Genomic DNA, 60948 nt, shown 5'->3' with positions numbered 1-60948 from the left:
CAGTTCATCCGTTTTCTGAGATCATTTTAGTATATGCGACTAAAAATATGGTATATCCAAAACTATAATAGGCTACACAGGAGAAAACAATGGGGATTTAGTGACCACGGTTGAAACATTTATACAGCCACAAAAGTTTTATGTTGGTTTAATTTTTTTGTATTTTTAATTCATTTCAGTGAAAATGTTCTTACAAACGTTTTGAATGGAATATAAACATTAAGGTGGAGCTTAGGAAGATTTCAACCGTAGGCATTCATTTTCCCACTGTTTCATCTCGTATGGCCCATTGAAGTTTAGGATCCTCCTTATTTTTTGGTCGCAGGTACTAAAATGTGCTCTAAAAATGGATGAACGTTTTGGATTTCTCACGGACATCATAGTGGGCTCAGTCAGAATCCTTGCACGGACATCATAGTGGGCTCAGTCAGAATCCTTGCACAGGAACTTCCTGGAGCCTTCGTGGGAAGTCCCTGTGCAAGAGATCTGTACTAGGCCACTGCTATGTTTGTGAAAATGCCACTCCGTTCATTCGTTTTACGAGAGTATTTTAGTACATGCCACCAAAATTAAGGTGTAATCAAAATTTAAATGGGCCACACGAGAGGATACAGTGGGGATTTAGTGACCACCTGAAGCATTTATACGGCCGCAAAGTTTTGTATCGTTTAATTTCTTGATGTTTTCACTTTATTTCAGTGAAAATGACCTTATAAACGGTTCGGATGGAATATAAACATCAAGGTAGAGCGTTGGAAGTTTTGAACGGTAGGCATCATAAAACAAAATGAGGAATCTCATCCCTCCCAAACCCTCCCTGGAATCATAAAACCCGGTTTAGGGCTTTTTTTGGCAGTGGCGCGAAGTCAAAAAAACAAAATGAGGAATCTCATCCCTCCCAACTCTTCCCGCCATTTTTCCTTTCAAAAAATGCCACAAAAACCGTAGCAGAGAGCCTCGAAAACCCCTCGCAGGGTTTTCATTCTCACCTTCTAACAGTCTCCCCCAACTCTCTCTGCCCCACCCCTCTCTCTCACACACACACACACACACACACTCTCTCTCTCTCTCTCGCGCCCCCAAATAACCGAAAATGGGATCTGCAACGGTCTTGGATTTGAATCCAGCGGCCATCAAAACCAACGGTGGCAACTCTTCAGGTATTCTTAAGGATTGATTCTCTTTTTGTCATTTCGTTTCTATTCCGCATATCTAATAAAAAGGGTTTCTGTAATTCCTTCCCTTTTCTCATAAATCACATCTTGCATTTCTTGAAAATTTCATCCGTATTCAGGTATATTGCATCCATCTCTCTCTCTGTCCTTTCTTTCATTTATGCAAGGTTTTCCTTTCTTGCTTGTTGATTTTTCGTGATCTTTTTTCATCTTTATGACGTTTCTAAAGGGTTTCCAGCGATGATAAATTAGACGATCCTTGGCCCTCTGATCGGTGCACTATTCTCGATGTTTTAATATGCAAAAGTGGGGGTATAGCATACAGTGATCTGGACTGTCGGTATGATGAGGTCTATGATGGATGGATCATGCCCAGAAAGTCTCCAAGATTTGGATGATTCTGGCTCTGCCAAATTGGCTTTCTTTCACTGAAGGAGGGCTGTTGCTGTGTCCTTATCATCTTAACCGTCTATTTGTAGGCCACCTATTTTCAGATCAGGAGCGGCATATTGAGGCTTTCTTTGTGGCATGGTCCATCCATGGTGGGTCTCATCATACAAACGGTCTGGATCATTGAACCATGGGCCTCACTTGTACAAAGTGAATATCAGAATGTACTTTGCATCGCCTCAGGACCCATCCTAGTTTTTGCCTTTTTTTTTTTTTCCCCTTGTCTATTTTCAAACTGCCTTAAAAAAAAAACTATAGTAGATTTTTCCAGCCCTAATTTTTATATTAATTGCATTTTGGTTTGCTTGTTTATCATAATAATAATAATAATAATAATAATTATTATTATTATTTCTTTCCCTTTCTTTCCTGTACAATCCGCATTTTTCTTCTACTTTCATCTATGTTCTTCCTGGCTTCCATGTTTCTTTTGCAGATCTATTTTTAGGGTTGTGATATTCTTCAAAATGGTTTTGATGCTTTAAGCCTAGCAAGACTTCTTGCAGCATGGAATCTTGAATTGTGCTCCCTCCAGATGTCTGTGGGCCATTCATCATGTGGGCTCCATGATGCATGTGTTGTGGCCAGAAAATCAGGCAGTTTTGGTCATCAAGTGGGCAGCACATGAATATGGACTATCAGTCAATTTTAGTATAAGAGTTCATTTATCTGTACAAGTGTGTTCCACATGATTATCAGCCTGGCTGGATTTCTAGGCTGCAGTGCATAGTGGTGGGACCCCCACTCCTCTTCCGTTTTGCAAGGGATTTTTTTCTCATGTATTTATTGCATCTTTGCTATTCTTGGGGACTGTTTTTCTCATATTCATTTGCACTATCTTCTTTTTATCTGATTCATTGCATGTTTTCTCTCCTGACACTTGTACTCATGCATTTGTCTTTCTTCTATTTTGTTTTTCTTGTAATTGTTCTACTTGTTTTTATCACTTGCTCAGGTTTTCGGCTGTCAATTCTGCCTGTTCATTTTACTGATTTTCATATCTGGGTATCTTGCTTTGGATTTAATTACTGTTTCTGATTGTCTGATATAATCTTCTCAATTTCAGCTTTTTCTTAAAATCCTGTTTCCCAGACGGATCTTTTCTTTTTTCTGTATTCAGTTTCATTACATCTGATTATCCCTTTTTCTCCAGCAAATTTTGTGTAAGCTCTGGCGTGGTTCTTCATATTTTATTCATATTAGATCAATTTTCCATTTTATGTATTTCTTTGCAGGTTTCTTTAGATTCTATAGAAAACATTTTCATTGTTCTTGTAGCATCATCTCCTAGTTCTGCTGCTGTTGTTCATCCTCTGCACCTGTTGTTGTTTTTGTTCATTCTTTTCACTCGGTCATTATTATTATTATTATTTTTTTCATTTTTCTTGCCAATGGATTCTTGGTTTTGTCCATTTTTCTTCCTATTGTTTTTTGTATCAATTCCAGATGCATTTTTCTTTTCCTGATTTTCATACTTGTTTCTTCCTTTCTTTTAGGAATGAAGAACAAGAGCAAAGGCAAATCTTCTGCAAAGCCAAATACTGCCTCAGCTGATATTGAACTTGACACCAATGAGATAGTGGTAGCTGACTCCAAAGAGAAGAAGCGAGGTCGGACAGAGAAAGATGGAGAACCTGCAGTTTCTCGCAAAATGCCAAAGCGTGCAGCTGCATGTTCAGATTTCAAGGAGAAATCTGTACGTTTATCTGAAAAGTCCTCAGTTGTTGATACCAAACAGGATCACTTGGTGGAAGAAGAGGTTGTTGCACTCCGGCTGACTAAGGGGGTTGGGAAGGAAGATCCTCGGCCAACAAGAAATCTTGTGGATTTCATCCTCCATGATATTGATGGAGTTCCACAGCCATTCGAAATGTCTGAGGTAGATGATTTATATGTTACTGCACTGGTCATGCCCTTGGAGGAAACTTCGGGGAAAGAAAAGGACAAAGGTATCAGGTGTGAAGGTTTTGGGCGGATTGAGTCATGGGCAATCTCTGGTTATGAAGAAGGGTCTCCAGTAATTTGGATTTCAACCGATCTTGCAGATTATGACTGCATTAAACCTGCAAATAGCTACAAGAAGTACTTTGACCATTTCTTTGAAAAGGCACGCACTTGCATTGAAGTTTTCAAAAAATTGTCAAAGTCTTATGGAGGAAATCCTGACTTGGGCCTTGATGAATTGCTTGCTGGGGTTGTCCGGTCAATGAGTGGAAGCAAAAACTTTCCTGGCGGTGCCCCGAGCAAGGACTTCGTTATCTCGTTGGGGAATTTCATCTATAACCAACTGATTGGTTTGGATGAGACATCTAATAAAAATGATCAGCTCTTTACTGGATTGCCTGTTCTTGTTGCACTAAGAGATGAGTCTCAGAAGAGGGGAGAATTTAACAAGATGGTACCAAAGGTTTCAGATAAGAGCCTGAAGATTAAGGAGGGAGGGAAGTCAAACCAATCTGGTTCGTCCACTAGCATAGTTGATGAAGATGAGGATGAGAAAATGGCACGGTTGTTGCAGGAAGAAGAGTATTGGAAATCAATGAAGAAAACGCGGCGTGCTCCATCATCAGCTTCGAACAAGTTCTACATCAAGATCAATGAAGATGAGATTGCAAATGACTATCCTCTACCTGCATATTATAAAACCTCTGTCCAAGAAATGGATGAATATGTCTTCTTTGACAATGACACCAGTGTGTATCCTGATGAGCTTCCTCGAAGCATGCTTCATAACTGGTCACTTTACAATTCAGATTCAAGGCTTATTTCTTTAGAGCTACTGCCAATGAAACCATGTGCTGAAGTTGATGTAACAATATTTGGGTCGGGGGTGATGACAGCAGATGACGGAAGTGGGTTTTGTATTGATGCTGATCCGGTGCAGTCTTCTTCAAGTGCATTGGAAGCTGCAAATGTGGATGGCATTCCTATTTATTTGAGTGCAATCAAGGAATGGATGATCGAGTTTGGTTCATCGATGGTCTTCATTTCTATCAGAACAGATGGAGCCTGGTAATGCTTTTATTTTTGTATTAGGACGGTGCCTTCGATTTGTTTCCTTTTGCCTAAAAGATAGAATCTATATCCTTTTTATATTGCCTGAGAAATTTTGCAATTTGTTTTGGCTTCTAAACCATGTGTACTTTGCTGCATGTATTTTACTCTTCAGGTACAGGCTTGGGAAGCCATCAAAGCAGTATGCTACATGGTATGAACCAGTTTTAAAAACAGCAAGGCTTGCGATAAGCATCATCACCTTGTTGAAGGAACAGACCAGAGTGTCAAGGCTTTCATTTGCAGATGTTATTAAGAAAGTGTCAGAATTTGAGAAGAAGCATCCTGCCTATATTTCCTCAATTCCTGCAGCAGTTGAGAGATATGTGGTGGTTCATGGGCAGATTATTCTTCAGCAGTTTGCTGAATATCCAGATGAGATGATCCGGAAGAGTGCTTTTGTCACTGGTCTTTCAGATAAGATGGAGGAGAGGCATCATACTAAGCTGGTGATGAAGAAGAAGGTTGTGCTGAAAAAGGAAGTGAACTTGAATCCCAGGGCAGGGATGACACCAACAGTGACAAAGAAGGCAATGCAGGCAACCACAACCAGGCTGATCAATCGAATTTGGGGGGAATACTATTCAAACTACCTGCCAGATGACTCAAAGGAGGGAACTGGCAATGAACCCAAGGAAGATGAAGAGGTAGATGAGGAGCAAGAAGAGAATGAAGAGGAAGTGGAAGAAGAAAATGTGTTAGTACAAGAGAAGACTGCCAAATCTCATTCAGCTAATAAACCACAAAAGTCCAAGTCTACCAGAGAGGAGAATGGATGGGATGGGGAGTCAATAGGCAAGATGCGTTCTGGTGAGGTTCTTTATAAGCGTGCTAGGGTATGTGGAGATATAATTGCCGTAGGTGGAGCTGTGTTGGTTGAAGCAGGTGAGTCAGAAGAAGCACTGGTTATTGTCTTTGTGGAATACATGTTTGAAAGATTAGATGGTGAAAAAATGGTTCACGGAAGGGTGATGCAGAGAGGATGCCAAACTGTTCTTGGAAATGCAGCAAACGAGAGGGAGGTTTTCTTGACAAATGAATGCACAGAAGTTGAGTTGGGGGATGTCAAAGAAAGTGTAACTGTCGATGTTCGGTCGATCTCATGGGGACATGAGCATAGGAAGGGAAATGCTAATGCTGATAAGGTTGACAGGGCAAAAGCTGAGGAAAGAAAAAAGAAAGGATTGCCTGTTGAATACTATTGTAAAAGTTTGTATTGGCCTGAGAAAGGTGCTTTCTTTAGTCTTCCTTTCGACACTATGGGTCTTGGGTCTGGGGTTTGTCACTCTTGCAAGATAAGAGAAGTTCAGGAGGAAGAGTTCAAAGTGAACTCTTCAAAGGCTGGTTTTGTCTACAAAAGGATTGAATACTCTGTTCATGACTTTGTGTATGTAAGTCCTCAGCATTTTGCATGGGAAGTAGATGAGGATGTTGCCACTTTCAAGGCTGGTAGAAATGTGGGACTGAAGGCCTATGTTGTGTGCCAGTTAATGGAGATTGAAGTCCCCAAAGGATCTAAGAAAGCTGACCCAAAATCCACCCAAGTCAAAGTCAGGAGGTTTTACAGAGCAGAGGACGTTTCAGCTGCAAAGGCATACAGTTCTGATGTCAGAGAGGTAAGAGCCATTCCAATAATCCTACATGATTTTATTCTTTATGAAGAGCATATGCTTTGCATAATGCAGAGTAGTTTATCCTGCTTTATAAATTCTTTATGTCATGTTGCTTTTACGAATTGTTCCAGAATAATTCTTGGCCTCATGTTTCTAAAATATCCAATTGTCCAAATGGCAGGTGTATTACAGTGAAGAAACACTCAGTGTGCCAGTGGAGATGATAGAAGGGAAGTGTGAAGTTAGAAAGAAGCATGATCTTCCATCTCTGGATGGCCCTGCAATCTTTGAGCATATCTTCTTCAGTGAATACATGTATGATCCTTCCAAAGGAGCCCTTAAGCAGGTAGAGTTTATCCTTTGCCACCTTATGCAAGATTAACTATGCCTAGAGACTCAAAGATTTGGTTCCAAATCTTTAGGATGAATTGTTCTTGAGTTTTGGGTAGATTCAGGGTTGAGTTTGTAGCTGTTGTATGGTGCAGTGTCATGACTGTGGTTCAATATTTTTTTAAATAAAATAGAAAGAAGCAGAGTCAGGTTGCTTGGGTTTGTACACTAAACAGTAAATTCTATTCTGTAACAGCTGCCTGCTAGTGTCAAGTTGAGGTCCTTGACAGGAAAGGCAGTTCATGGTACTGTATCAAGAAAGGACAAGGGAAAGTGCAAGGAAGGAGAAATCAATGCTTCTGATCAACAACAAGATGCCCCTCAGGAGAATCGTTTGGCTACTTTAGACATTTTTGCTGGTTGTGGTGGTTTGTCTGAGGGATTGCAACGTGCCGGTAATTGCCTTTGTCCTAATTTATCTTATTCAACTTAAATATGCTTTATTTTTTTCTTTCTTTTCTTCCTTTCTTCCTTCCTTCTGTTGAATTTCTTGTCCAAGCTCATTGTGATCCCTGATTGTAAAATTTGCAGGGGTTTCATTTACTAAATGGGCAATTGAATATGAGCAACCAGCAGCAGAGGCATTTAACCTTAATCATCCAGACACTTTAATGTTCATTGATAATTGTAACGTGATATTGAGGTGACAAATTCATCTTCCATATTTTTATTTTGTTTCTTTGGATAGAAGTGGATTCATATGCTTTTAGTTGGCATCTGATTTCTTAGATTTTGTGGTTCTGGTATCTTTGTATAGCTCTTCTCTCTCTCTCTCTCTCTCTCTCTCTCTCTCTCTCTCTCTCTGTTTCAGATTTTCATTTTACATGTAACTTGTTTGAAATTTCAGAGCTATCATGGAAAAGTGTGGGGATATAGAGGATTGTATTTCAACTTCTGAAGCTGCTGAATTAGCAGCAAAGTTTGGTGAGGAGAATGTCAATAAACTGCCAGTGCCGGGTCAAGTAGATTTCATCAATGGAGGTCCTCCATGTCAGGTTTATAATCTTTTCCACATAGCCTTAGGCATTGCCACAACAGTTTGAATTTTTACACTTATAAATTATTATTATTATCATTATTATTTTTTCACAAGGCCTAGTTTCTTTGCAGGGGTTCTCTGGAATGAACAGGTTTAATCAAAGCACTTGGAGTAAGGTCCAGTGTGAAATGATCTTAGCATTTTTGTCCTTTGCCGATTACTTCCGGCCGAAATTTTTTCTTTTAGAAAACGTGAGGAATTTTGTTTCTTTTAACAAAGGGCAGACATTCCGATTAACTCTTGCTTCGCTTCTTGAAATGGGTTATCAGGTATTGTCCCTTTGCATGTACTTTTTTTTTTCTTTCCCCTCTTGTAAAGCAGCTATATAATTTCTGCGTGTGCCTTTTTAGGTGAGATTTGGTGTTCTAGAGGCTGGAGCCTTTGGCGTTTCTCAGTCTAGAAAACGAGCATTCATATGGGCAGCTTCTCCAGAAGAGACACTCCCAGAGTGGCCAGAGCCAATGCACGTCTTTGCAGGCCCGGAACTGAAAATCACATTACCAGGGGATGTACAGTATGCTGCTGTCAGGAGTACAGCTGGAGGGGCACCCTTCCGTGCAATAACTGTGAGAGATACAATTGGAGATCTCCCACCCGTTGGAAATGGAGCATCTAAAACAGAGATGGATGTGAGTTTTCTGATGAAACCTTGTCCTCGGTTGTTTGCACAAAACAAAATTAGTTAAAACTTCTAATGATGGAATACACTTTGAGATATCCTTTTGACCTTCATTTAACTGATGGCCTATTTTCATTGCTCTTACAATTGCTCCTTGTTTTTTGTTTGCAGTATGGAAATGATTCTGTGTCATGGTTCCAAAAGCAAATCCGAGGGAACATGTTGGTCTTGAGTGATCACATATCAAAAGAAATGAATGAGTTGAACTACATCCGATGCCAAAGAATTCCAAAGCGCCCAGGTGCTGATTGGCATGACCTACCAGAAGAAAAGGTACTTACATCGCTGATTCTAGCTCTACTAACAGTGATGGATTAAACTAATCAGCCAACAAGATACTCATTGACAGTACATGTTGGATTTTATATCAGTTTTCCTTCTACTTTTTAATGAACTCAGATGTTTGTGGTGTATTGTCTTACAACGTCTACAAAATGCAGGTTAAACTGTCTACTGGTCAAATGGTGGATTTGATACCTTGGTGCCTGCCAAACACAGCCAAGAGGCACAATCAGTGGAAGGGACTGTTTGGTAGGTTGGATTGGGAAGGAAACTTCCCAACTTCCATCACAGACCCTCAGCCCATGGGTAAGGTTGGCATGTGCTTTCACCCTGAACAGGACAGGATACTTACAGTTCGAGAATGTGCGAGGTCTCAGGTAAATCCCTCAACAATCTTATCCTTGCACAATTATTACATGATGGTAGAATCAGGGTGTATGTATTCATTTGCCAAAATAAGGAATCCTTAAAATTCATTGCCTTACTCCAGCTATTTGGTGTAGGCTTGACAAATCTCCTTTTCATTTCCAAGAAGGTTAACCGACCCACAACATAGATATATGCACCAAAACTTGTGCCAATAAAGGGTGTGCTTAAGTGGTATTGGGCAGATGTGGGGCTCGCATGATCCATTCAGACCATCCAACTCATATACCAGATGGGTCACACGGTCCAAAACTAATGTGGGAACACCAGCCCTTGGATACCTTCATTTGGAGTGGATGAAGTGTATGAACGGCCTTTATTATATACACACAACACAGTGGCCCCTTCCATGCTAATCAATGGTGGGAATTCCCTATCAATGTGTTCCCTGTGCTGTGGCCCATCTGAATTTTGGATTGGGCTGATTTTTTGGGCTCTTGCGGTTTTCTGAAGTGACACATCTCATGGATGGGTTGGATTCCGTGAATATATGACTGGGCCCCACATTTGCATGGTACCACCATAAGCTTATGTGGTACCTGTACCACTGGAACTTGCCCCAAAAGAAAAGGACCAAGACAAACCGACATCTGACCTTGTATGCATGTGTACCCTTGCAGGGTTTCCTTGATAGCTATAAGTTTTCTGGTAATATCCAAAACAAGCACAGGCAAATTGGGAATGCTGTCCCTCCTCCTTTAGCATTAGCATTGGGAAGGAAACTCAAGGAAGCTGTGGATGCAAAGCGCCCTTCAGCTTGAATAGTTTAGGTACTTCAACCATTATTCAAATGAATTGGTCTATCAGCCATTTTGTGCATGTGCATTAGTGTTCTATGCTTTTGTATTTGAATAACTCTAATTGAGTGCAAGAGTTGCAATCCCCACCATTAGTAAGGCTGTATGGATGGGATTTTGGATTCGCCAAAGTCTCATTTGAAGTTATTCAGATGATTTTCTTTCTACTTTGAGATTTTTGTTAATCTAGGTTTGATCATCTGGTTGATTTCATCATACGATCCTTTATCTGCCCAGTGGTTTGGAAATGGATGCTTACATCCAATAGCTCATCTCAGACTACTGTCCAGTCTTCCAGTTTTATACCTACCGATCAGAAGGGGAGATCTTAGAGTTGTATTCCTGCCCTCAAGCTGACTATGACAAAGTGAATGGCTTTGGGCTGGGAATGGGTTTAAAGTGTCATCCTAACCGGAAGCGGATTGCGTACTGAGTAACTCAGTACGGTAAGCTCACTGAGTAAACTCCGTGGGCCCCTGTGTCATTCATGCATTATATTCCCTCCGTCCATCTATTTTAACACATAATTTTAGTGCTTTATCCCAAAAATGGAGCATATCCAAATCTCGAATGGAACACACCACCAGAAACTGTGTGAATTGAACATCTACCATTGAAAAATTCTTGGGGACAACAGAGGTTTTAGATCAAGCCGATATTTGTGTTTTCCCTTCATCCATGTCCTTCTGATCTTATGAACAGTTTGGATGACAAATAAACATCACTGGGGGCCTTAGAAAATTTGCAACGGTTGAAATCAATAGTTCCACTTTTTTCAGTGGTATGGCCCACTTGAGCTTTGTATATGCATCAATTTTGGTTTTAACCCATAAAATGATCTATAAAAACGAATGGACGGTGTGGATAAACTACATGCATTCGTGGTGGGCCCAACTGAGTTTACTCAGTACAATAAGAGCGTGCTGAGTAACTCAGTACACAATCCGATTTCATCCTAACCTGGCATTTATTGCATCATATAGGGTGACATAGTGGTGAAATCGGATAGCGTACTGAGTTACTCAGTATGTTTTATCGTACTGAGTAAACTCAGTTGAGCCTACTGTGAATTTATGTAGGTTATCCACACCGTCCATCCATTTTTCCAGCTCATTATAGTGGTTGAGTCCAAAATATAATTATGCCCAAAGCTCAAGTGCACCAAACCACAGGAAACGGTAGGAATAATGACTTCCGCTGTTGAAACCTTTCTATGGGCCACGGTGATTTTTATTTTTCATCCAACCTGTTCGTAAGATCACAAAGACATGGATGAAGGGAAACCACAAAGACATTGATCCAAAGCTTCTGTGGGCCCTCAGAAATTTTCAACGATAGAAGTTCAATTCACACTGTTTCTGGTGGTGAGGTCCACTTGAGATTTGGATATACTTCATTTTTCAGATCAAGCCCTCAAATTGTATGTTAAAATGAATGGACGGAGTAGATAAAACATGTAAATCACGGTGGATCCCACAGAGTTTACTTAGTACGCAATCCGCTTCCCATAGTGGTATGGTCCATGAATGTTACAGCTGTATCAACCCTAAACAGAACAATACAGGGCCATGCTGGCTGCATCTGTGGTACCTGACACACTGGTTTTAAACCTTGTGCTGGACTCACAGGTACTCAGGATTGTACAAATTACAGGTCAGTTTTAATTTGAACATTCTGTTGACAGACCACCATTGAACCATGTTGGTGACTCATCTTTCTCACATCTCATGCTCATGTTGATCCAAAAGTCCAAACCATATGATTTGGATGAAGTGGAGCTTGGGCTGGCTGTAGCGGCGGATGTGAATCAGTTTTGATGGTGACTGATGATATGTATTGATTTCCCATTGTTGGGCCCATCAGATCATGAGTGTCAGGACATCCTCTTGGAAGAAGTATAGGCCAGATAGTTCCAAGCATGTTCACGGGCTGAGAATCATATAACTCAATAGACAACTATCACTAGAATGCACTAAATGCGATGAAGATATCAGTTACAGTCAAGGGATTTAGATTGCAGATACTGAGACTGGGGAAAAAGAACACTTGACTACAGTTTTCCATGCTGTTTTCATCAGCAATAAACTGCACTGTTACAACTTACAACCCAAATTATATATTGTACAATTTTGGACAGGAATAATTTATTCAAACTTGGATTTCAATACGTGTTGGCTACAATAAAGAAACATAAATAGATTAATACAACACCCAGCATAAGAGAACCCAATTTTCCGAAGTCACCTGTGTCGGAACTTGGGCCGAACGGCAAAAACCCCGGGCCTTGCATCGTCGAAACGGTATCTGTCAGGAGTGGAAAGAAAGGTCTGGGTATCAGAGGTGGTTAACAGTTAACACTACTGAATTGTTTCAGTAAAGAAATGAATCAGATGAGAATGCAAAATTTCACCCGTTTTCAATGAGGAAGCTTCTTACTGCCATTGGAAGTGCAGCTTGTCCTCGGCTATGGTTACCAGTCCCTGTTGAAAAAGAAAGAAAGAAAAGGAGATAAGCATTGTATGTAAATGCTTGCATACATGTATTGTACAAATGCACGCATGTTGTCAATTGCAGGTAAGCATCATAGAGAATAATGGGTCACTTGATGCTGCATTGGTAAGGTGGGATGTGGCTTTGAACTACATACATGTACCTATGTACATGGAAATTGGAATTTCCAAACAAAAACACGCAGCCTTCTTAGATAGGTGGAGGTTTTCTAAACCCACATGTGCATGAAACCCCAGTTCTACATGCTGCCCCATGTATAGAACTGGTGTATACATTGAACATCTTGAGTCAGAAATCTGACAGGCCACATCTTGTAGAACACAAATGGATGGCTAAAGTCCTCTCAGTAATGCAAGGCAATGACAGCTCATCACCTTGTTTTGCTAAAGGTGTAAACCAAGAAAGTCCCTCAACTTCGATGTCGAGGAAAACAAAATGTATGGTTATGAATCTCATCAAAAACCCCTCTCTCACAATTTTCACCCAAGTGACTATATACGTGGAATTTTTTAGCTGTCCATTTTAGCTAAATAACTTGGCCATGGCATTTTATGTTGTGGCTCACTTGATGTGTGAACCTCCCAAAATTTTGGCCAGGGGATCTACGTAATGGGGCTTACATGATGCATTGCTTGGATCTCAAACACAATTGTGTTGTTGGCACAAACGAGGGTCAGAAAGGGGCCTGTTTACACATGTTGAATTAGCGAAGCCTCCAGCCGTTGAAATCTTCGGATCTGAGTTTGTCAAGTATTATATGGCAAGCAGGCACACACCAAAATAAAGTCTTACCCATGATTGCAAATTTATTATATGTATGTGCGCAGAGCTAGTGTTCAGTGTGGCAAATGTATACCTGTTATAACTTGTAATATTGTCTGCCTCGGCCTTGATAATGCCAGCTGTTTCCCAGCCCTACCCTCCATATCCAAGCAACTAGGAGACTCAAAATGTATATGTACCATCCCTGCTTCTGGCTTGGCTAGGCCATCACAAGATGCAGAACGTCTCATTGGCATCTGGGTTTCAATCCTCTGCAGATGCTCCTCAAGTGCACGGACAGCTTCGGATGCATGAAGCCCATGCAAATCCAACTTCCAGTCATCATTGTTCCCATTCCTGATACGTAGAATTTCCTCAGCGGCCCTGGCATTCAGCTTTTCAGCAGCCAGCCATTCATCCCGTGCCTTCTGTGAGAGTTGCTGTGCAGAGAAGCGGTCACCTCTCAGAAAGGCATTATTTGCAGCCCGTGAATGCTGAGATGCCGACCTGTTTGATAAAAGAAAAATTCCTCGATACCAATAAGGAACCTATATGTTTGTTTTCTTTTCTCTGTTTCTTTTTCTGAAGATGCCTTGTTTGGAAGACTTAAAACATACAAAGCCATGTGAATGATACCTCTATCTTAGAAAATTTCAGTGTTGAACACTTATATAGTTTTAAACTCTTTATCTATACTAATAGAAATAGGGAATTTCACGGCATTTTCTATTTCTGATTTTACCCTTATAGCTTTAATATGTATATACTACTATTTCAAGTGTGTTTTAACCATTGGGATGGGGACACTGGCAATTAAAACCTTTCAGATTGTGAGTGAGGCTCCCCATATTCCAAGTGTCAAACATATGGTCACAGATACAGACACATAACAACATGGCACAAATGGAGAAGTGTTGTGTCCTTGTTACTTTTAAAAAAAGGTAGGTTTGAACTCAAGACCTCAATGTTGAACTGCACTCTGGTCTATCATTGAGCTATGGGGAATCCTTGTTATATAGTTTACATCAGCAAGTATTTTCATTACTTCACCCATGTCAAGCTTAGAAGCAAAGAGACATTTCCAAGTTCTACAACAATCATTTTGATATTAGTTTTAGCATGCCCTACTCATGGCTCAGTGCTAGACCCAGTGGGTTTCAACACGGAGGTTATGGGTTCAAGTACCCATGTGGTGTGTGTTGGTGTGAGGGTGCGGGTGTGTTAAAAAAGAAAAAAGAAAAAAAAAAAGGCATGCCCCTTGCTGAAATATGCATCCTCTCTCTCTCTCTCTCTCTCTCTCTCTCTCTCTCTTTTTCAATTTGTCTTGGGCATCAAGAGGGATGCAGCAGTTTGCATTCACTACAATGAGAACATATTACAACATAAACATACCTCATCATCCTTATTGCATCTTTCCGGTGGCTTAAGTACACATCATCTTCTTGCCATTCAGTCTCAATGGGGACTGAGAATAAGTGCCCCGGTATCAGTTCCACTTGTGTATTGTTTGACAGCTGGTCTTCTAACGAGACAACTTCACCTCCCTGTTCAATGTTATGGTCAATGAGATAATCCTCGAGAATAGATCCCTTTCCTCGAAGGTTGGTCTTCAGTTCTTCGGAGCCGGATGGAACCATGGCTCTCAAGATAGCAGAAGCCTGGTCTCCATCATCACTTACAGCTGCCAAAACATCCTCAATCAAACTGTCATCAGCCCAACTGTGTAGTTTTTTCAGCTTTTCGAGATTTGCGGTGATGCTGGATCCTTCAGCAGCCTGATTTTCGAGCTTCTTGCTAGAAGTAGCGGCCTGAATTCCACTTCTGGTGTTATTTATGAGTACAGGAAAAGCTACAGAAGGCTGAACCACTGATGCGAAAGACCTTTTGGGGGGGAAATTGTTCATCACCAAGTTTCCTGTAGTGTGTGCAGAGGTTATGTTTGGCATGGGTGGGTAGGGATCAATATCATGTTCAGGTTTGACACCTTGTTTCTGCTGCTGCTTGAGATCAAAGGCAGCCCAACCAGAAGATCTACCCCTTGTTTGTGACATTTTGGAATGTAATCGTCTGGCCATGATTTATCATCTTGGAAAGAAAACTAGGCCGCTGGACATTGTTCACAAGCAATGAAAGAATGCAAACAATACTTTGTATTCTCTGAGTATCAAGATCACCTTTTACTTCGGATTGCAGGATCCCCGTGTTTTCCTCTTCAAAGAACCTGGTTCATGGAATTTCAACATTTAGTCATCTCATCAGCATAAAAACTCTGACAAGAGAAAGGCTCCCTATAAGAAATAAAAAAAAATAAGATTCATCCTAGCTAGCAATGTCGCACTCCCTATAATGGGTATGACGCTGTTCATGCTTTATGAGCAACATGAAGTCAATAGGTTCATGAACTATGGCCTCAAGTTTGGATGCACTATTGAGTTGGATTGCAATAATTAGTATGAGTAATTAATTTGTAGTTTCCTTGGCATTCATATTGAGTGACTCGGCTTCAATTTGCAATTTTGTTACATTCACATTGGACTAGAAAGTAGGTCTGCCAATGGGCTTGGCCCATGGAAAGCAAACTCAAAATTTTCATAGGCCCAGCCTGTTGAACCCCCCCTACTTGAAAGGAACTAGACTGCAATCTGAGGATACTCCACAGCCTCACAAAATGAAGATAACCAGCAAGATCTTGACAGAAAAACAGAAAATCTCCAACAATATCAATAAAACAAAAGCTTGGAAGCATAGATAAAAATTTCTTGTAACCAATCTAGAAAAAAAATAAAAATAAATCAATAAAAAATTAACTCATCGCAAAAGGGAAATTGATAAATTTGACCAAATTTCCATCAAAACCTGCAAACTGAAACCCCCCATTTAAATTGAAGCTCGAGATCATAGGATTTGATAATTTAAAACCAGTTCAAGTTTCAAACCTGAATTTGAATGTTTAAAAAAGATAAAGATAAAGAAAAACTATGAAATCCAGTAAAAAAGAAATCTGAAGATTGCTGCTATTTAGCTAAATGAAGCTGTGTAAATAGGACTTTCAGTCCATGAGTTATGTAAACTAGTCAGCATGGTTAGAGGGTAGATATGCTTTTAAAAAAAATCTATTATTAGGAGTCATGCTATTTCTGGCTTCAGTATTAGTAGTCTTGTTAATAAGTATGCATTCAACATTACTTTTGTCATGGAGTTGTTTTGGATTGAACATTAATTATTCCCTCCTCTTTTCTTCTGTGATTTTGGTTCTCCTCTGTCAAACTTTCATCTCTTGATAGTGATTGATTTATTCATTTGGCACGTGTACATGGCAATTTTTGTATATATACATGGAAATTTAGTGAGACTTTTTTTTTTTTTTTTTGTGATTACTCTTGTTATGCATCTTAGACTAGTAGCTTAGTACATCAGGAACTTGAAAGTTTAGATTTGGTAGTAGTTGGTGCTACATAAGAGATATTTGAGATAGTCTCTTTAGAAGTGTTAATCATGTTTATCATTGTAGCGATGGAAAAGTTAACACTAACTTATTTTGAGATAGTTTCCCCTCCCCGGCAATACCCAATGCACATGGTTGCGGGTGATTGCGTGCATCTGCAAGGCATAGTCTTGCCTAAAAAATGGGGCGGGGACACCCTTGTTGTAAAAAAATGTATATGTATAAAGTATGGGTTGTCGCATTTGGCAGGTTATTGGTGGTAGTAAGGTCAAGACGTTAAGAAATGATCAATTGAGGATGATTTAGAAACAGAATACTGAGAAAGCAATTATGGCCTTGAAAAAAGATAGTGTGTCAAGATCTTTGGATACATGTAGAGAATTTGATTGATCGATCTTAAGTGCCTATGGACTACTAGGTAGGAGAGTTTGAATCAGATGAACTTTGCAAAAATGAAGTTACTGAGCTCAAGTATGAAGATGATATCAACGAACTGAACGAGGTTGAAAGTGAAGGATATTGTTGCACTTATAATATTATGTGAAAGGAAGAAACAAAAACAGGAAATATGACTGACGATTTTGAGTCCACAAAAGAGTTTGATTAGGATGCTGATACTGAATTCTCTTTTATTTTCTAATGATGGAAAAGCAGAAATACCAAAGAATCAAGGAAGTTGATTGAAGAAGATTTTGAAGAAACAAAAGATAAGCCCTATGATCCTAAAATTTCAAAGATGATATCTTATCAATTTTAATTTTAAGGAAGAGAAAAGGGAGAGAGAATGCTTAAAAGGAAGCATTTGACTTAACCTGGAAGCACCATCCATGGACTAAAGAAACTATTAATTGGGTATTATGTAATTGCATGGATGAAACATCATGCCTTGTATAGAGAAGTGGAGTTGGAGAAATTCCATCGGGATCCATTGGTGAAGGTAAAAACATGAAAGTGGATATGAAGTAATTAGAGCCCAACAATATAGAAAAGCCTTGAAGTATAAAGAAAGTGGAGTTGGAGAAATTCCATCAGGATCCATTGGTGAAGGTGAAAACACAAATGTGGATATGAAGAAATTAGGGCCCAAAGATACAGAAAAGAATCGAGGATAAGACTTATTATCCAAAACCAAAGGCTACGATGAATTATGTAAAGTTTGAATTCCAGATAACTGTGACTTTGACATGGATGGCAATATCATCGGGTATGATTCACATGGGCAATGGCAGGTGTAGTAATTGATATGACTCAAGTGGAGCTCGTGTTTTGCAAAGTCTAATGACAAAGAGGCAGACAAGTTTTCAAAATTGCTCATAGTCAAAGGTCCCACAAGATCAAAGAAGATAATTTGGATGTTAGTTTTGGAATGTACAATTTAAGGGAGGATGTTGGAAGTCCCATATGAACAGGACTTTCCAGTATGTGAGTTATGTGCACTGCTCAAGAGGGGAGGTATGCTTCTAATGGAGTTATTTTGTATTCAATGTCAATTATTCCTCCCTCCTCTTTGGTGATTTTGGTTCTTGGCTACTAAACTTTCATCTCATCGATAGCTATTGGTTTATTATCAAAAGGACTATATAAAAGGGTACATATAAAGGTCCATCAAGTGGATCTAAGCATTTGATCAAAAGGGCCTACACCAACAACATCTTGACAATAAAATCAAAGAATCATATAAAAAATTCAAAAAAATAATAATAATCCAAATTCTACTTAAAATAATCTCAAATCAACGGAAGATGTAATAGAACTGAGTACTACCGTTTAATGGGAATTTTTTTTTTTGGGGTTATTTGGAAACCCTAACGCGAAGCTCCCGAAACCAGGGCGTTGAACGGGTCGAGAACAAGAGATCGGATGGCTGGCAGATGAGAATCAGTTGAACGGCTGGCTGGAGGGTGAAGATCGACGAATAAGAAGATCTGCACCTGGAATCCATACAAGCAGAAGAAAATCCTCTTTGATATCGAAGAGAGAGAGAATAGGGGAAGACGAAATAGGATTTTCCTGTGCAAAGGAGAACGGAGAAGATATGGAGGAGACCTGGGCTTTTTTAGTCTTTCGAAATTTACGAAATTGCCCTGGAAGTATCCTCTTAAACAAGAGTCCAACTAGAATTCTACCACAGTTAATTGACGTTTTTTTAGTCTTTAGAAATTTACGAAATTGCCCTGGAGGTGCCCTGTCCATTCGTACGTGCGGCATAATACGGCAATCAGCACCACCCCATAGATAGCCGACTTACAGTTACACTTCCCGTAGCAATTGGACGGTGGTTTGTGGGCGTTCAAAACATAAATATCAGCTTCATTCAAAGTTTTTAATGGTGGGCGTTCAATTACCATAGTTTAAGTGATGTGGTTCCTTGAAATTTAGATATACATTATACTTTCAACAAATGTCTTTAAAATAATATGAAAGAATGACTGGACAGTGTGGATAAAACATACGGACGCGGATTGCGTCATATCCCGCCCGTCTCCAGCTGTGAACAGGCGGGAGCTTTGAGTGGCCACCGTGATGTGTAGGTCTTATCCACACAGTCTATCTATTTTTTTCTATCATTTTAGGGTAAAAAGCCAAAAATGAGTCAGATAAAAAGATCACATGGACCACAGCACAGGAAATAGTGATAATGATTCTCACTGTTGAAACTTTTTTAGGGCCGACCGTGATGTTTATTTTCCATACAGCCTATTCATAAAGTTAAATAGACCTGAATGAAGAGAAAACACAAATATCAGCTCCATCTAAAACTTATGTGACCCCAAGAAGTTTCCAACGGCAGGAGTTTAATCCCCTTTGTGTAGTCCACATCTGTCTTTGATTTATTTCAATTTTAATTTTCAGCTTATATCCAAAAATGGATGGACGGTGTGGATAAGACCCATGCATCACGGTTGACGGTTGGCACTAAAAGCTTTTGCCCGTTCCTAGCTGTAGAGGGGAGGGGTAGGACGCAATCCGCGTTCAAAACACACGTGGTGGACGGCCCACAACAGGCTTCGAAGCGGACGAGGTGTTACCGGCATAACACCAAGTGGGTGTTATTGTTACCGTGTGGAGCCCACTTGGATTAATTTTTTGTATATCCACGCTCTTCATCCAATTTTAATATCATTTCAGGACTCGATCTTAAAAATATTAAACGTATAAATATCTCTAATGGACCACATTACTGAAAATAGTGGTAAATGATCGTTAAAAACTTCTCATGGCCCACAAAAGTTTTGAATGAAGGTGATATAGAATTTGTATTTTACATGGATATTTATCCAGGTCTTATTTACCTTATAAACGAGCTGGTGGAAAATAAACAATACTGAAACAAGACGGTGGGCCCTAAGGAGTTTTTAATATCAGGCTGTTCAATCTCCACCGTTTACTGTGATGTGGTCCATATGAGATTTTTATTTACTTAATTTTTGAGAAAGAGCGCTAAAATGGTCCGTAAAAACGGATGAACGGCGTGGATATACATAAAATCATCAAGGTGACCCCACCGAAAGGGTAACACCCACCCCCGTTTATGTCGGTAAGCGTCTGTATAAATAAGGAGAAAGCGCGCATCGGTTTAGGAGTCGAAAGGTTTTGTTCTAGGGTTTTCTAGCGGTGGTAGGGTTTTCAGATCTAGGGTTCTCACGTCCGCCGCCCATCGATTTCGTTGTAGATTCGTGGTTGCAGGTCGTCTTTCGTTCGTTTTTCAGTAATCATGCCGGGTAACCCAGATTGCAGTGTTTATATAGGTTAGTTTTCATTTTTCTTTGTATTTTCTTTGATATCTTGCTTTCATGTGGCTTAGATGAGGGAAACGGTAGAAATTGTAGTCTAGATTGAATTTTTCTGCATTTTATTTTATTATTTTGCAAGCTTCTAGACATGGGTGAAGCGAGAAGGTGAGGATTCTGTGTTATTGGATATCTCTGTAATTTCTCCTTGTATTTTTTTTTTTTTTTTGAAATACCGAAATCTGATGGCAGTTTTGTGTAAATCGGGTGAGATTGTGTGATAGTTTTTTAATTTTCCGTATTTTCCTTGATATTTTCTCTCTTCAATTTTTATATTTTCTTAAATTTTCATTTTTGATGTTTTGATGTCTCTTTTATACGGTAGTTTGATGTTTGATTGTGTGTTTGGACTCACAAGTGAATTGAATTGAATTGTGGATGCACCTGTTTGATCAAGAGGAAATTACAAAATACTAGTGTGGTTTCTAGTATTTATGATAAGGAAACGTCTTCTAATGCAGTTGTTTACTTGTCAAGTATCTTTTTCTTCTTGTTTTGTTGGAAGGAACAGAGCTCGAGACCTCAAACTTGAAGTGTGAGGACTGCCAACTTTCAGACATGGCTCTGTATTGTAATAACAATTTGAGCTGAGATCCGCAATGTGATTGCTTGGAAGGAAATAAGAATGTTCTTCTTTTATTTTTTTCCACCTCGGTGGATAAATAACTGCAATTCAATTTGCTGGTGCATGCAAATGCGTCAATTAATTTTTAGTTTTTGTGGCATTGTTAGTTTTCTGATATTGCTGTGGGGTCGTTTGGATGCCTGTGAGTTCTGTAAGTGGGAAGCTTACTTGCGGGTAAGGCACTTATAGGTGGTGTTTGGAGAAAATTTCATGGGGCGGGTGACTTGACTTACAAGCAAGGAAGCTTCATGGGCTGGGGTTAGAAGTCACTTCCCTGTAACTGGTGTTTGGAGGAGGGTGACTTACAAGCAAAACCCCTAGGAAACCAGGAAACTTCATGAACTTCATGGGGCAGATGGTTTTTGGAGGGTGACTTACAAACAGAACTCCTAGGAAGCCAAGAAACTTCCTTAATGGGGCTGGTGGTGTTTGGAGGAGGGTAACTTACAAGCAAAGCTCAGGGCTGATGGTGTTTGAAGGAGGGTGACTTGCAAGCAAAATTCCTAGGAAGCCTAGAAGCTTCATGAACTTCACGGGGCTGGTGGTGTTTAGAGGGTATCTTACAAGCAAAACTCCTAGTAAACCAGGAAACTTAGGCTGCGGGTGAGAAGTTGATCACGTGCAGCTGAAAGTCACTTTACAGCTTTAAAACTTACAGGCATCCAAACACTCCTAATATTTTTTCTTTCTTTCTTTTATTTGTTTCTTGGTTGGATTTTGATGTTTGTGTTGAGTCTTGCAGTTTATAGTTTTTGATGATCTGTTTGGATGTTATTCCTTTTAAATATTAATTTTTTGTGTCCTTGTTTTACTTTTTACCTTTTTTTTTGTTTTTTTATCTTTTTCATTTCGGATTTTTTCTTTATTTGGAAGTGGGATTTTCTTTGATTGCCATTCCTGGAAATGTTTTACGTCCCTCCCTCCCTCCCTCTTTTTAGGTGATGGAAAAGTGAGAATTAGTGATGTGCTTACTAAGACAGCTTGTGTTACATCCATGTTAGTGATATATATATATATATATATATATATATATATATATATATATATATATATACACAGCAATTGTTCATTCACGTGTTTCTTTCATGTTTGGGTATTTGTCCTGGTTTTAACAGGGCTGTTTATTTTTGGATCGTTCTAAAATTTCAAACCATATAGGATTTCCCTGAAATAATAAAAAAAATTGTATATTTTCGCAAAATAACATGTCATTTATCAAATATGGTTGTCTAGATAAATATTCTCCTGCCTGTATTTTGTCTTTCAAAATTTTTTTTTCAGTCATTGCAATTTGTCCTTGGGGAGTGTGTTAGCTTGTTGATATAGTCGTCATGTTCTGGTTGATGTTTAATGGGTTCCCCAGCCCCTTTCTTTTTAACTTCTTATAAATGCGTGTGTTGCAGACTGCTTGTAATTCAATTCTATTATCTTGATACTCTTGGAAGCTATGCACTTCTCCATGTGTTCAGAGTAGTAGTAAAACTTAATGCTTAGAAGGGTTAACTCTGTTTTTCAGAGTTAATCGAGCAGCCAATTTTTTAGGAAGCACTGTGAGTTTTTTCAATTAGATTTCCCCTGTTAGAACTTAAAAGGGAAGGGCTGGTTCCTTAATGTATATATATTTGGGAATGAATACTCACATTGTCTTCTTTTCACTTTTACCTTTCAAAAAAAAAAAAGAAAAGAAAAGAAAAGAGAAAGAAGAAGAAGTCTTTACTTTTAACTTTCCCTTTAGTTGTTCTCAAAAATCCTTTTATCTATCATAGTTTTATTCCACAAATCTTTTATCTATTATTATTAGTTTTCTTTTTTTAGTTAATGTTGTGTGAATTGTTGTTTGATCCAGGGTTTGCCCATTGGTTCCGTGCAATGTGGTCTGTGGACCCGTTTCTAATTGGTTATTTGTTGTATTTCTCATAGGTAACTTGGATGAGAGGGTGAATGATAGAGTTCTGTATGAGATTCTCATACAGGCAGGACATGTAATAGACCTGTATATACCTCAAGATAAGGAAACCAACCGTCCCAAGGGTTTTGCATTTGCGGAATATGAAAACGAAGAGAGTGCAGGTTATGCTGTCAGGCTTTTCTCAGGCCTTGTTTCTCTTTACAATAGAACATTGAAATTTGCGGTGCGTCTTCGTTTGTTAGTTTGCCTTTTCTTTTCAGTTTTTTGCAAGCCGGAATCACAAATATGGCAGAATCTGGATGTCACATTTCTAAATAGAGATTCCTTAATCATTTTAGCCTTTTAGTTAATTTCTCCAGGGGTTTATGACTTCATGTAACATACCCTGGAGTCGGCAGCTTATGATTCACCCTTCTTTGTCGCATTTGGACTTCTGAACAGATTTCTGGGCAAGATAAGCCCCCACAAAACTCTGCTAGTCCTATGGTGCTTGCGTCGAACTCGCCTCCTATACCCAGGTCACAGCCCATGCAACTAAATAACAGCGAAATTTCCGAACAGGCAGCTCAGTTGTTGACACCATGCAGGTTTTCAGCATATACCCAATCAGTTTCTCCTGGGTTTTCAGCTTACCCCCTATCAATTTCTCCAAGTTATCCTCAAGGTGATTCACTTTTTTTTTTTTTTAAAGACTTGCACTACCATTGGTAAAGGCTTCCTCCTCAGTTCAATATTCTTATCTTTTAGTAACTTCTTTTGCATACAGCACGTGCTCCTGGAATGGTAGGTAATGGATATAGACCAGATTTCAACAACAGCAATTTTGATCACAGTAGGCGTGTGTTTGGGGCAACGTTGGATAGCATCGGGCGTTATGAGGCTCATTCGAGCCGAGCAATGTATGATTCTAGAGACCCAATACCCTATGTCTCTTTGGATAGTGTAGGCCACTATGAGGCTCCTTTGAGCCGTGCAATGTATGATTCTAGATGCCCAATACCCTATGCCTTCTCCTGAATCTTACCTGGGTACTGGATCTTGTAGCATGCCCGTTTGTAGTCCTCCACTGGATGTTCATGTATTCTCTCTTTTAGTGAACTTATGATGCGCTTGGGCGGGTATGTGGTTGTCATTTTCATCACTTCGGTTGGCTCTTGTAGTGGTTAGTTTAATAGCGCAGGGTAATTGGACAGTTTATCAGGGTTTTATTTTATTTGGATAGGTAATTACATAGCATTGAGGGTAGTGGGTGGTTATATTTTCTCTTTTGTGGTGCTTTTGTGCTTTTGATTAACTTCAATTATGTAAAAAGCTAGCGAATCTTTTAATAGTGAAGCAGTGGTCTTCTTTTACTTTGATGATGAGGTTCTATTTTGTAACATTGACATGGATATGATATCACATGCCCTGTTGCAATGGGGCATGTGACTGTGTTGATCATTTTCTTTTTTTCCTTTAGTTTGTTAAGGGAGGATGTGATGTGGAAGACAACTTTTGGGCCCTGTTTGGTTGCTGGCACGCGTTAAAGTCAGTTTATCAGATATCAGGTTGTTCACCACTGACATGGTCCTGTATTGGCTAGCCACTGATATCGGATCGTATCAGGCTGATATGGCTACATCGTTCAGGGATGATGCTGGGTGATATGCACCTGTTTCGTACAACAATTTAGACATTAGATGCCCTGGGCAATTTATTCATTTTTATTTGTTTATTTATTTATTTTTAATGTTTCCAGGGTAATGTTAGAGTTGGCCTAGTATTTATTGGGGAATGTTTAAGATTTGTTTGGTTGTTACACTGGCTTTCTGGGGAAAAACTTTGGAGAAAGTCTAAAGTTCTGTTTTCATTCCCCTCCTAATTTTTCTATTCCCAAGTTTCTAAAGAAAAGTCTTGGAATGGAATTCCTGTGGAATCGAAAACCGACTAAAATGTGTAAACAACCTTCGTTTCTCTTTTCTTGCAAGCCTCTGATCCTATAGCTGGATCTAATTTCAAAGTTGTTGTTGCTTGAGCTGCTGTTTGGGAACATGTTCATCTGATATCCACAAGTCTAGGATGTGGGTCGTACTTCACATGGCATATATAGATCAGTGTTGTTGGTCTTTGAAGATCATGTCAATCTTATGTTTTGGTGTTTTATGGGGTATCCTACATTTAGTTTGTTGCAGGGCCAGAAATAGCTGGGAAAAGATGATGAGGTTCCAAATCCTAGTTCAGGGGGGGTTCTAGTGCCCATTTTTCTTTAGATGGTAAAGAGTATATTGGTGCAAATATGCAGGAATGACTTTCAACTATATATTAACTTTTTGAATTATGTTACAATTTGTAGATTGGCATTGAATGTTCAGTGTCACCATTGAGCAGGAAAGTCTTCTTTGAGGGCCCTATAGGACATGTTGAGTTTTTATGTGAGCAAAGTGGAGAATTGGACCCTTTCAACTATATTAGCTTTGTGAATTATGTTACAATTTGTAGATTGGCATTGGCGGTTCAGTGTCACCATTGAGCAGAAAAGTCTTCTTTGAGGGTTCGATAGGACATGTTGAGTTTTTATGTGAGCAAAGTGGAGAATTGGACCCTTTCAACTATATTAGCTTTGCGAATTATGTTACATTTTGTAGATTGGCATTGGCTGTTCAGTGTCACCATTGAGCAGAAAAGTCTTCTTTGAGGGCTCAATAGGACACGTTGAGTTTTTATGTGAGCAAAGTGGAGAATGGGACCCTTTCAAGCTTTGATTTACATGAAGTTACGTCTGGTAGTAGGCTAGAAACTGGTGCTGGTTCCAGGATATACAACGTCAGAGTGGTGTTTTATCAGTAAAGCTTGTTTCATATGAAGGTGAAGCACTGTTTGCATGTTTAGCGTTGCCATCAACCATGAAGTTCTTGTTTGATTTACTAGAGGAAAAAGTGGAATATCGGACCTTTTAAAGATTTTAGCTTTTGATTGGCGTTATTGTTGGGAAATAGGCTAGAAAATCAATACTAATTCCAAGATATGTAGGCTCCAAATCATTTGAGGTCGAAGCTCTTTTTTCACTGAGGTTTCGTTAGCTATCAAATATGGACACGCATTGTGTTAGGCAGGGTGCTGGACACACCCCATCCAGCGCCAATGAAAAAGTGTCATGTGCGCCTGTCACGCGTGGGACCTACTGTGAAAGGAGCAAAGTTTTCATTTTGTGTAGGAAATTTTTACTGTTTCACTGTCGGTCCCATTTATGTCAGGCGCACATGACGCTTTTTCATTGGCGCTGGATGGGGAGTGCTGGACGCAATTCACATCCTTCAAGTATGGTGCTGGTGGCAGCCATTGATCTTGGAGGGTATTTACACATGTTAATTCCGGTGAGTATGATCCTGAACTGCAACCTTGGCATCTGATTTACATACATTTCTGACCATTTCAGTTTTAATTTGAAGTGACACGCTGAAGAATTTTTTTGTAAATGTAGTAAACATAGTAGGGTGATGGTGTGGGTTTCACTTTGAACTGTACCTGAGATGGCCACAATTGTCTGGTCATGTGGATGGACTGAAACTATTCTAACTTCTAAATCCTCCAGGGTTTAAATGCCTCTGATTGAAGGGCTAGGTTTAGTTTGTTTGCATGACATTTAGGGGCCATTTGGATGCAAGAATAGGTGTCCAGGGTTGTCTATTTCATGCTGTCTTGGACTGGCTGTTTTATTGGGGGAGCGTAAGATGGTTGGGGGTACATCCAACATTCATGGGACACGTGCATAGACAAGTGTGGCATATGTGTGGTAGGGTGCGTAGACATGGACAAGATGTACACATGACATGGTGAAGTCGTCTATCCAGACAGCTTGTAACAGAACCAACATCGCTTGCATCCAAGAAACCCTGATGTCTTTTGTTAGCTGTTTTACTTGGGGAGCTTAAGATGGTTGGGGGTACACAGCATTTATGGCATGTCATGTGCATAAGGTGGGCACCTGCAAGGTGCTTGAAGGTCGATGTGGAACAGGTGGGTGCTTGGACATGGAGAGTTGCATATGTGCCATGGGCAAGCTATCTACTGTGATAGTTTGTAACATTCACAACAATGCTTGCATCTAAGAAGCAGCTTATTATACCTGAGAATCTTGGATTGTTCTTTGTATCATGGCAAGTATGTTTGTAACATGTCACTTGTCATGGTCAAATTTTGTGGATGTGTCCTCACTTTTAACCACGAATAAGCTTTCTACCTTAGACATCTTATGATAAGGCTTCCATTGCATCCAAGTGTCCCCTTAGTTATTATGCTGAAGATGTTCAAATTATCGTTTGTATTACTGAATACTATGTTTTATGGTTTGGTGAGAGTTATCTTGCTAGCCAAGGTGGTGACATTTTGAGGTGCTATTTTGATGGTGACTCGGATTAGATGCAAGCGATTCTTGCAAATCGAGACATGGCTCAATAAAAAAGCACCTTACCTGTTAAATGTGGTCAATCAATGAAAAGCAAAGACACTTGTGTAGAATGGCAATTTTATCCTTTTCATTGCAGGGCCCATATCTGACAGGTGCTTGTTGTGCTTTTAATGGGTCTACCAACCCCTGGTTGCATGCGAAAAAAATTGTTTGGTGTACATGCATTTATGTGCACCTGAAAACAACATTGTTTTGTGCACATCCATCACGGTTCCATGTTCAAGGATGCCCCACCATCAATCTTCATGTGCACCTGAAAACATTGTTCCATGCACGTGCATCACACGCCAGATTTGTGGCATGATTGTTCATGTTCAAGTAACCCTCTTGTCACCATCAATCTTCAAGTGCCTTACATGTGTCACATGCGTACATTGTATGTTATGCATGTGCCACCAACCATATTAAAAGCTCTCCACATGTGTCACGTCCCATCTTCACTCACTGTTCCAGGCAGTAGATTGATTACACCTCCCTGTGTCACGCCCCATCTTCAATTACACCTCCATGTCCTTGCAAGTAGTACATCTCTCTCTCTTTCTCTGATATGAATTTACCTGCAACGAATCATATTAATAGCAATATTCTTTACGTATTGAGTTCTCAGCTCTCTCCTCTCTACTTGTATGCCACACCTCCCTATCCTTGCAAGTAGCACATCTTTCTGTCTGATTGCAGTTTTCAGAGCTAGTTGCAAACCATGTAGAAAGGAATTTTTTTTTTGAGTTGCTATTGTACATTTTATTGGTGTAGCTTGGTTGCAAGCAAGAATCCCTCAATTCACTTGTGATTAAGAAAATCTGTCTATTTGGGTGTGGCCACAAATTTCCACTTCATACGGTCAATTCTAATTCTTTTAGCCACTGCCTATGTGATGTCAGATCCATTGATTCATGAGAAAAAGATGTGGCCAAAAATTTGACACAACCCACCTAAACTCCCCTTAATTGAGGCTTGCGACGGGCAATGGGAGTACAAGGCTTCCATCGGTCAAAAAATTTCTATGATATCCACCTATGTAATGGGCCAAGTTGGTGGCAATCTTGATTCAAGTAAGTGGGTTTAGCCTCACATCTTTAAGCAGGGACATGCTAATAAGAGTAGTTTTCTGAATCCATATTGACAACTTCATGCTCCTCTTTTTAAGATGTAGGTTCCTGGCTGTAGTTAGGATCTCTGTCTCCTTGTTCAAGTTCGTCATTATCATCTCCTTAGGCATCTGTCTCAAAGTTGGTTGTTGATGTGTGGTTGTGATGGTATGCATTGATGAGATCTCTTTTATGCATCTTAGCTAACAGTGAGCTTCCTGTTTTCCAGATGAGCTATCTGGCCCAACATGTGATTGTGGTGGTGTGCATGGGTGACCTCCATTGCATGATGCATCTTGGCTGATAGTGAAGCTTCCTCTTTTTTCAAGTATTATGGTTATCCTATTTATTTTGTGTCATTTGTAGGCTGTGTTTTGTTGTAGGTCTCTCCTACAGTTGCAGGAATGGTTGGCTGCTGATTGCAAGTTCACACGCTTGGAAGCTAGGTGGGGCCCACCATGATGTTTGTGAGAAATCCAACCTGTCCATCTGTTTTGCAAGCTCATTGTAGGAGATGAGACCAAAGATAAGGCAGTTCCAACACTTAAAGAGGGCCACATGAGAGGAAAAAGTGGGGAAGAGATGCCTACTGTTGAAACCTTCCTGGGTCCATCTTGATGTTTATATGCCACACAAACCCTTCAAATGTCATTACCACGGGGATGAACTGAAAACATCAAAAAACTTGGCCTGATACAAAACCGTGGCAGTATTCCTCTCATGTGGCCCACTTGAGTTTTGGTTGCACCTTCTTCTTGGTCTCGTGTCCTAAAATGAGCTGGCAAAATGGATGGATGGGGTGGATTTCTCACAAACGTCGTGGTGGGACAGCAAGGGAAGCTCTGGTTTTTTTTTGTTTTTTTTTTTTCTTATTTACAGATGGTTTTGCAAAAATGGCACCTGGGATAGGTATGGCCTATTTTGGGGCAATAGGGTCATTAGCCTTTGGCTTTGAGTTAGTTTAGGCGAGATGGGCATACACTAGGCTGTCTTTTTGGGTCGTACGGTTGGTTTTTGGGGTGGGTGTGGCTGCCGTGTTTGCTCGTGGACTCAGGGTGCCAAGCATAAGCTTTTTTGGTCCGGTGATTTCAGATGGTGGCTCTTAGCTATGGCCCCTGCCTTGCATGTTGCAAGAGAAATGGTTAATAGCTGGAAGATGTGGAGGGGGTGGAAATGGTTTACAGTGATTGAGGCATTTCGAAATGTGAGCTGATTGAACCAGAGACATGCCTGGTAGCATGATGAGGCCTTATTTGCTGGACCCATTATGATGTATTGTGTTTTATCCACTGTCCATCTGTTTTGTCAGCCCATTTTATGGCATGGGCTGAAGATGAAGCAGATCCAAGGCTTAAAATGGACCACACCGTAGGAAACAGTGGGGATTGAAAATCCTCTGATGTAAATTCTGGAGGGCCACAGTAGTAGCGGATGAAGCTGATATTCATGTTTTCCCTTGATCCAGGTCTGGGTGGCCATGTGTGACCGTGTGTACAGGTTGGATGGCGAATAAACATCACCGTGGGTCCTCTTGAGCTCTGGATCTGCATCATTTTTGGGCTCATGCCCTAAAATGAGTGGGCAAAATGGACGGATATGGTGGATAAAACACATCATGGCAGGCCTCATGGAGGTTGGACATGGTCCTGCCACCAGGGATATCCCTGGTGGTGGGTGCTGCAGGCAATCGGCCTTTGACATTGACATGTGGTATAAGCTGGTCGTGATCTTTGACATTGACATGTGGTATAAGCTGGTTGTGATCGTTGAATTTTCAGTTTGGATGGACATCCAAACTAGGGTTCACAGTTTGCATAAAGTGTCTTTCTTTTTCCCAAATATCATGTGTTTGGCAAGTGCCCTACCAAAAGTATCAGATACTTTTCTGGTGAAAAGAATGCCAGTGTGGCTGATTTGAAACTTGGAAGTACAACATGGGGAGAATAAAAGAATTTTTTTGGTGAAGAAAGCCAGTGTGGCTGATTTGGAACTTGAAGTACAAGAGTTGGATGGGGGAATAAAAGAATTTTCTGGTGAAGAAAGCCCGTGTGGCTGATATGGAATACAAGAATTGGATAGGGGGAGATAGAGGTTCTATTTAACTCTTTAGACAAGCAAGTAAAGAAGAGGTAAATAAACAACTGCAAAAAACCACATACCCATCATTCATTAAAAGTGTGAAATAAAAAATTGCAGAGAAAATGGAAAGCAAGGTGCCCCAATGAAACTGATAAGGAAATGCAGGCGTGGGATCAAATTAAAAATCTTATCATTTCACAAGGAGAGATACCTGCCGTGATCGGTGTCTGTGGGGGGTAGGGATGGTAGAGACATTGCAGAGGTTTTTATTCCATATGGACTTTGGAGTAGGCTTGCATAGCTGGAGGGTGGACCAGACAACAAAATAGACAAGCTAAGTCCAGGACGGTTGCATTGCAGTCTCGCCCTTGACAAAATAGGGTAGGGTTCTATATAAATAGAAGAAAATATGAGCAATTCAAGTGACTCAGACTGTGATAGCTGAAAGCTACTCAAGACAGGAGCAGGGTAACCCACGTGATTTCTCACACTTTTAGAAGATGAGTATGGCAAAAAACTGTGGAAAATGCTTGGGTTTAAATTCGATCCTGATCATTGAAAAAAGGGTAAAAAATTCTGTCAAAAAATTATTACTCCAAAACTATGGAGAATTAAAATGTTCAGTTTAACATAGTTGCAATTTTATAAAAAAGAAAAAAACTACGGAGGTCTGTCTCAATCCCACTTGGCTGGACCCCCAAGTTGTCGACCGAGTACGTAACTTTTAATCTTTATGTGGGTGCAGTTTCTAACTTATGCAATAGGTTCGTCCCATCACAAGGATCTCCTCTTGCAAAAGTAGTCTGCCAGAGAGCAATACATGTATTTTACTATATATTAATGGCTATACATTATTTTCATATGCGGCCCTCCTCATGAGTAATAGGCATGCCTTGTTTTTCAACTAGGTGATCATCACGGTGGGGGCGAACCTATTGGAAGGGCTTGATTTTAGATACACTCTACAGGTTGGAACTTTAACCACTGTATGTGCGTGCAATGTGTGTATATTAAAAATTTTCAATTAAATGATTAATGTTTAATGCATGTGCAATTCTGCATATAGGTATGATCGAATTGTCAATTGATATTATTTTTCCCTTTTTTATATACTTTCTTTCAAGTATTCATCATATAAATTGATCCATCTCCACGAAAATTGCCTACCATTTGTTTGATAGCAACTACCAATTTTTATTTTTATGCCCCAAAAGTTGTATTTTTTTTTTGTTAAAGGAAAATATGTTTGAACTTGGTTTCCCCAAGGAAATGATTTTTTTTTTGCCTATTTTCTGAAAAAAATATGGAGTTTGAAACTCTAGTTTTGCTAACAAGGCTCATACCTGAGAGAAATTGAAGCCTTCAATGTGTCTCTCTTCTCCTTCTCAAATGTAGAGGGAATGGTGAGGTATAATGTTGTTGAAGAAGAGATGAGGATGTACATAGAACTGGTCTGGTCGCAAAAACCATCATGCAATGGAAGTGTGAATAAAATGGACTTAACTCAGGTTTCTATGCAAAGATGAAAAGCTTCACCTCTGCCTGCCTTTGTTAATGAGCAAGTTAAATAACTTAACCAAAAGCAGGGCGAAATAATATTGAACCGAGTAACTTTTTATTATTGTAGTTTTGTATGTATCAACATCACACATGAGAAAAATAATAAACCTAGAACAAGAATGCATAGAAACAGCAAATTTTACTGCTATGCACGGCTTAAATTGTGGAGAGCATTTTCATTTTATTTGGGTCTGTCTAACAAGTGACTTTGGTTGTATTGAATATCGACATGTGTATGTAGCACATATGAGTCCGGTGTCACATGTTTACTGCTATAGCATGTTTAAATGCTTGTAAAGCTGTGCATATGCTTACCAAAATTCCATTTATAGGGTGTTTCTTGATTCTGACAATGGATATTTCTCCCAAGTAAATTAGTTAGATCCTTAACATCTAATTAGAGAAGATAATGTTACAAGTATTTTTCTTGGTGTGGGTGCATTAAAGGGTCGCTGGTGGGAATTTGGTGTGTGGAAAACCTAGGGCCTGTTTGGAACGTGGCATTAGGTTGGATTAGATGCTAGGTAAATTCCATGAAGGATTGGATTAATCCAGTATCATATTTTGGTGGATTTCAAAATTCCACTGCATCTGTTGGCTTTCTTTGTTTCATCCACTCTGTCCATCCATATGTGCCTTTTACACTGACAATCCAGTTGCATATGCGTACAAGTGACTAACACCAGTTGTGAAATCTAACCCATTGATTACAATTCCATGGTCCACCAAATGCAGGTTTGGCCTAATGTTGCGTAGGCATACAATTAACCCGTTGATGCATACAAGTGATCCGTTGTTGCCTGGTATTAGGTTTGGCTTAGTTGTGAAATCTGGTCCAACTGATTACAATTCCATGTTCCACCAAATGTAGGCTTCAGTTGATGCAGTGTTTTTCCTAATGGAAGAATTAGATCCCAAATGTGGGATTGGATTGTCGAAATTAGGGGTGTCAATGGGCAGGGCCTGAAAATTCAGAATTTTGCATAGGGCCTGCCTGATGGGCCGTCCCAATACAGTTCAAAATCCTGGCCGAGACTTACCCCAGGGCCGGCCTGACAGCCCTAGTCAAAATACCATGGTATTTCCATACATATCATAGGACAGCGAAGGTGTTAATACCACTTGATGCAATTCCATACCATTCCTATGGAGGATAGGCTGTTTGGAGAAGATAGCTACTGTCAGCCTAATACTTGCACAGATATTGATAAAAAAAAAAAAGAAGAACGAAAGTTGGATAGCCTCGAGAGAATGCTCTCTCAATAAACGAGTATCTACTACTAATGCGAGGGTTCTTGTTGATCAAATCGTCTCGCGAGTTCATGAATCATCTTGCAGCATGTGTGAGATCTAGGACGCTCAAAAGGCTTGCCCAGTAGTGAACAAGCCGTTGCCCATTCCAGTGATCATGACCCCACCTGTTGGTAATCCAGCAAATATTGGGTGATCTTGACCATCTTTTGCTACTTGAATTTGAACTGAAAGTGGATGTTTTGAGAAAAATGGATAGTGAAAATTCAATGGCTGTTATTAAACGGTTAAGATCTCCTGATTAGTGTGATTTTTTGGACTGTCGTCCGTGAACAATGAGCTCATGATTTGGACAGCCCATATTGGAGTTATATATGCCGAGCGTAGTTTGAGGAGATATGAAGGTATGAACTTGCACTGCATTCTGTTGTGACTAATCATTCACCTTGCAGGGAGCAGAAATGCTTGATCATCTAGACCATCCAAATCATGGCACCGTTTTTTCACGGAGAGTCTGAGAGCCAATGTGCGAATTGGAAGATCCTGGTTATCCTGTTAGGGGGCCATCAAATAGAGAGGTAGAAGGAGATTAGTTAAAGAGGGCCATATGCAACTCGAGAAATCAGATGTTGAGAATGTCTCGTTGGTAAAGCTTTCAGGCTAAATTCATCCTGCAATGTTCTTTTTCAGTTGTCCAATTAATGGCCTCTAATCCGACGGTCAGAGCATTATTTGATCAGTGCAGTTTCTAAACTAGCTAGTCTAAACGGACACAAATTCACACTACATTGGTAACACTTGGTGATGATGAAAAGTATAGTTAAAAGGTGGGTCCCACATCTTGATAAACTATAAAGATTTAGGCCAGTTCACTTACTAGGTTTCTCGTAGTTTACAAAACAAGTGGATTAAAAATAAAAATAAAAATGGTCGGCCTGATTTTCCTCAACTGTTTGCAAGATTCTATTTGATGTCCATTTGATGAGTGGACCATCCTGATTCTTGGCCAGGGCACCCACGCAGTTATCGTCTAAGTGAAGTAGGCTGCTTTATACATATGGGTGTGGGTTTCAAATATTTTAGTCCCTTTGTTTTTAAACCATTCTATTTTTCTTTTGGATATCAACTATAAATTTTTACTGGTTTGTCCTGGTTTTTGCGACATTGCTCATGCGCAGGTGGCCCACTCATCATGCATGCCTCAGGTATATTTTGACTACAGTGATCGAATTGCCTCAAAGAGCTTTGCTACAGCAGCACGAACGCACCAGGTTGATCTTGTATATACCACACGTGCCATCATAGCTGTTTACACATGGCTAGATGAGATTGCCCATAAGATGCCATGTGGAAACAATATACACCTTACAATCAAGACAAACGTTAAAGGTAAGAAGCTAGAGTTTTGTTTGTGATCGTGCAATAGCACTTTACCGTGCGGGTTTGACCACTCACACATGTGCAAGTTTATAAATATTCATTTATTCTCTCATTCGAAACATCAGAACAAAAGGAGCATAGGAGAGATCAAAAAGAACACCCTGGTCCATAGCTCAAGTGGTAGACTGAGTAAAAGATACCTCGTTTCAACACTGAGGTCGAGGTCTTGGTGTCGTTTCCCAAGTGGGGTTGGCTAACAGTGAAGTGTGAACTGACAGTGTTGTGTACTAACAACCTAACAGGAAAAAAAGAAGAAAGAAGACATTCAAGAGTAAGCCAAGATGGTAGGAAGGAAAGAAGATGAACTTTTTAACGAAGTAAGAGTCTAATGTGAAGAGCTTCTAATGCATGTTACAAGATTAGAATAGTAAAAAGAGAGTTACATGATTATTAGATCTTTCCTAACGTGCTGAATGTGATGGACTATACTTATATTGAGGATAAAGGAGAACATGATATTGTAAGGCTACAGCCTCTCCTTCATGCCAAAATAATTATACACATCTTTTAGCTTTACATTGCCTATCCTATCTCTTGTCTCTTGTGAATATGTATTCCAATTAGTTTAATTTTAGCTTAGTTTTTGCTACTGTCCAACCCATCATCCACTACCCTATTAAGTTGGTAAGTTAGTATAACCTATGTTGTCAGATTCCCAAAGTTGTTGAGTTCTAAGTAATTTCTCAATCATGGCATGCTAACCACACACTATGACCGTCTCATGGGCGTCTGATTTTTCTTACGACCTTCCGGAATACTATCAAGACCATAGCTATTCGCCAGCATCAAACAGCCGTTGATAATCTGTTTTGCTTATTTTACTTTTGCCAATTGTACTATATTTTACTTCTAAATTAATAAAATTAGATTTTTTTTTCCTTAATTTTTTTTTTAAAATAAAAATCTTGTTGTCTTTATTGTTTTTATTGAGAAACACTAAGCTATTATTATTGTAAAGAAAAAAAAATGTCTTTGTTATCGAGATGAAAAAGATTAATCAGGACTTCACCCGTCTTTTCGTAAAACGTTTGATCTTACGAATCTGATTTTAATCAATTTATTTCAACACCTAACACCTTATATATTTGCACATGCTTAATCAAAATCGGGCCATAATTACATATGTGGCCACTTGTCTGAATAATAGCACATTTGTAAAAGATCCAGTCCATTCATCCTGGTGTTGATGATGTGGATGCCCAGGCCCAAGAATCGGGTCAGTTCACTGGTCAGGTATGCCACAATTTGTGGAATAAATGTAAGGCCGTGAGAAGCTCGGCCCCTTTTCTAACATGTCCGCTCATATCTAATATTCATTTCCAGCTTTTGGCAGAAAACCTCTGCATTGCTTCACTGCTGGGTGTTCACTCCCCAAGTATAGGGTTGTAATGTAGTAACAAACTCGGTGAGACCGAGGTTGAATCCCAAGGGACTGAAACCTGTACGTAATCTAAAACTAACTAGAACTAGAACTAGACTAAGATGAAATCTAAATTAAGTGAGTATGAGGGAATAATTGTGAAATGTTTATCTAAAACATAAAAAATTCAAAGGTAGGGAGCTAGGGTGCCAAGGATTAACTTGTAGAGATCAGGGAGATCTACACTTGATTCATGAACTCAACTGGACTTCGAGTCCCATCTTCATCCAGTTGGAAGATATACCATGAAAATCAATTCTGAACTTTTTTTGATCTAGTTTTCAAGAGATAAGACAGATGTAAATTAGAATGGTTTCTATCGCCAAATCATGCCTATGAGACAAAATAAACAACAGAATTAAACCAATCCACAGCCAATCTGAGAGATGTATGAATGTTAAGAAGGATTCCGTCATCCAACCATGCCCAGGAGACGATGATGAATAACAGGGTTCCCAAATTCATAAACCTTATAATGCTAAAAACATGCTTAAAGCTATCGCAGATCCATTGTAATTTCAGTCACAACAAACCATTAAAAACTGAAAGCATTCCTAATCATCAACTAGAATCAACATCAATTCAGTCTAACATGAATCAAAACCGTAGAAGCATTCTCATCATGCCACAAGCTTCACCTCTTAGCCCTAGCTAAGAGGTTTAACTCAATATGATTGGACTATATCTCTAAAAAAAATAATAAAATAAAAACAGTAAAACAAATAAAACAGCCCTAAACTCTCCCTTTCTCGCTGACGTCCTAGCACTCGCCCCTCCCCTCCCCTCTCGTCTTTCTTTTATAATACCACCAAGGTCGGTCGGCTGTATCAGTCGGTGAAGGAATCCCGTGCATGGAGAATGCAGGCGGTGGAGTTTACGCACTCCTTTCGCAGCAAAACGCGGAGAATGCAGACGCTTTGCATGGAACCCGGAAAAGTTGCTGGCGTTGGACTTCCTAGCATCCACAAACGACGTAAAGAAAAACGTCGCTACGGGCAGTTTTGGGGTGTGAACAAGATAGACAGTCTGGATTTTCAATTGGATCTGTTTGGTGGGCCACAACTCGTTCAAACCGGATGGATTGCATAAAACGCTAATTTCCTTATTGTTGCTGAAGTCGGTGGGGTCCACAGGCCGTCCTTTTAGGGAATCATTCCCTTATTCGGACAATTGCATCATCTCAGGATCACAGGCCCAAGTTTGGTGTGAATCCGTGATCCAGATGGGCCACACCATCACTGGATGTAGCAGCGTTTTATTTACTGTTGAAGCCTTGAACATGAGCAAGGAATCATGAAAACTATTGGGTTTTGGTCAGCACCCACTTCTGGATACTCTGAACAGTTCAGATTGATCTTTTGGACCATGATGATGGCCCACTGACTTTGCCTCCGCACTCCCTATTTCCGTCTTTACGCAGTAGTGTTGAGGGTTAAATATTGCAATTAGACCCTAGTTATTACCTGGATTTACAAACATGGTACTGTTTAACGACCCAATTTAATTGTGTTTATGCTGCAAGGTGTATTTAGGAGCTTGAACTGAAACAGGGTGCTAAAAGCATGAAATTAATGCTCAGAAGTCACCAAGGTAAGGGACGGACTCCAGAGGACCAAGATCGACGGATTTGCATGACAGAGATCCAAGGAAATTGAGAAACTGAAGCTCAAGTGGCTTGAAAGTCGGCTAGAATGCAAGATCACAAGGTTTTCACCATCCGTTTGGCTCGAAAATTCATACATGGACTGAGGACCATAAATTAACCGTACACATCGAAATTCAGCCGTTGGATCCTTGTGGAAACGTCCCAACGGTCAAATCAGCCCACAAAACATTGATCTAGGGCCCACCTGATATCTGGACATGCTTCAATTCTGGTCTCAACCGTTTAAATTAGATGGCATAACAGATGGTCGGAGTGAATATCTCATATACCTCAAGGTGGGACCCACCTTACATGGTGCGTGTGCACAGCACACGTGCATTGGATGAGCATCAAATCAGAGGAATCGGTCAACAGAGCTTTGACCGATTCTTTCTAAAAAGGATTTGAATCCTTCTCTCCCGACACTGGACGCTCGTAACAGAGCTTGCGGCCCTTTCTTGTGGGCCACCACCATGATTTGACAGACCAATCCGGACCGTTCATAAGACTTGCACGACCCCTCTCACTCAGGCCTAGGTGGCGGAGTTTCAAAAGAAGATCAAAGATTGGATCTCAGCCGTCCAAACGTAGGACAGACGGTGAGAAGATCTGGTACAATTGGCCACACCAAACTTGAAACAAACCCACCTTTCCTGACTGGTTTTTCGGTTGGAATCAAATGGACGGTTTAGATTTCTTATTAGAACCTGATCGAGGACCCCACCAAAGACCAGCGTCAGCCCTGTTACGCGGACGTCCGAGAACTCCGGGGGATCTGACGCGTTGCACATCAAACCTGTACATCAAGACGATGATCCAGACCGTTTATAAGCTTTATATAAAGATTTATACCGTCCCTACATGGTCGGATTGCTGGAGTGGAGCAATCTGCCTTCCTAAGAACGAATCAAACGCAGCTGTTTGTGCGTTTTCTTGCGCAGAAGCAGAGTTCCGCGAGGAGTCTGCTACGAACGATTCCGCGTTCCAGCGGGGTCGGTTCTATTGTTTCTCCACCACGCCTCCTTGCTCTATAAAAGGAGAAAAAGGGAGAGAAAGGGGGGGATTTTGGCAGGGAATTCCAAGGAGATCTGGGACGTGAAACGTGCAGCAGTGGTGGACGTGCAGCAGTGGTCGTTCTTTTATTTTTTTTAAATTATTTTTATTTAGGAATTAGCCTAATCATGTCTATCTTAGGCTAAACCTCTTAGCTAGGGCTAAGAGGTGAAGCTTGTAACGTGATGAGAGACTTTACTTTATGCCTTTGATTTAATTTATATTGTTGAACTACCTTGATTACGGTTCAATTAAGGGAATACTTTTAGTTTTTAATGGTTTGTTGTAATTAAAATTACAATAGATCTGCGATGGCTTTGAGTATTTCTTTCTCCTTTTTATGTTTATGACGTCAGGAAGCCCTGTTGTTCATCATTGTCTCATGGGCATGGTCGGATGACAATACCCTTCCTAATCTTCATACATTGTTGGTTGGTTGGTAATTAGTTTAATTCTGTTGTTTACTGTGTCTCCTGGGCATGGTTTGGTGATGGAATCCATTCTAATTCATATACCTTTCATCTCTTGGAAACTATATCAAAGGAAGTTCAGGTTGATATTCATGGGTACACCCTTTAACTGGATGAAGAGGGGACTCTAAGTCCAGTTGAGTTCCTGAAACAGGCATAAGATCTCCCTGATCTCTACAAGTGGATCCTCTGAATCCCTAGTTCCCTACCTCTGAATTCTACATATTTTAGTTTACTATTTCACCATTATTCCTCAAATTCATTCGATTTAGATTTCATCTTAGTCTAGTTCTAGTTCTATTTAGTTTCAGATTACGTACAAGTATCAGTCCCTTGGGATTCGACCTCGGTCTTACCGAGTTTATTACTACATCACAACCTTGCACTTGGGGAGTGAACAAGCAGGAAACGGAAATTTTCGTTTTTGGCTGGAGTCGCGGGTCAAAGTCGGTTTGACCTAACTTTGACTGCAGTGCACAGCTAATGCACCAGTAGATTATGCACACACTGCTCAGATGGGGTCCACTGAAATGTTTCTGAGAAATCCAATCCATTCATCCCTTTTCTCAGCTAGTTTTAGGGGTTGAACCAACGTTTGAAGCAAATCCAGATTGTAGGTGGGCTCATAATCAATGGTTTATGGTCTGATCTGTCATTGGGGCCACTTTCACAGGGATCTAAGGGATGAAATTCGACATGTATGGTTAAGTTATGATCCTCAGGACAAATCTAATGACCAAGTCAAGTTCGTATATCACCTAGATGTTCCTGTCTTAAGTGCCCTTGACTCATTTGCATTGGACGATTAACATGATACGCACCCATGGGACTGGTGATGTGGCATGGTGATGACATAGCTGCTTAGTGGGATGTTATGTTAGGATTTCTTTATTCATTCTCTTCATTGGTAGGTTAGATGATGGGCCTTATGATAAAGGGTTAAGGTTAAGTAGGGGCATGTAGGCCAGGGATGTGAATTGAATGTTCAAAAACCTTAAGGGGGTGTTTGGCGCATGGTATTGGGAAGGATTAAAAAAATGTAATTATTATGTATGTCAGGAATTGTCTCCTGTGACTATGAGATAAGCATAATTCCATGCTATGTTTGTAATAGGGTGGGATTCACTATTTAGTTTGTTGTACATTGAATAGATATACCCACTATCATTTGAAACTATTGAGAATAACGCATGTGTTTTATGGCATGGGCCTAAAAATGAGGCAATTTCAAAACTGATGTGGCCCCAAAGAAGTTTTCAGCGGTAGGTGTTCAATCCCCACTGCTTTTTGTGGTGGGGTCTACTTGAGCTTTAGATCTACCTGATTTTTTGGCCCATGCTCTAAAATGATCTCGAAAGATGGGTGGACGGTGTGGATATAGCCCACACATCATGGTGGGACTTAACACAACTTGCTAACATTGAGTGGATTTGGCACGGACCGAATGCAATTCCATCTAATCTAATTCCAAGCTTTTCCATTCTGACCAAATGTTGAGTGGAATTGGCACAAGACCGTGCGATTCCATCCCACCCAATCCCATCTAATACAATGCGCCAAACACCCCCCATTGGATGGATTGGTTCTGGTATGCCTTCCACGGGGAGCGGATCAGATACCTCACTCAGGATGGTGCGGCCCTTACTGCGAGGGCTACCTGGATGTATGCATTTGAGGGAGCCCGAAACTGAAGAAGATCCAAGGGCCCAACATGCGAAAAAAATGGTGATTACACGCCCTATCATTAAAAACTTTCTAGGGCCACCGTTATATTTCGGTAATATTTATTTTCCATTCAGCCTGTTTATAAGGTGACGAAAATCTGGAAGAAGAGAAACAAATAACAGCTTGTTCGAAAACTTTTGTGGCCCATTAATGGTCAATCATCACTGTTTCCTATGTTATGGTCCACCTGAGAATTAAATCTGCTTCATTTTGGAGCTCATGCCCTACAATGACCTGTAAAAACGGATGGGCGGCGTGGATACAGAATGCATACATCAGGCCCAGGGTGAGGGCCGCACCTAATCCACTCCCCTTCCACGTTGGCACACGTGGCGGCATGTACATGAGCTGCCTTGTACTCGCCCCTGGGCTTCGCAGGCCTTTTTTTTTTTTTTTAAGTTTTAGTTTTTGTTTTTCCTTCACACCCTACTCATGCCGTAGCGGGATTTCACTGCAAGCTCAACTCGAACTCGGTGTTGAAACTCTTGTGAGTCTACCACTGGGGCAAGAGTAACGACCCTTATTTGTAATTGAGGGAAAAGAAAAAGAAAAAGAAACTTATTTGATCATCTACCTATTAGATTGACGGATATTTATTGGACGTTTAAAAATGAAAAATATCCAGCGGTCTTAGTTTCACAAACAAGCGTCCATCCATCAGAGTCACGACTGCCCAAATCCAATGACCAGAATCATGACCTATCTTAATACAGTACCTCGGTCTTTGGGAATAAATCGAATCCAGTATTAGCTGTCTTGGATGTGTTTGATGTGTGGCGCCCACCTGTAATGAATATGTGTAAATCAGTCCCCGACCATTCGTTGCACCTCATATTCACAGTGAATTCCAAGAATCGCCCTTTACAAAACTCAGGCGGGACACACCACAAGAGGCAATGCACAAATCACACCTAAAGTAGTGCCCCAAAATTTCCCCTTTGTGTGGCTTGCTTGAGTAACGGATTAGTAACTTTTGAGTTGTAGGTGTAACGGGATGAGTTTTATCTAATGAGCGGATTGGATTGCACTCATGCATCTAGGTAAGCTCCACGTGGCTTGAACCCTATAGTAATTACCATATATTCTTATAAACCATCCACTGATTTAACGAAGATTCGGCAGGGCTGAGTGAGTTGCTGGGCGTGACTAATTTGATACACCGGCAGAGGATAATGCTTGATACACAGGTTCTAGAGATTGTACCTTTAGTTAACAATGTTATTATTTAGGTAAATAATGAAAATGCCATCGGATAATCAAATTGTGAAGTATTTAAAAAATTCTTTATCCGTATCTGATTTTTTTTTTTTTTTTTCCGAGTAAAATTAAGAGAAGGTGCTTACATTTTGTCTCAAAATTAGATTGATCCAATCATTAAGTGGACCACACTTGTTCGCAAATAAATTAGATGTCTAAATGATCCATAGTATGTATTAAATGTACATCATGGTCTGAACATCACCAGCCGAAGCTAGCTTGAAAAGTTCACTGGGCTTGGCTTGATATATAGCTCGGCCCAACTCGACTTTAAGGACTACTTGAGGTGAGCCAAGCTCATATGACCAAGCTTGTTTTGAAAATGAGTCGAGATTGAGTATAGTACAACTTAACTTGCCTCGATTTGAATATATATTATATTATATTATAAAATATAAGTTGGTTGTACTTTTTAACTGTCCATCGGGTGTTGGTGAGTGGGGCGCTTGAGTTTTGTGTGTGCATGCCAGTAGTTCAATCCTTATTTGTTAAGATGGTCTTCTATTGAGATTTTTTTAAAGGAATTTTCATAAATCCTAAATTGACCAAAGAATTTTATTTTAAGGATAGAAGTTACTAAAGCATCTTATATTCTTTTTCTTTAAAATGAAATAAGTTAGAAAATCTTGTGGTCCACATGGCATGTACATGGCAACCTGTTAAATATATACTCAACTATAAAAATCATACAAAACAAAAATCTTTCTAATCCAATCACTAGAGAGATTGCATGTGCATTTTGATGTTTTTAAGTGGTGTATATCATTTTTAAAGGTATGACTCACTTCATGTTGACTAAAATTTTAATTCCTCTAAATATCATGGTATACTACATCTATTGGATGGACTGGATATCATAGTGGGCCCACAATTTTCTACTTTGCAGGCATTATGATGACCCCTGGCATTTCTGTTCACATAGGCATGTTTGGTAGAATCTTAATTTCTTCATTTTTTCAGGCCTGGTTTATCCACACTGGTACGCATGACAGATAAATGGGGCCAATAGCTGTACCCGCCTTAAAATTTAAGCCCCTTTAATAAAAAGGCCAGCTTTGTTTAACAGCGAATCAGCCCCACTGAGTGTGGCCTTGTGGAGGATTTCAAGGGCATTTTTGTTATACGATTATGCCCGATGGGCACACTGAATGAACGGTCTAGATTTAAAGCAATAGGTCTGCATATTGACACTACCAGTAGCCACGTCGCTATTGACAGTGCTCATTGAGCCCCAAAATAATGCATGTGTTTTTTCATGTTGTCCATTCATTTTAGATAATTATTTTAGGGCATGGGCCCAAAAATGAGATGGATCCAAATCTAGAGTGGACTAAACCTTCGGAAAACAATGGTGATTGAACGGCTACCATTAAAAACTTCCCAAGGCTCAATATAATGTTTATTTGACATCTAAATTGTTGATTAGGTCATAGGGCTTGTTGTACTCAATTTAATCAAACTGGAACACTTATGTGACTGAGGGTCTAGATTTGGTACACGTGTGTGAGTAGGATACACAAGTGTGATAGAGTCTACCTGGCTGAAGGGTTGATTGAATTGTTGGTGTCGCCTTCACCACAATGGACAAACTGAAGATTGGGATCAAAGATCCAGAGTCTTCTTGACCACTAATATTGCGCCTTGTTTAGGTAATTAGTGAAACGAAAGGAGGTTAATCCTTCCAAATGGGTTCTTTTTGCCTTATGATGATAGACGTGAGTCTTTGGACTTTAAGGACTTGTTCTTTCATTAACACTTTAAGTCCAAAATAATTCTCAAATGAACAAAGATACACATTCAAATTGAATAAGGCAAAATGTTGTTGATTTCATTAATGTTTTAAAATGATGTTCATTACAATCGATAAGTTACAAGGCAACCAAATAAATAAATAAAAGAATATGGATAAATACATGATATGCCTATCGAAATTGACAATCGAGGCGGGTGTGATCAACCAAATTGGAACTTAGATGATCACGGTCTACAACTTAAGGTTGCAAAAAGTCTATTTCTACTCCTAAGGTACTGTAGCGGGAGCCGTTAGGCAATATTGATAAACTATGCTAGGAAAAATAAAGGAAAGATAAATAAAAGATAAGTTGTTGTGTTTAACGTTTGGCTTCAAGCTATTCTTCAATTGCTTGTTTTACAAATTCTCGAGGTAGTAAAGCTCTCCCCAGGGTTTTCTTATTGTTTATGGATCCTTCGAGCTTGTGTCTCTGGTTTTTCGGATAACAAAATCTCATCAACATATCCGTAAGCTCTTTACCAGGAAGGTCTCTGAAAAATCTGACATTGTTGAGTCTTCTATTTCTACTCCTATATGTAAATGCTTTCCTATAGAATCTGAATTGATTAAGGGAGCATTTTGCCCTACAATCTATCACGGCCATTCGTTTGAGTGGCCTAGTGTAGATCACTCAATTCTTGACCATAGGAGTGAGATTTGACACCTGATACCAATCTGATATCAGAGACGGGTCGTATTTAGCAAATAGAGATATCCCATTCTTTTGGTTTCAATGGGACCAGGGAAATCTTTCTATCTCTTCCTATCTCCTTGATGAGTGGCTTAGATATGTTCGATACTAATCCATTATCAGATGGATCATATCCCTCTTTGGGCCCCCGTTGCATTCTCTTTATTTCAATCGGGGCATGGCTCTGAACCCAATTAGATTAATGTGTTTGTTTCTCCCGATCTAGGCTGGGTTCGCCTAGACATCGGTCCAATCTTTGAATCTTTGGAATATTCTCGAATGCTATAGTTTCTTAGAATATCTCTAGTAAGATCTCTCATTTTGGAAGGACCGTAAGTGATAACCTTACTAAGAATATCATGGGTTGATTTGTGATAAATCTATTCTCTCAACGGGTCTCTTATAGACGTGGTGTGCACATTGCCTCATTAATGGGCACGATGATCATAGCCACATGGTGTATGCTGATTTGCTCTCTAGAAGGCATGCATAAGGGTTTGTGTCTTCGTTTTTATAGTAGAATGCATACCGCTGAAGGAAATGCAGACGATGATACTCTTGGGTGAGGGCATGTTTTGCCCTAGTTGCAGTCTCATGGTGTTGACATGTGGCGGCCTTTAATTGGTCCATGTTAGGGTGCCAAAAATAGGTGTAAACAATGCCTCTTGCGTCCCTTCGTATTGAGAGATGCGAGGGGACTTACGATATTGGATTTTTTTCGATGCTCGTTCCAGTGTGTGACATGCACCAACATAGGGTTCGTGCTTCGACTATCGCATGGTTTAACGAGACTTCTGGATTTGCATAGCATGATTGCCAGCTTTTATTGTGGATGCAAATTGCGATGTTTCAATGTACTTATATACTATTACGTTTCCATCGCAATTGATATTCCATCATTCTTCGACTATCTTTATCTTCTCTCTTTTTAAGGCTTCTTGTATCATGAATTCTTCTTCCCAAGATACTAAACTTGTCAAGGGTGCACTATGTCAATGACCATGAAAATTTCGACTCCTGACCTGCTTGAACCTATTCTTCACTCCCTCGGGGACTCCATTCACCCAGATCATCTGGCTCCTTACTCTTTTGTTTTTGTCACGGGCCTCATGCTCGATCATTCTTTTGCTCCCAACATCAATCTTGAGTCTCTCTGATTTCTTTTCTTTATACCCAAAAGAGTAACTCGTGTTTAAAAAAGTTTTCGTTATCATGGAGTCGGTGGCTGACTACTAGTTCAAAATTTCGATTCTGGCTTAACCCATCTCCTGATTGGATAAACTGGTTGGACAGAGTACAAGGTACATTTGATCACCTTTGGCAGCAAATCAGGATCTTTGACTGTATTCAACTTTCTCACTTTTTAATCCTCATACAACTTCCTCTACTAGCCGTGATTGTTTTTGGAGTCGGTTGACCAACACTTTTCATTCCCCATGTGGGTTTATGAGCTTTATTATTCTTGATGTTTGTGCCCTTGCTGGATTACCTGATGAGGGCGAATATGTTGAACTCTCTAGCTCTTGATCTTCTAGTGAGTTTAAGAACCAGATCATTAGTAGGTCCCCTTAATGATGCATATATTCAAGGCGAAATGGTTACGAACCTGGTTACCCATCAAGAGCATTGTTTTCTCTTACAGTAGTTTTGCCATTTCATTTTCTGTATGATGGATGGGCAGATGACAAATGAGTATAATATTTTTGTTGAAGCGTTAGCTCATGGCCACTTCTTCCTTTCCACCATGATGAATACTCCCTTGGCTTGTTGTCATACCAATGCTTATCGTAGGTTAGAATATTTACGCATTATTGAGCATACTTTTCGTGACTGTTTGGACTTATTCCTTATTGAGTTGAGAACATTTCCTGATGTAAAATTTTTTTTCCCATTCCTTGACATGTCTCATGGGTCCACTTGGTTTTGTCGTACACGGCATGGTCCTGTTGAGAATGAAGACATTCAACTGAAGTTGTCTGGATTGTCTACCATGACGTATGTGGAAGCTTAGAATTACGACTAAGTCCTAGAGGGGGAGGGGGTGAATATAATTAATTAAAATTTTTTTTCCTAATTAACTAAACATAGATTACAAAATGTGTAACAATTAACAACTAGTGCATAGAGATATTGAGCTTATGTGGGCTTATAAGTTAAATGCCTAGCATATAATCGAATTCAAGCATTCATATAATTTAACTAATCAAACACATAAACATGAATAAAATTGTGGTCAAATGACAATCATAAACACAAGCATATATAGTGGTTCAACTACTTGCTTACTTCACTCCCGGTGGACGTACTTTCCTCGAGTGTAATAGAATTTTACTATCAGAAATTTTAAATCAGGTTCATCTCTAACCTTTATAATTTTCCCTAGGTTAACCAATAACCTACACATGTACTTTTATGTCGGAGGAACACATTTTTACCCATGTCAGTGGTTTCCACGGAGACTTAGTTGATTTTTTATCGGCTAACTAATAATCACTAGCGGTCCTAATTCAAAGCCTTATGTACATTACTGCTGCAGGCTCTCTATAGAGACTAATACATACGCACCAATGTGTGGTGAATGCGGTCTTAATCCAAGGCCCTACATACACTTTCGCCGGAGGCTCCCAATGGAGACTAACATCTACACACCCGTGTCCGGTAAATTCGGCCCTACACAAGAGCATAGGTCCTACACAAGAACTTATTCATGTTTGGATCACAAACTCTACACTCAATCTTATACAAAGAATGAGTATGAATGCACTCTACAATTGAAAACTTTACTTATCAAATTTAGCCCTTTTGTAACGCCTTGCTTGAGATGCTTGATCGATACTCTTCCGTGCTTCAATCAACATCTTAATTGCTTCCCCAATAGCTCCTACGATCAATTGCCTTCTATATGTTGTATCAATGAGGTGATAAAGGTGATGGGAGGATGGTAAACTTTTCTATAACTAATGGTTTTAGTTGATTCTTAGTAGAGATTCACCTATATGAGTTTTTTTAGATGATTTAAATAAGAATATACCTATTAGCTCAGTATATAATCTATAGAAAATGGTAGAGATTGAGTTTATATTCATCATTGAAGTTAGAATCTTCATTAGAGTGATAGAGCTCAAGAAAATGACTTAGATCTTACTAGTTTAAAGGTTAAGGATGATGAATATGAGTGAGGAATCACCTAAGCTCTAATGACATAAAAATTCAATCGTAATGCCTAGGAACCGAGTACCCTATATAAAGGAATCAAGTTCTAGCAGTAAAAAATCGGGCAGAAAAATGGCTCTATCGATTGATCGACCGATGCATTTGATTGATCGAACTCTTAATTTGATAGGATCGAAGATCCTTCGATGATATCGAGAAACTTTAGATAATAGATAGTTACTTGATGTTTCTAGCTACCTTCAATCGAATGAACCTTGAGCTTTGATCGATCGAGACCCATCGACATTTTGTTGATGGGATTAAAGATCCTTCGAAAACTGTTGTTCCGAACTTTGTATTTTACAGCTGTCTTGCATATCTTGAAAGCCTAACTTATCATGTTCATTAAGTGTCTAAAGTTTGGTTTAGATGAGTTAAATATTTACCTGTGAGATAATTTATTTATAGGTCGATCGTTTTAATTTTTAAGGTGGTGTAGGATCAGGTTTACTAAGGGCATGTTTGATTTTTCAATGCTTGTGTAAATACCCTGCAAATGGGTAATTATTACCATTTCACCCCATTTGAAAATCCATCGGAATTTCTGCATTGGAAACCAATTCAAAAGACCTAGTTTAAATTTGTGGACCTTAAGGTGATGTATATTATATATTCATCATATCCATCTGTTTTACCACAATATTTGAAAGCATGAGTCGAAAAATGTGGCAGAGCCAACACTCAAGTGGCCCACACCAAAAAGGAACAGTGGCCAAAGAAGTTTTTAACGGTAATTATTCGATTTCCTTTTTCCCATGACGTGATCCACTTAAGCTTTGGATATGCCTCATTTTTTTGGCTCATGCCATAAATTCAGCTGGCATAATGTATGAACGGTGTAGATAAGAAACATGCATCATAGTGGGACCCACAAATATTTTGCAGCATTCTTAATTTTTGCATATAAACAACAGTTTGTCAAATCAAGCATAGGAAAGAGTGATGTAAATACCAAATGAAATAATTATTACCCATTTACAGTGTATTTACCAATTAATTGAAAAATCAAACAAGCCCTAAGACACCTCATGCTTTACCTATTGTCTTAGGCCTTGATGCTTTAAGTCTTCGAGTCTTCGGTCTTCAATGTCTTCATATAGAGGCTTAATCAACTCAGGATATGTTAGCTCGTGTCATTGACAAAATTAAGGCATTAACAATATCTTTATTTGTCAATTATATGATAAAAAACTAACAAATTAACTCTTGTTATGGTCCATACCAATGACAAATTAAAACAACTAAAAATATTACATGTCAAATTACAAAGATTTATAACTCAATATAACAAGACATGTAATATTGCATTTCTCCCCCTCAAATGCTCTCATATCCATCAATACCTTGCAACAAAAAACAGAACTTAAGAATATGGATAAATACATGATACGCCTATCGAAATTGACAATCGAGGCGGGTGTGATCAACCAAATTGGAACTTAGATGATCACGGTCTACAACTTAAGGTTGCAAAAAGTCTATTTCTACTCCTAAGGTACTGTAGCGGGAGCCGTTAGGCAATATTGATAAACTATGCTAGGAAAAATAAAGGAAAGATAAATAAAAGATAAGTTGTTGTGTTTAACGTTTGGCTTCAAGCTATTCTTCAATTGCTTGTTTTACAAATTGTCGAGGTAGTAAAGCTCTCCCCAGGGTTTTCTTATTGTTTATGGATCCTTCGAGCTTGTGTCTCTGGTTTTTCGGATAACAAAATCTCATCAACATATCCGTAAGCTCTTTACCAGGAAGGTCTCTGAAAAATCTGACATTGTTGAGTCTTCTATTTCTACTCCTATATGTAAATGCTTTCCTATAGAATCTGAATTGATTAAGGGAGCATTTTGCCCTACAATCTATCACGGCCATTCGTTTGAGTGGCCTAGTGTAGATCACTCAATTCTTGACCATAGGAGTGAGATTTGACACCTGATACCAATCTGATATCAGAGACGGGTCGTATTTAGCAAATAGAGATATCCCATTCTTTTGGTTTCAATGGGACCAGGGAAATCTTTCTATCTCTTCCTATCTCCTTGATGAGTGGCTTAGATATGTTCGATACTAATCCATTATCAGATGGATCATATCCCTCTTTGGGCCCCCGTTGCATTCTCTTTATTTCAATCGGGGCATGGCTCTGAACCCAATTAGATTAATGTGTTTGTTTCTCCCGATCTAGGCTGGGTTCGCCTAGACATCGGTCCAATCTTTGAATCTTTGGAATATTCTCGAATGCTATAGTTTCTTAGAATATCTCTAGTAAGATCTCTCATTTTGGAAGGACCGTAAGTGATAACCTTACTAAGAATATCATGGGTTGATTTGTGATAAATCTATTCTCTCAACGGGTCTCTTATAGACGTGGTGTGCACATTGCCTCATTAATGGGCACGATGATCATAGCCACATGGTGTATGCTGATTTGCTCTCTAGAAGGCATGCATAAGGGTTTGTGTCTTCGTTTTTATAGTAGAATGCATACCGCTGAAGGAAATGCATACGATGATACTCTTGGGTGAGGGCATGTTTTGCCCTAGTTGCAGTCTCATGGTGTTGACATGTGGCGGCCTTTAATTGGTCCATGTTAGGGTGCCAAAAATAGGTGTAAACAATGCCTCTTGCGTCCCTTCGTATTGAGAGATGCGAGGGGACTTACGATATTGGATTTTTTTCGATGCTCGTTCCAGTGTGTGACATGCACCAACATAGGGTTCGTGCTTCGACTATTGCATGGTTTAACGAGACTTCTGGATTTGCATAGCATGATTGCCAGCTTTTATTGTGGATGCAAATTGCGATGTTTCAATGTGCTTATATACTATTACGTTTCCATCGCAATTGATATTCCATCATTCTTCGACTATCTTTATCTTCTCTCTTTTTAAGGCTTCTTGTATCATGAATTCTTCTTCCCAAGATACTAAACTTGTCAAGGGTGCACTATGTCAATGACCATGAAAATTTCGACTCCTGACCTGCTTGAACCTATTCTTCACTCCCTCGGGGACTCCATTCACCCAGATCATCTGGCTCCTTACTCTTTTGTTTTTGTCACGGGCCTCATGCTCGATCATTCTTTTGCTCCCAACATCAATCTTGAGTCTCTCTGATTTCTTTTCTTTATACCCAAAAGAGTAACTCGTGTTTAAAAAAATTTTCGTTATCATGGAGTCGGTGGCTGACTACTAGTTCAAAATTTCGATTCTGGCTTAACCCATCTCCTGATTGGATAAACTGGTTGGACAGAGTACAAGGTACATTTGATCACCTTTGGCAGCAAATCAGGATCTTTGACTGTATTCAACTTTCTCACTTTTTAATCCTCATACAACTTCCTCTACTAGCCGTGATTGTTTTTGGAGTCGGTTGACCAACACTTTTCATTCCCCATGTGGGTTTATGAGCTTTATTATTCTTGATGTTTGTGCCCTTGCTGGATTACCTGATGAGGGCGAATATGTTGAACTCTCTAGCTCTTGATCTTCTAGTGAGTTTAAGAACCAGATCATTAGTAGGTCCCCTTAATGATGCATATATTCAAGGCGAAATGGTTACGAACCTGGTTACCCATCAAGAGCATTGTTTTCTCTTACAGTAGTTTTGCCATTTCATTTTCTGTATGATGGATGGGCAGATGACAAATGAGTATAATATTTTTGTTGAAGCGTTAGCTCATGGCCACTTCTTCCTTTCCACCATGATGAATACTCCCTTGGCTTGTTGTCATACCAATGCTTATCGTAGGTTAGAATATTTACGCATTATTGAGCATACTTTTCGTGACTGTTTGGACTTATTCCTTATTGAGTTGAGAACATTTCCTGATGTAAATTTTTTTTTCCCATTCCTTGACATGTCTCATGGGTCCACTTGGTTTTGTCGTACACGGCATGGTCCTGTTGAGAATGAAGACATTCAACTGAAGTTGTCTGGATTGTCTACCATGACGTATGTGGAAGCTTAGAATTACGACTAAGTCCTAGAGGGGGAGGGGGTGAATATAATTAATTAAATTTTTTTTTCCTAATTAACTAAACATAGATTACAAAATGTGTAACAATTAACAACTAGTGCATAGAGATATTGAGCTTATGTGGGCTTATAAGTTAAATGCCTAGCATATAATCGAATTCAAGCATTCATATAATTTAACTAATCAAACACATAAACATGAATAAAATTGTGGTCAAATGACAATCATAAACACAAGCATATATAGTGGTTCAACTACTTGCTTACTTCACTCCCGGTGGACGTACTTTCCTCGAGTGTAATAGAATTTTACTATCAGAAATTTTAAATCAGGTTCATCTCTAACCTTTATAATTTTCCCTAGGTTAACCAATAACCTACACATGTACTTTTATGTCGGAGGAACACATTTTTACCCATGTCAGTGGTTTCCACGGAGACTTAGTTGATTTTTTATCGGCTAACTAATAATCACTAGCGGTCCTAATTCAAAGCCTTATGTACATTACTGCTGCAGGCTCTCTATAGAGACTAATACATACGCACCAATGTGTGGTGAATGCGGTCTTAATCCAAGGCCCTACATACACTTTCGCCGGAGGCTCCCAATGGAGACTAACATCTACACACCCGTGTCCGGTAAATTCGGCCCTACACAAGAGCATAGGTCCTACACAAGAACTTATTCATGTTTGGATCACAAACTCTACACTCAATCTTATACAAAGAATGAATTACATTATGAACTTAATGAAAATCAATCATTCATAAACTAACTAATATTATTAATGCATATGCATGATAAATGATATGATGCATGCCCTTGCCACAACACTCCCTCTAGCGACTTCATCTAATGATCACGTATGACCAACACTCCCTCGAGCAACTTCGCCGCCGAGTTGCCAACCTAGCTAGTGCGATGAAATGATAATGTTAGCCAAGTTCTTAGTTAATTCCATTTATCCAAGTTGAGAAAACTGATACACCCCACGTATCATGCCCTCAACTAGTTACGATGTCAAGGCCCCTCAACGCGCGAGGCCAGGGTCCGTGATCCTTGATCCTGTCGGGTTTTCTATCCCGACTTCAAGCACATGGGGAGTGCTAAGAATTGGGATTGCTTAAGGTCACTACGGGAAGCTCGTCACTCGGCGTAGGCCGACAGCTGGACCCCGTGTCTCATTCTACCATGCCCACTAGACCGCATGGGTTCAGGCAAGCACGTGACAGACGATATCGGGTACAAGCGACTTATGTAGTCTAACTACTGTCACCTACATGCACCCGCCCAAATCTATGGGTTTAGCCATAGGATAGCCCTACCAACGAGGCCACCTTCACTCTCCTCATTTTCCTGACTAACCCAAGGGTTGAGGGTAATTTCATAACATGCCACAATTGGGGTTATCATCCGATACAATTAGAAGCATATGCTTATATCCTCCAATATAAAATCTCGAATTCTTCTACCAAGCAAAGCTAATCATGATGTGAATTAAGGGTGCAAGTGTGTGGTGTGGGTTAGTGAGGAAGCTAAGCACTTCCCACACTTCATGGAATCAATTAGCATAAGAATTAAGGAATTGTACATGTTATAAAGCAATACCTTATGAGAAAAATAACAAGACATGAACATGTAATCAGCCATTGTAGCAATTCATGTGAGAGGTAAGAACAACATCATGTGAGTACTAAACAAAATATACCTTTCTGTGCAATTCCAAGCGAAACATACAATTCTTAGGTTTTCTCTAGAATTTCCAAATACGTCATTCAAGCAATCAAAATCATTAGGCTCATAGTATAGTTGGTGCTAGGCCTCCTAAGGATAATAGTCCGCACCTATGGATCGTTGAAGAGTTGAAAAATGACATAGGAGCATGGATTTAGGGTCGATCGGCCTGAACCCCTAAAGCAAGCACTTGCATGTTAGAAATCCATGCCAATCCCTTCTCAACACAAGGGTTTTTGAGAATGGGATGATGAATTTACCTACCCAATCGGCCGAGAGGGTTCTTCCCGGTTGTAGATAATGGATTGGTTAAGGAAGAGGTGAGGAGTTGTAAGAATCAGTCTCCTTTGGGCCCTACTGGAGCTATGGCCCACCTTCCCTCTTCTTCACTCTCCCTTCCTCTCTTCTTCCTTTCTTCTTTTTCCTTCTTTCTCATCTCCCTTTTTTCCCTTTCCTCCTAGGGCAAATTCATATGGGAGAGGGGTGCCCCAAAGAAGTCCCTTTTATAATGCCAAATTCAGTGCAAATGGCCCCAAGTGTTGGGTTTTTGCTATACTAACCCTATGAGAGAATTTTTCTATCCTCTAGGGCCCACTATGAGGTGTACAAGTCGATATACACCGTATGATAAATAGCCCTAATGATGATCTACATATGTATATGGTCGGCTCGCCATTTGGATGCGCCGATCGACAGATATGACTAGAAGTCTGTTCAACGGTCACCGATAGTCAATCGAGGCCGTGTCTATACAGATATGAGTAGGAAAATATTCTTACTCCACGGGTAAAGTTTGGTCGTAAACCAATGGTCTGAAATCCTCAACTTTGCATAAGAGTAGATGACCCAATTCACTTAAGCTCTAGCTCATTTCTTTAGAGTATATGCACTTCTCATATACTCATCCTTCGGCTCAAGTTGAGCGGTTCTGGGCAGTAACCAGGTCCGACTCCCGCGATGGATGTCAAGCCCAGTAAGACGGATATTATTCTATAATTTTGAAACTAGTGGCCCACCAATAAGCAGTCTAGAGCTTGTTCGGAGAATTGGGACATTTTTTGAATGAATTTGGTAGTGAGATTTCTTGTGGGCAATAATTAGGGTTTGGATTAACTATGTTCATAGTGTGGCCTATTTATAACTAGTGAAAGTGAAGATTAGGTCATGATTACTCTGAATTGTTATTTTCATGCTAAAGGAGTAACGGGGTTGATTTGGTCTATTAATCAAGATCCGAGCGGATTCGTTGGCTTCCTACGGTTGATTAATCGGACTTGTGCGGTTCTTTACTAGTACCACCCCTGTATAAACTAACATTGAGTGTTAATGGTCATTAAGTGATATTATAAGTTAATTAATAAAAAAAATTTCAAGGATTTTTGAAAATTCAAAAAAGTGAAAATCCAAAATATTACATGGTGGGACACATATTATAAATTGGTTATATGACATAAGAAAACTACAGTGATAGTCATAAGAGCAGGTCCTTACTCGTAGGCTACACAATGGCCAAAGAAGTTTTTAACGGTAATTATTCGATTTCCTTTTTCCCATGACGTGATCCACTTAAGCTTTGGATATGCCTCATTTTTTTGGCTCATGCCATAAATTCAGCTGGCATAATGTATGAACGGTGTAGATAAGAAACATGCATCATAGTGGGACCCACAAATATTTTGCAGCATTCTTAATTTTTGCATATAAACAACAGTTTGTCAAATCAAAGCATAGGAAAGAGTGATGTAAATACCAAATGAAATAATTATTACCCATTTACAGTGTATTTACCAATTAATTGAAAAATCAAACAAGCCCTAAGACACCTCATGCTTTACCTATTGTCTTAGGCCTTGATGCTTTAAGTCTTCGAGTCTTCGGTCTTCAATGTCTTCATATAGAGGCTTAATCAACTCAGGATATGTTAGCTCGTGTCATTGACAAAATTAAGGCATTAACAATATCTTTATTTGTCAATTATATGATAAAAAACTAACAAATTAACTCTTGTTATGGTCCATACCAATGACAAATTAAAACAACTAAAAATATTACATGTCAAATTACAAAGATTTATAACTCAATATAACAAGACATGTAATATTGCATTTCTCCCCCTCAAATGCTCTCATATCCATCAATACCTTGCAACAAAAAACAGAACTTGTAAAACATAATTCAACTTGTTTTATTGTACTTAATCTTTTTCGACATTTTTGTCAATATTTGATAAATAGTTAATTCTATGAATATACCAATAAAAGCAGAATATGAAAATCTCTTTAAATAAGAAATATACGTATAAGTACATACTAACCAAGGAATATGGTGCATATAACATTAAAATATGTAGCATGCATAATATGGTTATTTAAAAGATATACCTATCAAGAAACAAATGACCAATGATAGTCTAACAATAAGTATGTGATACAAAAATTATGCAACTTAAAGGATAAACTATGAAGATGTAAATGATACTATAATCATTGAAATTACCTATTAAGCATAGAAAGTGAAGCTAAATTCCTTTGATTTATCTAAATGCTCAATAATGAGGATATACTCATATAATTTTTCTGTATGCTCACTTAATGAGGCTAAACTCATTTGATTTACCTATTAAGTCTATATTGACCTTTTAATTTTACGTATCTAATGTGTTATGGTCTCTTAAGTCTTTAGGGAGGAAAACCGTAGTGGAGGCCATTAGAATTGATATGTGTCTAAGGTCTTCATCATTAAGTGTAACATCCTGAATTTTAAACTATGTATCATCTTATGTTGTTGTTATAATCTTGCCTTTATAATTTACTTCTCTAGTACATTCCGAGGTAACATATCCATAACCCTTGCGGTTGTGACATTCAATATCTCTAGTTTTTTTTTTTTTTTATTTTTTATTTTTTTTTTTTTTTTTTTAAGGGTTTACTTATGTTCTTCTTAGCCGTTCTGCCCTTTTTGTCACAATCTTTTCCTCTATCAAATTGAGAAATTTCTTACTTAAAAATAATAATAATTTCTTCTTTCTCCACATTGTCATCTTCTTACTTAATTTTTATATGTGAGTGCCTATGTGAAGTTTTCAAGACATTGGGTTTCTTTTTATTAAAAGGGGGTCTAAAAGTGTAGTTCACATATTTGTAGGGAACCCATAAGTTTATCTACTTTCATCTCATCTATGTTTTTACACTCTTCTATTAAGTTTATATTGATAATAAACCTATTTGGAAGGGATTTAAGAATTTTCCTACATAATTAGTTTTCCGTGAACTTTTCTACTAAATCCTACATTGAGTTATAAATGTCATTTAATTTGCTATAGAACTTCATGAAAGTTTTAGAATCTTTCATTTTTATGTTTTTAAATTGTGTCATTAAGAACAGAAGCTTCGAGCGCTTTATTGTACTAGTTTCCTTTTAGGTGGTTTCCAACATGTCCTACACTTCTTTACCCGTTTCACATGTTTTAATGATTATTGACTTGAGAAGTATAGGACCTACGATTGTGCTGATCCAAATAAAAACCGATACATGGGTCAATCGATTAGGTGCTCGATTAGTTAGAGAAAGGAGGTGAAAGGTCTTGATGAAAAATGAGAAAATAGAAAAAATATAATAGTAATGATTGTGAAAGTTATCGAACTAAAGATAAGTCCTGCGATTACAATTTTGGAAGAGATTGCCCTGATGCAAACAAGGATCAAAATGGTTGTCATTTGAGAAGAAGGGTATAGTTGACTAGCTGGAGAAGGCGGACAGATTTTCCTTGTGAGCATGGAAAATGTGAGCAGAACTACAATTCAGAAGAGCTTAAACTATATGATGTTGGTAAAGATAGATCCTTTGGTCACTTCCTTGGGAGAGAGTATGACAATGGAAATGAAGGTTGAAACTATAGTAAGGTCGAGTAGTTGGGAAAAAGAGTCGAGTTTCAATAACGAGTACAAAATTTCTGAGAGAAGTATGATTGTGGTGATTGCAAGCTATATAACAGGAGATATGGGTCTCGAGATTGTGATTCTAGTGAAGACTATTCTAGTGTAAGCTAATCCCGACACGGTGATCATTCTACTAGGGGGTACACACTGGTAGGCTTAAAATGGAGAGATTCTCATTCTAGGAGTAGACAATTCCAAGAGAGTCACAAAAGAAACCATGAAAATGGTAGTTCCCATGATCGTGAACATGACAATGATAGATATGAGCCAAGAGAAGTGGAAGCTGGTGATATAAGTTTTTCTTCTGAACAATTGTGCAGTGGTCGAAAGAAAAAGAGAGAGTTAAAACCTAACCAGAAAGGAGTCGTGAAGGCTTTCTATGCGATGCAAGTGCCCAAGCTTGGTGCCAAACAACTTCCAAAGAATCTGGTGGTGAGATCAAGAATCATGAGGAGTCCTGCAACAGGCATGTTGTGTTGGCGGCGGTGGTATAAGGAAAATATACAAGGATGATTAAAAGTATGGAAAGAATGTGGTTGGTTAAATGGGTGATTCTGATGTTAATACTTACAAGTCGAAGTCAAGGGCATCTAGGAAGCGATCGAGAAGCAGATCACCTATTCGACATCGTGGTAAGTCGAGAAGGAGATGTTGGAGTCATGATAGAAGCCAGTAATTTGCAAGTATTTGACTAATGATGTTTTGCATGTGAAAGATTATTATGCATTGCTTAATCCAAGTCTTTAATTTAATAATGAGATGTAAATTTTATTTATTTTTACGTAAAATTATTTAATATTTGTCATTTTTGCTCCCCTATTTCTTCTGTAAATCCATGCATTTTAAAATGGTTAGTGGAAATCCAAATTTGTAGCTTCTTTTATACTAAACTATGATCAGTTTTCCCAGCCCTAGGTGCTAAGGTGGAAGTAATTATGGATGTAACTAGGGTGGTCGGGACATGTTGAGTGTCAAGTTGGGTTCAACTTGACTTCAAGAGGACCCAACTCGTGACCAACTCGAAGTCCTCTACACCCATCCCAACTCAGCCTCATCCAAGCCGACCAAATATTCCTATAAAGGGGCCATTTGGATCGTAAGTTACTTAAGTTAAGCTACTAATGCCTCAAGTAGATTTTCTTAGTTTCTACTTGCTAAGCACATAAGCATGCTTGGTAAACAACATACTTATCTGCTTCTCCACTCTTTCATCTCTCCTGATGCCTCGCTTAAACAACTTACGAAAAGTACAAAAGCTAAAAAAATTAACTAAGGCGATTAAGTACTTTTAAGTAAAAAAGTTACTTATAACTAATCATAAACCGAGTTTATTTATCTGAAATATGTCACTTATCTATACGTATTTTCTTAACATGTACCCAACCCAAATTCAAAATAAGTTAGTATTGTTCAATCGCCCCAGGATCTTGACAACCCAACCCATCTTGACTTGAAATTGGCTTGAATTAGTCACGTTTGGATTGACCCCAACAAATGTTACAACTCTAAAAGTCATGACCAAAGCTGATATGTGTCATTGGATGTATGCTGGTGGTCTCTAACAATCTCATCACACCTGACTTGACTTATAACAATTCGAAATTTTGTGTACACATTTACCCGTATATAATAAGGTATGGTTACACTTGTTCAATTGTACACTTATAGACTCGTTAGTTTTAACCGTCTATCTGTAATTTAGTTTATATATAAATCATAGTAAGAACTTTTCATCTATATATTAAGCTAGTCGACCGTTGATTAATAGGATGAACCCTTGAATATCTTAGTATTCTCACCCGTTCATCAAACCAACCATTAAATTAACCATTCACCGCTAAATGAAAATATCTGACTGTCCACTTTGAAATTAGACCACCTGATCATAGTAAATCAACTACCTGATCTCCATATCCGCTTGTAAACATATTAAATTAAAATTTCAATATGTTCATCTTATTTGTTACAGATGTGGTACGTAACATTTTTTTATTTAATTTCTTTGTGCATTTAATCTATTTTTGTCTGATCTATGCAACCACACGTTCGTCACATTAATTTATCGGTACATACAATGTAAAGATGAAGGAAAACTACGATTCCACGCGAAGTTTATTGTCGCAAAGATTGATTTATGTGCATCTGATTGTGTCACGTCAGATCTTTATGGATCATATGATCCCAAAGGCCAAAATATACGAAGGCCCTAACTTCCAGATCGATCCGACCATTGAATGGGTCACAATAGTCAGATATAATTATACACATTAATTTATATATTTGATTCTAAGATGGATGATCAGACATATTGGATCTGATTCCTACCATTCATATACATTCTGGGATAAATCCATTTTGACATCCAGAACTGTGGATGGATCCGATCGTCTGGTGGGCCATAATGATTGTAAGAAGGGTTATTATTAATATAATTTTCAGGGAAATGTGGATCTTAGACAGTCTAAATTTGGATAATTTATTGGCTTTTCTTTAAATCGATCAAGTGGAAGCCAATAAACGATTTAAATATAATCCAAAGATGTAAATAACCATTGAATCTAAAAATAAATGAGAAACTCTTACAATATTAAATTAATCTTCAATCAAGAACTTATTAAGAATATATAAATTGTTTAAAGTTTGTTAAATAGTGGTTAGCCACCTAAGGTGATTAATCAAAGGCGGGTCCTATATGATGAAATTTGATCAAACAATAATATGGTATATACGATCATTATGATTTTTGAATTCAAATCAATTTAATCATCTTGTGGATTCTTCACTGCTAGACTCAGGTGAGTAATACCAACATGCCTTATGTTCATAGAAATTAAAATAGAATTGGTTGTCTGGATGATTGATTGATGTGTTGTGTTGATTGATGTATTGTTTTGTTGATTTAACTGGTGGTACTATATGAAATTGTATCACATGCTAATTTATAATATTATATTTAATTACTGAAAACATGATGGAATCATATATGTATATTCCTAATAAGTTAAGTATTTATAAATAGTTATGAAAGGATGAAATCATACATCATCCATCACATAAGTACTTTGTATTGTCGATCCTGGGGACCTCTCTGGAAGAACGTCGATCCTGATAGAATCATTACCAAATATGGGACATACATATGCCGTCAAAAGGTGGAAGCCTACCCAACAGGTAGACATGGGTTGACGATTATTCAACCAAAGTAGATGGACGATCGCCCCATT

The 60948-nt window shown here is 39.0% G+C and overlaps 3 protein-coding genes across 4 annotated transcripts; 2 read left to right on the top strand and 1 right to left on the bottom strand.

Annotated features, from left to right (window-relative positions):
• Window positions 1-846: 846 nt before the first annotated feature.
• LOC131236693 (DNA (cytosine-5)-methyltransferase 1B-like) lies at window positions 847-10070 on the top strand. The gene is made up of 12 exons (XM_058234047.1): window positions 847-1160; window positions 3122-4637; window positions 4795-6295; window positions 6474-6638; window positions 6879-7077; window positions 7214-7325; window positions 7530-7677; window positions 7793-7990; window positions 8072-8350; window positions 8512-8673; window positions 8841-9059; window positions 9729-10070. The coding sequence occupies exons 1-12, from the start codon at window positions 1094-1096 to the stop codon at window positions 9867-9869; spliced, it is 4707 nt and encodes a 1568-aa protein (XP_058090030.1). The 5' UTR covers window positions 847-1093; the 3' UTR covers window positions 9870-10070.
• A 2035-nt stretch (window positions 10071-12105) lies between these two features.
• On the bottom strand, window positions 12106-18674 carry LOC131236692 (uncharacterized). The gene is made up of 4 exons (XM_058234046.1): window positions 14571-18674; window positions 13273-13685; window positions 12316-12385; window positions 12106-12209 (listed from the first exon to the last, which is right to left on the bottom strand). The coding sequence occupies exons 1-4, from the start codon at window positions 15251-15253 to the stop codon at window positions 12146-12148; spliced, it is 1230 nt and encodes a 409-aa protein (XP_058090029.1). The 5' UTR covers window positions 15254-18674; the 3' UTR covers window positions 12106-12145.
• Window positions 18675-20192: 1518 nt separating this feature from the next.
• Window positions 20193-35336, top strand: LOC131236691 (spliceosome-associated protein 49-like). Of its 2 annotated transcripts, none has more exons than XM_058234045.1 (4): window positions 20193-20372; window positions 22960-23171; window positions 23390-23612; window positions 34552-35336. In XM_058234045.1, the coding sequence occupies exons 1-4, from the start codon at window positions 20339-20341 to the stop codon at window positions 34587-34589; spliced, it is 507 nt and encodes a 168-aa protein (XP_058090028.1). In that variant the 5' UTR covers window positions 20193-20338; the 3' UTR covers window positions 34590-35336. The 2 variants fall into 2 exon arrangements, with proteins under 2 accessions (XP_058090028.1, XP_058090027.1); XM_058234044.1 differs by lacking the exon at window positions 34552-35336 and adding an exon at window positions 23715-24300 and having other exon boundaries at window positions 20194-20372.
• Window positions 35337-60948: the final 25612 nt, after the last annotated feature.

Source organism: Magnolia sinica, chromosome 2, assembly GCF_029962835.1.
Source record: "Magnolia sinica isolate HGM2019 chromosome 2, MsV1, whole genome shotgun sequence".
NCBI lineage: Eukaryota > Viridiplantae > Streptophyta > Magnoliopsida > Magnoliales > Magnoliaceae > Magnolia > Magnolia sinica.
Note: the sequence above shows the minus strand (reverse complement) of the source record. Positions and strands in the feature narration are given on the sequence as shown.

Coding starts and splice junctions, on each gene's coding strand:
- LOC131236691 (XM_058234044.1), top strand. CDS start 20,339: ATGCCGGGTAACCCAGATTGCAGTGTTTATATAG. Junction 23,172..23,389: donor ATAGAACATTGAAATTTGCG/GTGCGTCTTCGT, acceptor ACTTCTGAACAG/ATTTCTGGGCAAGATAAGCC. Junction 23,613..23,714: donor TTCTCCAAGTTATCCTCAAG/GTGATTCACTTT, acceptor TTTTGCATACAG/CACGTGCTCCTGGAATGGTA.
- LOC131236693 (XM_058234047.1), top strand. CDS start 1,094: ATGGGATCTGCAACGGTCTTGGATTTGAATCCAGCGGCCATCAAAACC. Junction 7,078..7,213: donor TGAGGGATTGCAACGTGCCG/GTAATTGCCTTT, acceptor TAAAATTTGCAG/GGGTTTCATTTACTAAATGG. Junction 7,678..7,792: donor ATGGAGGTCCTCCATGTCAG/GTTTATAATCTT, acceptor GTTTCTTTGCAG/GGGTTCTCTGGAATGAACAG.
- LOC131236692 (XM_058234046.1), bottom strand. CDS start 15,253: ATGGCCAGACGATTACATTCCAAAATGTCACAAACAAGGGGTAGATCT. Junction 12,386..13,272: donor AATATTACAAGTTATAACAG/GTATACATTTGC, acceptor CTTTTTCAACAG/GGACTGGTAACCATAGCCGA. Junction 12,210..12,315: donor AGCTTCCTCATTGAAAACGG/GTGAAATTTTGC, acceptor CACTCCTGACAG/ATACCGTTTCGACGATGCAA.